The 72,089-nt window shown below is 39.9% G+C and overlaps 2 protein-coding genes across 2 annotated transcripts; one reads left to right on the top strand and one right to left on the bottom strand.

Moving 5' to 3' along the window:
- Positions 1-5,725: 5,725 nt before the first annotated feature.
- Positions 5,726-17,722, bottom strand: Mrpl15 (mitochondrial ribosomal protein L15). Its single transcript, XM_090338823.1, has 5 exons — positions 17,612-17,722; positions 16,494-16,648; positions 15,269-15,434; positions 8,870-8,993; positions 5,726-6,612 (listed from the first exon to the last, which is right to left on the bottom strand). Exons 1-5 carry the CDS (start codon positions 17,717-17,719, stop codon positions 6,275-6,277), a joined length of 891 nt encoding a protein of 296 aa, XP_090194949.1. The 5' UTR covers positions 17,720-17,722; the 3' UTR covers positions 5,726-6,274.
- A 23,110-nt stretch (positions 17,723-40,832) lies between these two features.
- Positions 40,833-71,766, top strand: Lypla1 (lysophospholipase 1). The gene is made up of 9 exons (XM_090338822.1): positions 40,833-41,009; positions 41,967-41,998; positions 57,740-57,805; positions 58,959-59,006; positions 59,656-59,726; positions 61,609-61,682; positions 63,505-63,606; positions 66,626-66,802; positions 69,840-71,766. Exons 1-9 carry the CDS (start codon positions 40,941-40,943, stop codon positions 69,891-69,893), a joined length of 693 nt encoding a protein of 230 aa, XP_090194948.1. The 5' UTR covers positions 40,833-40,940; the 3' UTR covers positions 69,894-71,766.
- Positions 71,767-72,089: the final 323 nt, after the last annotated feature.

Below are 72,089 nucleotides of genomic sequence, written 5' to 3'. Positions count from 1 at the left end.
CTGTGACTTGATCTCAAAATTTAAAAACGGGGGAGAGGGACGTGCTTGTTCTCAATATTTGCTTCATGGACACCCCTCAGAGATCTAACTTCTTCCCACAAGGCCATACCACCTAAATGTTCTACCACTTCCGGATATTGCCATAGTCTGGATCTCAAGCCTTCAGCAATATGTGCCTCTGGGAACACTTACAATCCAAAGTATAACATAAGTGCACTGCAACAAACCTGTCTCTGTTGAAAGGGATATATCAGTATTGAGTAGAGACACAGGCTTTGGCTAATCCAAGAGAAAAAGAGTAGAATTGTCTAAATAATAAAAGCAGGAGGGCAGAAGTTTTGCCTAGTGGTAGAATGCTTGCCTAGCATGCAGGAAGCCTCCAGGTTCCCGGGTTCCTGGGTACCACAGACATAAAAAAAAAAAAAAAAAACATAAGTAGTGCTCTGGTTTGAATGGAAGAGCTCAAGCCTTGAGGGAACCCAAGGACAGTGCTCAGGCTCAGAGTTCAAGCACCAGGACTTGCAAAAAGAAAAATTCTTGTTTCCATTTCTTGGAGTTCATTTCAATAAGCATCATTTTATATGGTCATATGCACATAGCTATTGGGTCATTGTGATCCTCTCCTAAGAATATCCTCCTATGTTTTTATTGTGCAACATTTAGAGTGCTGGTAAACCATAACTATTTAAAATGTCTATGTGCATTTAAACCTTTTTTTTTTTGGTCAGTTGTGGGGCTCCAGCTCAGGACCTGGGTGCTGTCCCTGCACTCTCTTTGGTCAAGGCTAGTGCTCTACTTCTTGAGCTACAGCTCTGGTTCCTAAACTACTTTTATGTTTTAAAACCATTAAGGCACATGTCTGTGGTTTGTGCCTCTAATTCTAACCATTCAGAAGGCTAAAATCTGAGGATCACAGTTCAAAGCCAGCCCAGGCAGAAGAGTCTGGGAGACTGATCTCCAACAGCCTCAGAAAAAGTTGTAAATGGTTCTGTGGTTCAAGTTGTAGGGGGCTAGCCTAGAACAAAATAAGCTCAAGGGCAGCGCCCAGGTCCTGAATACAAGCCATAGGATTGACACAAAAAGCACATTATATGACACCAGCCTTTTAGAATGAAAAAAGAATCAAATATTCCTCCCAGAAAAACAAAGGTCCAAGCTTTGCATTATCCAAGTTTTCCATAGAACTTCTTCAATCAGATAACATTAACTAAAACTTCTCTGAGTCTCAGTATGTTCTCTAAATAGGTGGGTTCCTTATATCAATTAATGCAATCTGAAGATTTTGCATAGTAAATCCAGTGACTAACTGAAATTACTCTTAGCTCTTGTGGGTCTGGGTCTAATTTTCTACCCTGATGCCTCTTCAAAATTTTCCACCATGCCTCTTCTGTGGCTCCCAGTAAATAAACAATGATAGCTTAGGGCCAGGAGTTTGGCCTAGTGGTAAAAGTGCTTGCCTAGCATGCATGAAGACCTGAGTTTGATTCTTTGGTACCATGTACATAGAGAAAGCCAGAAGTGGTGCTGTAGCACAAGTGGTAAAGCTCCAGCCTTGAGAAAGCCCAAGGACACTGTTCAGGCCCTGAGTTCAAGCCCTGGGACAAGCAAAAAAAAAAAAGTTTATATGCATTTCTTCTTCTTAGTGAAATATTAGTAACATTTATAAAAGGATGATTTCAGTCTATGAAAATCTTTTCCTCTTTTTTGTGCCAGTACCGGGGCTTGAACACAGGGCCTTTTGCTCTTGACTTTTTTTTCCTGACAGCTGGCACTCAACACTTGAATTATGTATACAGTTTGGTATTTTGCTCATTAATTGAAGATGGAGTCTCAAAGACTTTAAACCCAGGCCTGCTTTGAACTCTGATCCTCTAGCCTTCTAAGTAGCTAGGGTAACAAAGGTGAGCCACTGGCATCCAACCTATATGAAAAAATTAAGGAAAAAGGAAATAGTATATAATATATATAATGGCTACTACATAAGAAATATAAGACATTTAATTCCCAAATATTTATAGACATACTTTATCAACGTGCCAGGAACTTGCACTATTGGCTTTACATTGACTTCTTTCAGCCTATCAAAAACAAGTATGTTAGGATCACGGATTGTTTTTTCAGAGTGAGACTGAAGCACAGAGATGACACATCACTAGCTCATGGTTGGCACTACTTTCAGTCCAAATAAATGTCCCCTAGTGACTCTGCAAGCCCAGATGTGGTATTAGGGAAGGCTGTACTAGTTATCCTGTGCTTTGCCTCTCCAGTGAAAAGTCTAGAGATACAGCCATCTGTGACTGGTGTTAGCAACTGAGAGCACAATTAAAATTCTGACACACACTGAACGGAGTGACACCTGCTATATAACACATTTCCCTATTAGAGCAGAACCATCTCATTTTCCAAAGAATACAGCATTTTGACATTGCAAAGAAACAAAATGCAGGAACCCAATAATAATAAAAAAAAAATCTATAGCAAGTATTTCTCTAAAATCTTTTGAAGTGTTTATTCACTCAAAAGGTATTTTGCTATTGTTTTTGTTTTGGACAGAAAAGCTGACATATCAGGAAACTATTAAGGTCTAGACTGGGACCCCCTTGCTTTATAGTTAAGATTTCCAACGAATGTGAACTTTTAAGATGAAGTGATCCTTTGTCCCCCTTTTCCTGCATTATCCTTGCAGTCCAATGAGTACGTTGGAGCCCAGAATTGTTGTATACTTTAAATAAGTTGGAGCTGTTTTAAACAAAATGTTTTGTGAAACATGCCTCTTTTGGCCGAGAATGATCTATAGGATTATAACATTACAACCAGGATACAGCTGTTGGTGACTAAGTCTCTGCTCACCAAGTAAGAACCAGCTAGCATTATACATCACCAGACATCTGTTTCCTGTTTTCAGACTTCCCTTTCTCATTCAATCCTGATTTCCTTCCACCTGGAGGCCACCAAAGACAGCCACAATTAAGAAGCCTTGTTGAACTCTCTCCTTTTCCTTCCAAGGCTGTTGTCAGGAGAGCTTAGTCATTCTGTTTGGGAAGACAGGGTAGGGAAACCCAAGAGCCCTTAAGTGCATTTGGAGGTGGAAGAGCAGTCCATCTTTAGGTGACTTAACTTCCTCCTCACTTCCCATGAACTACTTTTCCTGTGGAGGCAGAATAGCCCACAGAAGCACAATTGTAAACAGCTTCACAAAACCTACTGCCCAAATAAGGTAAGGCCATAACTTATCTAGGGTCATGGCACAAGAAATGGTATCTTCTGGCCTTATTTCCACATTATATAGAACAGGATGTTTAAATTTAAGGGCGTTCCTGCTTCTTTTGAGTACAGTACTAGGATGTGAATTCGGGGCCTTAGTTTTGTTCAGCTTGCTTGCTAGGTTGGTGCCCTACCACTTGAGCCTTGACTCCTGCCTTAAGTTTTGCTGTTTTGGGTGGAGGGGTTGTCAGTCATGGGGCTTGAACTCTAGGCCTAGGCGGTGTCCCTGAGCTCCTCAGCTCAAGACTAGTGTTCTACCATGTTGAGCCACAGCACTATTTCCTTGCTGGTTATTTTTTTTTTCATATCATTATTGATTTTTATTATTCTTTAAGGCATTGGTTTTCTCTGGATGCAGAAATAGTTATTCTTAAGGAAAATATAGGTTAAACTAGGAAAAACACAGTGGATAGCATAGGACTGGAAATAATTTTGAAAGTTTATAAAGCATACTGTGGGTAATGATTTGGGGACAAAGGTGATAATAATGGCTATGGTACGTAGTTTGAAGATATTGTATAATCTTGCTGGTTATTTTTGAAGATGGAGTCACAGACCTTTCTGATCCCACTGACTTTGAACCATGATCCTCAAGATCTCAGCTTCCTGATCATCTATAAGTAGAAGGATCCATCAATGGGTACCCACAGGAAATTCATTTCTAGGCAAACCATTGAGGTCAAAGTTTTCCTTGGCCCAAGGCAAAATCTTTATGACTAGGACATTGTAGTTGGTGACTTTTCCTGCCAGGCCTGTGGCCCTGGGTTCTATCACCACCACAGCAAAAGCAAAAGAAGTATATACCTGAAAAGGTAAAATTCCTTTACATAATGACAGCTGGTCACTGGTGGCTCACGCTTGTCATCCTAGCTACTCGAAAGGCTGAGATCTAAGGATTATGGTTCAAAGCCAGCCCAAGCATGAAAGTCAGTGACACTCCTATCTCCAACAAAAAAACCAGAAATGGCACAGTGGCTCAAAGTAGTAGAGTACTAGCTAGCCTTGAGCTAAAGACCTCAGGGACAGCACCCAGGCCAAGTTCAAGTCCCAGGACCAACCAACCAACCAACCAAGAATTGTAGAGCACTAACCTTGGCAAAAAAAAAAAAAGTGCAGGAACAGTATCTAGGATGGATAAAATATATATCTTTTCCTTTGTATTTTCTTGGCATTTTTCTTAGCAATCTTTGCAAAGTTCCCCCTTATAGTTAACATAACTTCCCAATACTCTGGAAGCATAATTTGTCAAAATGTTCAAAACACACACACACACACACACACACACATGCACGCACGCACATGCAAAAAAAGTCTGGTTTCTAATGCTTTTTCACTCTTCTCTAAAAATGCTTTGCATACCAAGATGGATGTATTAATGGTTATATGACTTATCAAACACAGCATTCCAAAATGACAGATACAGAACTAAGGAATTCTGCACTTTTCCTGTGCTTGCCTGATATGTCAATTCATCCGAGTTGAAAATTTATTACCAAAAACCTTGTTCACTTTAATATTTTCTTACTCATCTATCATAAAAGGATTTTTTGGCTGAGAAGATGAGTTATCAACATAACACAGGCCCCTCTAGAATGGGCCCAAAGCAGCAGCCAGCCCTGCACTTCACGCCGGTCTCTGAGAGAAAATGAAAGATAGCTCAACCAAGTACTGAGATTTTACCCACTAATGCAGCCAAAACTAACCCTAACTTAACAATTCTTGTCACTTGAGATCTCTGAAAAATGAGTTTTAATTCTTCTGGAACCTCTGAGATTTCATATTCTACAGCCTAATGATTTTTACTAAGTTCTAGTTCAAGTTATATCAAGCCAAATTATACAATATTGAGTAAAAATGGAAACACATTCTTGGCAGAAAAATAAATTATAAACTCAATCTCAAGTCAGCAGTAGAGGAGAAGAGTTAACAAAATGTCACACGGTTTCAGTTTTTCATTTTATTTCCAAAAAAAAAACTAGCCAGGAATTATTTTATTTCTACTATAAATTGCCATCAATTATTCAAGGTGAATTTTAAAAAATACAGTAAATTAACCTTTCCTACACTATGAGTACAACATATCCCCCAAAAGCTAAGTAAGCTTACTAGTTCTTGTCTTTTATATCAAGTGATTCTAAAAGCATGTGTATGGCAGAGTTCACATGTATTCCCAGCTTACTGGGAGGCTGAAACAGGGGGATCATTTGAGCCCAAACATTCAAGATGTCATCTCAAAAACAAGTGAACAGGGCCGGGAGTTAGGCCTAGTGGTAGAGTGCTTGCCTAGCATGTATGAAGGCCTGGGTTCGATTCCTCTGTACCAAACATAGAAAAAAGCTGGAAGTGGTGCTGTGGCTAAAGTGATAGAGCTCTACCCTTGAGAAAAGTCCAAGGACAGTGCTCAGGCCCTGAGTTCAAGTCCCTTGACTGGCCAAAAAACCCCAAAAAACAAAAAAACAAGTGAACAAAAGTGAGTTTAATTTTCTTACAACCAATTTTTTTTTCCGGTTTTCCCACCAACCTCCAATATTGCTAGAAAATATGCTTAGAAGCCATTCATCAGCCTTCAGTCATATTCCTAATCATCTCCCTCCCAGGAGAGGGCTCTGGGAGGCAGAGCTTCCTCCGCGTGCTGATGAAAAGAACACAGCTGCTTACCAGCAGCTGCTCTACCACCTGTTAGTCAAGCTAATTCTCCATTTCTCTTCTTTCTGATTCACAACAATAACAGGACAAAGCTTAGAGGAGAGCATGACAAAATGAACTAGTTATAATCACTCTGCAACAGACAACCAGAATTTGAATCTTTAATATACAACCCACACAGATTTGGTTCCTATGTGCAGTCCTGGCTTCCTGCACTTTTAATTTTAGGAGAAAATGAAAAAAGGCTATGATTATAGCAATGGCACACACCATTTGGAGAATTACACATTTGGAGAATACAGTGAGAAACCATGTTTCAGTCCTTTTCCTGGTACTCTTCCATAACTCCCTTCCTGGAAGGAATTCACGAGCTATAATACTTGAGGAGATACTCATCTGTAGGCTTGAGAATTTTCTTATCTGCCATATTCACCACCCATCCTGGAGCAAGACCAAAGAAAATCTGCCTCGGATCTTTCCGTGTACTGAGCATTTTAAAGAGTTCATCTTTAGTGATATCAGGGAGAACATAACCATACTTCTTGGCAAGTTCAAGTCTTGCTTCAGGAAACTTAGCAGGGTCAGCCAGGTAACCTCGGTTCTTGGCATCAGTGTAATACAGTACCAGTTCTTCAGGTGGAAGCATTCGTTTGGGAATGGGTTGTCCACGCAGAAAAAATGGAATAGGCTTGCACAGAATTTCTAAAAATAAATAAATAACTGTAAATGTTGGCATTATATCTAATGACTATCATAATTAAGGAGATGAGAATTATACCACTCAATATCTTTACTAAGTTTTCAATCACGAGAGAAATGAATGGAAGTTGTTACAAACTACATACTGAGAACACGGACATCTCCTTTTCCATTTTACATATTGCTTAAAAAGTATGCTCTAGCTAGTTGCTGGTAGCTCACACATATAATCCTAGCTACTCAGGAGGCAGAGATTTGGGGATCATAGTTCCAAGCCAGCCAAGGCAAGAAAGTCCATGAAACTCTTATCTCCAATTAACCACCAGAAAGCCAGAAGTGTCACTGTGGCTCAAAGAGGTAGAGTGCTAGTCTTGAGCAAAAGAGCTCAGAGACAGCACCCAAACAGTGCAAGCCCATGACCAACAACAACAAAAAAGGATGTCCTAATTCAGCAATTAAGTAAAAAATGTTTAACTCCAATTTGAATATAAAAGCAGCAAATAGGAGCTGGGAGTTTGGCCTAGTGTTTGGCCTAGCCTGCACAAAGATCTGGGTTCGATTCCTCAGTACCACATACATAGGGGGAAAAAGCGCCAAACAGAGCTGGGTGTATTGATGCACACTTGCAATCCCAAAACTGAGGAGACTCTGCAGCTTAACAATACAAAAAACAAAAAACAGTTCAGTCAATAAACTGTCAAGGAGACTCTTGCTAAATATCATGCACTCTCTGTGCTGAGATACAGCTATGAACCAAAAGTACCTGCCTTCATGATAAAGAGAAAGAGAATAAAAGGGAAAGGAAACAAAATTATACTTGTTTGTAATACAGGCAAGAGGACAGGATGTTTGTTTGTGCATTTGTGTGTGTGTTCCTCTTGCTACAGGCAGGCAGGATTTCCCTAAGAAGCAGATGCCTGGAAGAATAGTAAGGAAAAAGATCCTAGCCAGAGTTGTGTCCAGAGGACAGACAGAGGGATGATATGGAGTTCCAGAGGAGGAACAAGGCACAGCAGGACCATGGAAGGGTGGGAGAGGTGGTATAGATCACCCCCAACTTCACAAGGATACCACAGGGTGTCTGTAGTAGAGGCTGTACCCTATGCTTTAAAAAGAATCCTTGTAGGCCAGGAGTGTGGTCTAATGGTGGAGTGCCTGCCTAGCATGCACAAAGACCCGGGTTCAATTCCTCAGTACCACATACACAGAAAAAGCTGGAAGTAGTTCTGTGGCTCAAGTGGAAGAGCTCTAGCCTTGAGAAAAGCCCAAGGGCAGTGCTAAGGCCCTGAGTTCAAGCCTCAGGACTGACAAAAAAAAAAATCCTTGTCGCTCTACCAGACAAGAACAGAAAAGCCAGCTAGAAAGAGACAGCCATCTGGGACAACAACAACTGGAGAAAGAGCTACATCATAAACACATTTCAAAGACAGACCTCACAGGGCTTTCTAGGGAAATAAAGAAAGAAGATAAAGCACTCTAAATTTTGGACTAAAAACTAGTATGACAGAATTGTCACTTGCTTAGGGAAAATTGCAGGACAAGGCTGAGAAGAGAGAAAAGGAAGATATTTCTCACCTACTAAACAGCAAATTCCTACTAGATCTTCAAGGGAAAACATTAGGTCATTAGATGTGAGAACAGAGTTCTGGGAAGGGCTGAGAAACTTTCCACACTTTGGATTATCTGTCAACAACATTCTTTATTCTTTGCATTATAATAAACCACATGGTCAATGAGGCATGCAACATTTCCTATTCATTAAACAGATTAGTAGTAAAGAGTGTTTGCCTAGCATGTCAAGTCCCTGGGTATGAGCCCCAGCACCACAAAAAAGAACAAAACAAAAAAGAAATGGTTTGGATTCAAACTTTTAAGGAGAAAAAAAAAGCAGTAGCACCCGGGCCTATATATCGCACCTGCCCCTGGAGGCAGAGCTGTTCCAGACCTGAAGCTCCAAGGGATAAACACATGGTGTCCAGCCTCTCTAACACCCCAGTTGTCAGGGATTCACCCCTGTTACCATCATTAATTAAGAATGAAAGAAAACCGCAGGAAACTATACAAAGACAAGAAGTCCAAGTCCCTGGACTTGTGACATAACAAAACTCAAGCCAGGCACCACACCACCTATGCAACAGCATAAGGAGAATAAGAAGACCAAGAAAGGCCTGAGGACCAAGGCAGCAACAAAATATAAACCTGCCAAAAAAAAAAAAACCTAACACGTGACAGAGACAGAGAGGACAACAAATAAGCTTACCTAGACTTCTTGGATCATAGAAGGCTGTAGTAACAACACCACCATTTTTTTCAATTGCAGCAATGGCTAATTCTGAAGCCAACTGTACTTCAATGTTTACTTTCGCCTGAAATGTGTCAGCACCCTGTTATAGGTCAGAAGGAAATTGATTAGCAAGGAAATTGGCTAAAAAATTACAGCAAACTTTCTTTTAAATTGTTTCATCCTCTAAACTATCTACAATGTAGTAACAATCCCTTTTTTTGTACCAATTCTAGTATTTGAGCTCGGGGTCTGGGTGCTGTCCCAGAGCTTTTTTTTTTTTTTTAGCCAATCCTGGAGCTTGAACTCAGGGCCTGAGCACTGTCCTTGGGCTGTCTCAAGACTAGTGCTCTATCACCTGAGCCATAGCACCACTTCTGGCTTTTCCTGTGTACGTAGTACCGAGGAATTGAACCCAGATCTTCGTGCATGCTAGGCTAGCACTCTACCACTAAGCCAAACTCCCAGCTCATCCCTGAGCTTCTTTTAAGTGCTCTACCACTCAAGCCAAACTTCTATTTCTGGGTTTTTGGTGATTAACTGGAAATGAGTCACACAGACCTTTTTGGAAAGGCTGGCTTTGAACTACTATACTCAATCTCAGCTTCCTTCATAGCTAAGATTATAGGCATGGACCATGGGTACCTTACTAATAATCCCTATTTTTAAATATCACTGCTTTAGGATTCTATCAATTTTTTCTACTTTTTTTAGGGCATTCTTTCTTACCAATTCTTAATTTGTATAAGTAGAATAACTATTTTCCATGATTCCAGAATTATTTAACATATTTAGATTATTTAACAGCAGACTAGTTAATCTTTATACCCACTGCACAGATAAAAGCATTCAAACACAGAGGAGTAATATGCCTAAAATCAGAGTTAGAAATCTAACTTAGGAGGTCTAGTGAGTCACAGCATTTGAGGTAGGTTATTTTGCTTTGTTTACAATGCTTCGGGGAGGGCATCAAACACAGCTTTAAACACTCAAAGCCAGTGCACTATCACAGAGCCACAGCTGAGCAGCATCCATGTTCTCAGCCATGACATTGTATACCAATATAGATAAAACTAATCTTTATTATATTCAAGAGAAGGTTAAAGAGGGACTAAGGGACGTTGAGCAAGTAGAGCAAAGTTATCTCACAATGTCTATACTTCAGAAGGGTCAACCGTCTCTGAAAGAAAAAAGGCAAGAAAACAGAACTCATTTTACATAAGCTCTGAAGCTGGAAAAGTATTTTTTTCCTAGAACATTAGACACCAGAAAACATAGGACTGAGAGTTTTAAAGTTATGTTTTAGTCACATCAGCCAGGAGAGGTTAATTTTTCCCTAACTCATGTGGTAAATTTTTAGTGGTTATATATACATGTATTTCTTTTTCTAAGTGTCAAGCATGTACAGTACAGTAGTGACCTGTATCCTGGGCAGTCCATTTTTCCACAGCAGGCTCCTCAGAACCTCTTGCCCATGGATACCAAGTGACTACTGTATACTTTGCTTCCCTCTAGTGGACACTGTTTACTGATGCTAGAAAGGGAGCTGATTCAGTCTTTCCCTCATAAATATTAACAAACTATCATATGAGCTAATATTTCCCAAATTTTGAAATATATCAAAGAAGTGCCTGCTCTGCCAGATGTAAGTGGCTCACAGCTATATTCTTAGCTATTTGGGAAGCTGAGATCTGAGGATCATGCTTCAAAGCCAGCTCAGGAACAAAAGTCATGAGACTTTTTCTTTTTTGCCAGTCCAGAGGCTTGAACTCAGGAGCCTGAGCACTGTCCTTGCTTTCTCAAGGCTAGAGTTCTACCATCTGAGACACAACACCATTTCTGGCTTTTTCTATGTACGTGGTACTGAGGAATCAAATCTGTGTTTTTGTGCATGCTAGGGAAGAACTTTACCACGAGGCCAAACCCCAGCCCCAAGTCTGTGAGACTCTTTATCTCCAATTACCCACCAGAAAACCAGAAGTGGCCCTGTGGCAGAACACAAGCCTTCAGCTTAAAAGCTCAGGGAGAGTGTTCAAGTAAAGAGTTCAAGTCCCTGATGGACCAAAAGAAAAAGTACCTGCTCTCATAGGAACCTAATTTGGTAATAAATGTCAGGTGTTCATTATTCAAAGAAAAATGAGGGGCCAGGAGTTTGGCCTAGTGGTAGGGTGCTTGCCTAGCATGCACAAAGACTCAGGTTTGATTCCTCGGTACCACATGCATAGAAAAGCTAGACGTGGTACTGTGGCTTAAGTGGTACAGTGCTAGCCTTGAGAAAGCCCAAGGACAGTGCTCAGGTCCTGAATTCAAGCCAAAGGACTAGCAAAAAAAAAAAAGTCTCAGTGGGTAAGGCAGGCACAGAATGTGACAAGGCGTCACATGTGAAAAGCTGTCAAAGAAAAACATTTCCCTGACATGTTGATATTTGTACAAAGCAAGGAAGGAAGGAAGGAAAAAAGAAAGAGAATACAGTTCACAGCTCCTACTGCATAAAAATAAATTAACAGAGTGTTGATTACAATAATTGCCATTTACTCTCATTTTGCTTTCTATACTTTCATTATCCAAGATCTAGTACAGTCCAAAAAGAGCAAATGGGAAATTCCAAAAATAATTAATTTGTACTTTTTTTTAATACTAGGGACTGAATCTGATATAGGTAGGAAAGTGGTAGACCACTGAGCTAATACTGGCCCTTGATAAATTTTAAACAGCTTGCCAAGTAGTATGATGAAAGCATGTGCTGTCCTGCCTAGAACAATAATCATCCCTCCTTCTTCCACACTTACACTTATATGTTTCTCACCTATTTGTTATAGTGTCACAGTGCCTGGCTTTAAGTAACCCTCATTTTATGTAATAATGACCCCCAAAGCTAAGAGTAGTGACACTTGTGGGAAAAAGAAAAAACCATGAGCACACTCAAACAAAATCACAGATGAGAATGGTAATATCACGACAGAAATTACCAAGATCCAGAGCATCATGAGGGAATACTTTTCAAACCATTATGCCAACAAATTTGAGAATCTAAAAGAAATGGATGAATTTCTAGCCAGTATTAACATACCCACACTGAACCAAGAAGCCCTAATCCAACTAAACAGACCTATTTCTAGTACTGAAATAGAAATGGCAATAATAGACTTCCCATCAAAGAAAAGCCCAGGGCCAGATGGATTCTCAGCTGAATTCTATAAGGTCTTCAAAGCAGAGCTCACACCAATACTCCTCAAGCTCTTCAACGAAATTGAAAATGAAGGTTCTTTGCTATACAGATTCTAGGAAGCCACTATAACCCTCGTCCCAAAACCAGACAGAGATTCATCAAAGAAAGAGAACTACAGACCATTTCTTTGATGAATATTGATGCAAAACTTCTCAACAAAATATTGACCAACTATCTTCAGCAACTCATCAAAAAAATTATACACTATGATCAAGCAGGATTCATCACAGGGATGCAAAGCTGGTTCAACATACACAAGTCAATTAATATAATTCAACAATCAACAGGAGCAAGGACAAGAAACACATGATTGTCTCAATAGATGCAGAAAAGGCATTTGACAAGATCCAACACCCCTTTATGCTAAAAGCTCTGGAGAAACTAGGAATCCATGGAACATTCCTCAGTATAATAAAGGCTGTGTATGACAAACCCACAGCTAGTATTATACTTAACGGCAAAAAGCTAAAGCCATTCCCTCTAAAATCAGGAATGAGACAAGGATGCCCATTCTTTAACATAGTATTAGAATTCTTAGCCAGAGCAATAAGGCAAGAAGAAAGCATGAAGGGGGATCCAAATAGGGAAAGAGGAAGTGAAACTTTCCCTCTGTGCAGATGACATGATTCTGTATTTAAAGAACCCAGTTGCTTGAGCTGATTCAAAACTTTGATAAGGTAGCAGAGTATAAAATTAACCCTCAAAAATCAACTGCCTTCCTATATGGCAACAATGAGAGGAATGAGGCAACAATCAGGAAAGCAACTCCTTTTGCAATAGCCTCAAAGAAAATAAAGTACCTAGGAATTAAGTAAGAATGTAAACAACCTTCTTGATGAAAACTTTAAAACCCTGAAAAAGGAAATTAAAGCAACTGAGGAAATGGAAAAACCTCCCATGCTCCTGGATTGGAAGAATTAACTGTGAAAACGGCAAGCTTGCCAAGGGCTATCTACGAATTCAATGCAATACCCACCAATATCCCAATGTCATTCTTTAAAGAAATAGAAGAGGCAATCCAAAATTTCATATGGAATAATAAAAGACCCCGTATAGCAAAAACAATTCTTAGAAAGAACAGCGCAGGAATAATTTCAATACCAATCTTTAGACTCTAATACAGAGCTATAGTGACCAAAACAGCTTGGAATAGAACTGAGGACCCAGATATTAACCCACAGACATATGGCCAGCTAATCTTTGATAAGGGAGCCAAAAAAATAGAATGGAAGAAAGACAGCCTCTTCAACAAGTGGTTAAGCACCTGCAGAAAACTAAAGTTGAATCCTTCAATGTCACCCCTGCACCAGGATTAACTCCAAATGGATCAAAGACCTTGAGGTAAAAGCAGATACACTGAAAACTTTACAAGAAGGAATAGGTCTCCTTGGCACAGGTCGAAACTTTCTTAATAAGGACCCAGAAACACAAGAAATCAGAGAAAGCCTACAGAGTGGGAGAAGATCTTCACTAACCATACAACAGACAAAGGCCTCATATCTAAAATGTATGAACAGCTAAAAATTTGAATCACTATCAACAGCTACAAAAATTCAATCATCCCCAAACTAATCTCCAAAGAAACAACCATCCCATTAAAACATGGGCCAAAGACTTAAGGAGAGTCTTCTCTGAAGAAGAAATAAGAATGGCCTAGTCACATGAAGAAATGCTCGATATCTCTGGTCATAAAAGAAATGCAAATCAAAACAACACTAAGATTCCACCTCACTCCACTTAGAATGGCTATTATCAAGAAATCTAATAACAATAGATGCTGGTGGGGATGTGGCCAGGAGGGATCACTACTATTGTTGGTGGAAGTGTAAACTTGTTCAACCACTATGGAAAGCAGTATGGCAGTTCCTCAAAAGACTAAACATAGAGCTCCCCTATGATCCAGCATTTCCACTACTTGGCACTTACACAATCGTCCAGAAATAAGGACATACTTAAGCCACTAGCACAACAATGTTCATTGCAGCACTATTTACTATAGCTAAGATATGGAACCAACCCAGATGCCCCTCAGTTGATGAGTGGATCAACAAGAAGTGGTATTTATACACAATGGAATTCTATGCTGCTGTCAGAAAGAATGACATCCCCCCATTTGTAAGGAAATGGAAAGACTTAGAAAAAATCATATTAAGTGAAGTAAGCCAGACCCAAAGGAACATAGGCTCAATGGTTTTCCTCATTTGTCATAATCAGTAGAAACCCTGGGCTCTTGTAACAGAGATCTGCAATAGAGCAAAACCTAGATACATAAGGCCATATAGTGTGATGCTAAATGAAAGGACCTCCAGGATACAGAAACAAAAGCCATATAATGTGTTGTTGTTCTTAATGTACTGTTATCTCTCACCTCTTTTGCTGTCCCTTGGTTATCTCATATTGTTACAGTATTTCACCTTGTTATCTGATATATTGTATATGTTTATTTGGTTTTTTGAAATAAGATAGGGAAGGGGGGGGAACAAAATGAGGGGCAGGGTAGGAGGAAGGAAATGGGGACCAACACATAGAAAGGGTATCAATGTTTGTGAAGTAATTCACCTTCATCTGGTGAATATAATGTAATCCTTCTATTAATTACAATAAAAAAATGGGAAAAAAGTTTAAAAAATTTTAAATGGAACAATAAAGCTTACTGTAAAATTAAAAGAAAAAAAAAGAAGGAGGGGCGGGGAATTTGGCCTAGTGGTTAAAGTGCTTGCCTAGCATGCATGAAGACCCGGGTTCGATTCCTCGGCACCACATGCATAGAAAAAAAGCCAGAAATGGTGCTGAGGCTCAAGTGGTAGAGCTCTAGCCTTGAGAAAGTCCAAGGACAGTGCACAGGCCCTGAGCTCAAGCCCAGGACTGGAAAAAAAAAAAAGGAAAAGAAAGAAAAAAAAGAAGGAATCGTGTGTCGAGGTTGCTAAGGTCTTTTGTCAAGTAATTGATTTCAATCCCCATACTGTGCCTAGTTTATAAAGCGATCTGTATTATAGGTAGGAATGCAAAGGAAAGAACACAGTATTATACAGAGGTGGGTAACAGCTACAGACTCTGGTATATACTTGGAATGTATCCCCCATAGATAATGGGCAGACTGCTATCACACAAGTATCTGTGTAACACCAAGAAGTTTACTAGAGACTTACCTCTTCAACCAGCTGGACTCCATAATCCCTCTTATATGGCTGGATAGTTACACCTCTTCCATTGACAAGCTGGGTTAGGTCAATAGGCTGTGATGGATCAACTCGACCCAAATCAATAAGATACTGCAGTTTCTTTAGACTCAAAGGGTGATACTGTCGTCTGAAGCTAAAAAAAAAAAAAAGTGATAAAATACAAATCAATCTTCCTGTAAATTCTACAAATCCCACAGATTATTCTGTGTTTTCCTCCAGCACTTTTATGGCTTCTTAAAATAAAACTTCCCTGAGTACAATATGAATAAAACCCATATTTCCTTTGTTCCACAAAATTAATTTGCCTCTCTACATATTTACTTTACTCATGTACACAAATAAGTAAGGTAATTTATGGGAAACTTAGCCAACTATCTTACTTACACAGTATATAACAATAGCTATTACTCACTGGATGACTACAAGGGAAGAGATTTTCTTAACTGCTAATCCTCTAAGGAAACTTGAAATTAAAAAAAAGAAAGAAACATGAGATTACAGCTAGGCACAGTGGCTCAGGCCTGTAATCCTAGCTACTCAGGAGGCTGAGATCTGAGGATCAAGGGTCAAAGCCAGCCCAGGCACAAAAGGACCTGAGCTTCTTATCTCCAATTAATCTCTAGAAAATGGGAAGTGGAGCTTGGCACAAGGGTAGGGTGATAGCCTTGAGCTGAAGAGGTCAGGGACAGTGCCCAGGCCAAGTTCAAGCCCCAGGAACTCACCATACACACACACACACACATGCACATGAGATTAGGCAATATCATGTCCATTTTTCAGGACTTCATATATCTTGATGTCTTGGCTTCCCCCTTCACAATTCCAGGCTAAGTTTTATTACCAAAAGTGATTCAAAGGGCTGGCCAATAGTGATTCACATTAGAGATCTTAAGTACTCAGACCTTGAGGATGGTAGGTCATAGCCAGCCTAGGCAGAAAAGTCTGCTAGAGTCCATTTCCAATTAGCAAAAAGATAACTAGGGCTGGAGGCATGGCTAAAGCTATGAACAAGAAAGCTGAGGTGTACAAAGATCTGAGTTCAAAGTACTGCTCAAACACACTTTCTGTTTCTGTCTATCTCTGTCTCTCTCTCTGGGGAACTGTATTAAGTTTGCTTCAAAGTGTATTTTAAACTTCTACCAAATGCATAGGTTATTTCCTGTGGAAATCTGATAAAAAGCAACAACGTTACCTATGTCCTTCATTAAATCCATACTTTGGGATTCGGAGGTAAAATGGTGTCTGGCCTCCCTCAAAGCCCAATCTGGGCCGAGTTCCTCTCTGCCTTTCTCCTTTATGGCCTCGGCCACATTTCCTACCTCTTCTTCGATCTCTTGGACGTCTACTCTGAAAAGAAAGAAGAGAGTTTTACAATCCTCTTTACTACATTTTTATTATTATTCCCTTCATTCATCCAACCAATATTGGTTTAGGGTGCTGGATGCCAAACACTATTTTATTCAAACATCCTCACATTCTATGGGAATATGTCTCTGAAAACCCGGCTATAATGTGAGCAATTAAAATAAATACAAGGTGTGTTTCAAATGCAAAGTTCAAGAAATGGAACTGGAATAATAAGGGTTATGTAATAGGAAAGAGCTAGGGAAATACCCTAAAATTTTAGGAATAAAAAAATCTTTTATGATATTGAAGAAAAACATTTTACTTTGGGATTAATCCACGTATATATCATATCCACTTCATTTTACTTGAATTCTAATTTACAAAGAAAACTTTTTCCTGTGGGGGGTGTGGGGGGGAGGGTAATGGTACCAAGACATGTGAAAGGGTATCAATGTATGTGAATTAATGCACCTTCTATCTGGCAAATATCATGTAACCCTTTTACTAATTACAATAAAAAAAAAGAAAACCTTTTCCTTCTTCCTACCACTTCATGAAAACGGTGAGTTTATTGTTACGACGGAGCGCTCAGCATTAACAGCTCTTCTACCTGCATTGGGTGGGTTTCAGAAGGCAGTACACATACCAAATCAATGCAGATCTTTATTATAGTATCATTTTTATGGGTTTTTTTTTTGTTTTCTTTCCTGGGAAAGCATCCGACAGCCAATCTCGAGAAGGTTTTGTGGTTTCTGGGAGAGTTACACTTCCACACAGAGAAGGCCTGGCGCGCCGGCGGCAGGGCGCCCCGCGGGGCAGTGCGTGGGAGCCCGGCTCCCGGCGGGCGCCCCAGCGGCCTCCCCGGTCTGCCGCTCCCGCCAACCACGGGCCCGGGCCGCCGGGCCGCGCCGAGACACCCCGCCCCCCTCCTCCGCTACCCCGCACCGCCGCCAGCCCGTTTACCTGTTTCCTGGAGCCGGGATTGGGCTTCAAGTTGGCCAGGGACACACGCGGCAAGGTCCGAATCAGATCGAGGGCCCAGGGCCCACCGCTCCGAGCCGGCCCCGCCATGGCCCCCCCCACTCGGCGTCAGGACTTCCAAGGGCACCCCGCGCGCACCTCCGAGGTCACGTGGCCCGTGGTCGCGGCGCGCGGCGCGGCGCTTTACGGCCGCGGCCCGCCCCCGTCGCACCGCCGCGGCGTGCGGGAACTCGGCGTACGGCAGGGACTTCCGGGTCGGCCCGGGAAGCTGGTGTGGACGGCTTCCGCCTTTTTCTCCCCGGGCCCTCCTGTGGTCTCCGTCCCGCTCGGTAGTCTGAGCGACGAGCAACGGGATCTTCCGAGGACAGGCTCCCGTGTCTTAAGCGGGGGGATCGTAGGATAGCAGCCTGGAAAGTCCAGTTCAAGGAGCTGTGGCTCAAGCGATCGAGCGCCAGCCTCGACAGGAAGGACCAGGACCAGCACACACGCGGGGCGGGGCGGGGGGGGGGTCGGAGGGGGAGGCGCTTCTTTTAGGAAGAAACTCAGGAATGAGCAAGCTTGTTAAACAGAAATGAGGGCATTTGACATGTAAATACCACGTATTTCCAGATTACATATATATACATATATATACATAGAAACTGTCTATGCACAATTCGGGGGGGCGGGTTGGGAGGGAGCTCAGCGACATAAGTAGAAGGAACGTACTTCACAGTTAAGTACCGGTGGCTTACACCTGCAATCCTAGCTACTATGGAGGCTGAAATCTGAGGATTGCAGTTCCGAAGCCACGTGGGGCAGGAAAGTCTGTGAGACTCTTACCTCCCATTAATCACAGAAAAGTAGAAGGAGGAGCCAGAAGCGGTGCGTGGCTTAAGGGGTCGAGTGCTAACCTTGAGCAAAAAAAAAGAGGAGCTCATAGACAGGTCCATGGCTGGCAGGAAGGAAGGAGAGAGACAGAGGAGGGAAGGAGGAAGAGAAAGAGGGGGAGGAAATAAAGGCTTCATAGTATCAAGTACAGTTCTAAAACCAACGAGTTCCTTTAGGGAGAAGCATAGTCAACTTTTATCAGAGATATTTTTGGTTCCTTTGTTGATAATCCATTGTCGTCTGCACCCTTACAGACTACTTTGCTTTCATTTTTATCAGTGGGTTCTCCCACCGTCTTTCTAGATCACATACGTCCAAAAAAGGGGGCTTCAAGAAGTTTTGGAAATCCAGAGCAAAACTGTAATGACACCAGGCTTGAGCTCATAAACATGGGCACAAAGCATAGGTGGAGATGTCTGTACTTCTAGGTCTTGAGTTTCACTTCAGTTGTCTTTTACCTGGAACTTTAATTCCAGGCTAGGAACCTTGCTTAGTGGTAAAGTGCTTGCCTAGCATACATGAAGCCCTAGGTCGTATTCCTCAGTAACACATACACAGAAAAAGTCAGAAGTGATGCTGTTTCTCAAATGGTAGAGTGCTAGACTTGAGAATGCTCAAGGACAGTGCCCAGGAACTGAGTTCAGGCCCCAAGACTAGGAAAACAAAGCAAAACTCAATTCCTTTGGGGAAAGAGTTGTAGAATGTAATTACAAACTGTACTCCAACCTACAGAAACATATACATTTTTTCCACCCATTTACAAAATCATTCTTTTTGTTAAATACTAAAATTTTGGAGAGCTTTTGCAGAGTGGCCTCTAGGCCTTGGGTCCAACATGACTGATCTACCCCAATACTGGAGATGCTGATAAGGGCCCCACTTATGGCCAACCTGGGACTTCTATACCTAGTGAGCTGCCTTTTGTTGTTCTGCCTGTAGGACTGGCTGGCAAAGGAGATGTTTGTCTAAACCAAGCCATATTCTACCAAATGAAAGGGAGGAGGCAGGCCTTGGTGAATGTAATGAAGCCAGCCTCTGGGGAGGTGGCTGAAATCACATCTTTGGATGGTCTCATGCCCAGAATCATGTGAGGAGCATTCTATTGAGCCTAGCACAGTTGGCACAAAACATGTAAAGCTCAGAGAGGTGAGAGACTACCACTTGAGTCATAGCTCCATTTCCATCGTATTGATGGCTAACTGGAGATAAGAGTCTCATGGAATTTCCTGCCAGGCTGCCTCTGAACCTCCATTTTCATATCTCAGTCTTCAGAATAGGTAGGATTACAAGTATGGTCGTGGCTAGGTACAGTCTTAACAACAATATTGCCAGCTCTTCTCCTTCATCGTTCCAATCATGGAACATTTTTCCTTGTAGATGGTTGATCAATTACTTGTCTTCCAGATAAGATCAGACAACTAGAAGAGTCCTTGAAGGACCATCAGTCAGTCAGACACTTCCCAGAATGTCCTTTAAGACAGTATAATTGCCAGGAGTATCATATGGACAGCCCTGCTCCTGCTACTTAAGTGAGAGAGTAACAAATATTCTTAAGTTGTTGCATTTGTTTTTCATGTATCTTCAAGGATAGTGAGAACTATTCTAATAAATGATTTTGGGGGGCAATTGGCCTAACTATTTTTTTTGCTTACATGAAATAAACCAAATACATAAAATTAAAATTTCTAGTTGAGTGTTAAAAACTTAAAAAATCTTCTAGTTGAATGTTAAAAAAAAAAAATTGTGTGTGTGGGGGGGTGTGTGTGTGGCAGTACTAGGGATTGAACTCAGGAACTTAACATTTTTACTTAGTGCTATCATTCTACCACTTGCACCATCGTTCCACTTCCAGCTGTTTTGCAGTAAATTGGAGATAACATTTTCCTTCCCCAGGCTAGCTTTAAACCACAATCCTCAGATCATGGTTTCCTGAGTAGCTAGGATTACAAGCACAGACCAGCAGAGCTTGGAAGTCCATAATGTTTAATTGTGGTATAAATTCAGATTGAGTAAATGCAATATAAGAAATAAAATATGGGCCAGGAGTTTGGCCTAGTGGTAGAGTGCTTGCCTAGCATGCACGAAGACCCGGGTTCGATTCCTCAGTACCACATACATAGAAAAAAAGCCAGAAATGGTGCTGAGGCTCAAGTGGTAGAGCTCTAGCCTTGAGAAAGTCCAAGGACAGTGCTCAGGCCCTGCAAGCCCAGGACTGGCAAAAAAAAAGAAAAAAGAAAAGAATAAAATAAGCTGCCCTTGTTGAAAGTAAATCTAATCTTTGTTTATGAGGTGATCAGCATCAGTTTGCAGTTAATTGTAAATTTTGTTTTTCCATATTCAATCTGTTGTTTGAGCCTCTAAAAGTGTCAGAATAACTTGAAATTCATTTGTGTCTGTAAGGTTTGCTGAAAGGAAACTCCAGTTTAAGAGGCAAGGGTTTATTGAGAAAGTGAGAGAGAGAGAAAAAAAACAGACCTCTAGCCACACAAGATGGAGTCAGGTGGAAGAAGAAGGACTTATGGCCGGAAATGAGAGATTATATAGGGGGAGGAGTGTGGCCACAGTGGAAGTGAATGTGACCTCAGAGGATGAAGAAATACTCCAAACTGGGGGACCTCCCACTGCCTCCAGACATGCCAGTTGCCAGGGTTACAGTCTGGGCCGGGATTTCCAGGGTGCACAGGAAAGCACCAAGGGAAGGAATCATTTCTCCCAGGCAGACCTAACAGTGTCCTAAGAATGTAAATTAAGGGAGCTGGGCGCAGGTGGCTCACACCTGTAATCCTAGCTACTCAGGAGGCTGAGATCGGAGGACCAAGGGTCAAAGCCAGCCCAGGCACAAAAGGACCTGAGACTCTTATCTCCAAGTAACCTCTAGAAAACAGAAAACGGGGCTTGGTTCAAGGGTAGCGTGGTAGCCTCGAGCTGAAGAGCTCAGGGACAATGCCCAGGCCTAGAGGTACAGTGGTAGCCTTGAGCTGAAGAGGTCAAGGACAGTGCCCAGGCCAAGTTCAAACCCCATGACCCCCACACACATAGACACAAAGATTATAAATTAAGGGAGTACAGTAAATATGCATGTGATCCTTTTAAGTCCATAGAAGTTTTATCTTCTCATTATGGTAATCACACAATTAGTATTGTACTTGGGGGTTATCCTAACTCCAGTTTAAATCAAGGAGGGCTTGAAATTAAGCATTTAATTTCAACAACTCAGGTGCATCCTGACCCCAGGTTCAGCTAATAGTGAATACTATATCAACACATAAAAAGAGTGAAGTGAGGGCAGGGAGTATAGCCTAGAGTTAGAATGCTTGCCTAGCATGTATGAAGACTGGGTTTCAATTCCTCGGTACCACATACACAGAAAAAAAAAAAACCAATAGTGGTGCTATGGATCAAGTGGTAGAGCTCTAGCCTTGAGAAAGCCCAAGGCCCTGAATTCAAGCCCCAGGACTGGCAAAAGAAAAGAAGTGAAGTGAACCCTGTAAAGATAATGCAATTTAAAGTTCTTTGGGAAGGTTTCACACACTCTCAAATAATCTTCCCCCATCTAATCAATGGTTAATACTCTGTTCATTATTTTTAAAAATGTTGAAGTGAGCAATGGCAGTAAGGAACTGAAAATGAAAGGGACTAAGGTCATCACAGGACCCACGGCCTGAACCATGAAAACGATACACTACAAAATGTAGCATTTGATCTGTGTAATTATTTGCTATTGCAATGATGAAAACAGCAAAACGGTACTAGGTATAATTGCACATGCTTATAAAGCCATAATGTAGGAGTCTGAGACAAAAGGATTGATGAGTTTGAGGCAAGTCTGGGCTTTGAAGCAAATCTCTGTTAAAACCAAAGCAATGAGTCACCAGTGTCTCACCACTGAAATCCTAGCTACTCAGGAGGCTGAGAGCTGGAAGATGACACTTCAAAGCTAGCCCAGGAAGAAAAAGAGAAACACCAAGTCCAGATATCAGAGAAAGCTATGCCAGAGGTATGGTTGGTTCATGTGTTAGAATACCAGCTATGAATAAGAAGGCCCCCCAAAAAATCCAAAAAGCAGAAACCACTTCTTCATCTTATCTCCCTAACAGAGAAAGTAAGTTAACTCATTAATATTTTGTCAGAGATTAGGAGAGAAGTGTGTGTGTGTGTGTGTGTGTGTGTGTGTGTGTGTGTGTGATGCAGCTTCAACTCAGGGACTAGATATTGGTGCTGAGCCGGCCATTTTATTTTTCTCTTAGTACCACTTGAGACATAGACCAACTTCTAGCCTTTTGGTGGTTAGTGGGAGAGAAGAGTCTCATGGATATTCCTTCCAGGGCTAGCTTTGAACCACCATCAGATCTCAGCCTCCTGAATAACAGATCACAGGCATGAGCCACCGTTACAGAAAGTGTTTTTTTGGTTTGTTTGTTTTTTTCTCGTTGAGTCATGAGGCTTGAACTCAAGGCCTCAGCACTGTCCTTGAGCTCTTTTGCTCAATACTAGTGCTCTACCACTTTGAGCTACAGCTCCACTTCCAGGTTAATTGCAGATAAAAATCTCAGAGACTTTTCTTCCCCAGCTGACTTTGAACCATGATCCTCAGATCTCAGCCTCGTAAGTAGCAAGGATTACAGGTATGAACCACCAGCACCTGGCAGAAAATGATTTTTTCATTTTTAGATTATTATAGAAATTACTATAAGCCAATAAGAAAACAGTTTAGAAGGAGACAAAAAACAAAAACAGACTAGGTTTGTGAGGATAAGCACTGAGGAGAAGGAAACAGTTGGTTATTCTTTCTTTCCATATATTTTTATTGTAATTAATAGAAGGGTTACATTATATTTGCCAGATAGAAGATGCATTAATTCACATACATTGATACCCTTTCTCATGTCTTGGTCCCCATTTCCCTCCCCCCACCCCTACCTCTCATCTTGTTTTCCCCCCTTCCTTATCCAATTTCAAATAACCAAATACAAATCTATCCAATATATCAGATAACAAAGTGAGATACTGTAACAATATGAGATAACCAAGGGACAGCAAAAGAGATGAGAGATAACATAGTACATTAAGGACAACAATCACTCATTATATGGCTTTCCTAGAGGACCTTTCATTTAGAGTCATACTGTATGGCCTTATGTATCTAGGTTTTGCTCTATTGCAAATCTCTGCTAGGAGAGCCCAAGGTTTCTACTGATTATGACAAATGAGGGAAACCATTGAGCCTATGTTTCTTTGAGTCTGGCTTACTTCACTTAATATGATTTTTTTCTAAGTCTTTCCATTTCCTAACAAATGAGTCGATGTCATTCTTTCTGACAGCAGCATAGAATTCCATTGTGTACAAATACCACATCTTGTTGATCCACTCATCAACTGAGGGACATCTAGGTTGGTTCCATATCTTAGCTATAGTAAACAGTGCTGCAATGAACATCGTTGTGCTAGTGGATTTAGTATGTCCTTGTTTCTGGACAATTGGGTAGATGCCTTGTAGTGGAATTGCTGGGTCATAGGGGAGCTCTATTTTGAGTCTTTTGAGGAACTGCCATACTGCTTTCCACAGTGGTTGAACAAATTTGCACTCCCACCAACAGTGTAGTAGTGATCCCTCCTGACCACATCCTCTAGCTGGTTATTCTTAGGAGGAAGCCAGGGACAAGGTTTCTTGAGTTCCCTGTATATACTGAATATTAAGCATTTGTCAGATGTATTATTGGTAAATATCTTTTCCCAGTTGGTTGGCTGTGTCTTTACTTTTGTGACTATGTTTTTATCTGTACAGAAACTTTTTATTTTTAGGTAGTCCCATTTATCAAGTCTCTCTCCAATCTGTTGTGACCCTAGGATTCTGTTTAGGAATCTTTTGCCTGTGCCTATGAGTTCCAGTGTCTCTCTTACTTTATCATGTAGCAGTGTCACGGTTTCCAGTCTGATGTTGAGGTCTTTGATCCACTTTGAGTTAATGCTTGTGCATGGCGAAAGGCTCGGGTCAATTTTTAGCTTTCTGCATGTGGCTGCCCAGTTTTGCCAGCACCAATAATTGAATAGACTGTGTTTGCTCCATTGTATATCTTTGGCTCCTTTGTCAAATACAAGTTGCCTATAGGTATGTGGTTCTATTTCTGGGTCTTCTATTCTGTTCCACTGATCTTCTGGTCTGTTTTTGTGCCAATACCAAGCAGTTTTTGTTATTATGGCTCTATAGTAGAGTTTGAAGTCTGGTATTGTAATACCACCAGCATTGCTCTTTTTGTGTAGAATTGTTTTTGGCTATTCTAGGTCTTTTCTTGTTCCATATGAATCTTTGGATTATATCTTCTATTTCCATAAAGAATGTCTTTGGGATTTTGATGGGGATTGCATTGAATTTGTATATCAATTTTGGCAGTATAGCCATTTTCACTATGTTGGTTCTCCCTAGCCATGAGCATGGGATGTCTTTCCATTTCCTAGTGTCCTCTTTAATTTCTTTCATTAGGTTTTTATAGTTTTCATTGAATAATTCCTTTACATCTTTGGTTAAATATATTCCTAAGTATTTTATTCTTTTAGGGGCTATTGAGAATGGGATCATTTTCTTGATTTGGCCTTCTGTTTGTGTATTGTTGGTGTACAAGAAGGCTACTGACTTCTGAAGGTTAATTTTGTATCCTGCCACTTTGCTAAAGTAGTTTATTAATTCTAGAAGTTTGAGAGTGGAGTTTGTTGGGTCACTCAAGTAGAGGATCATGTCCTCTGCGACTAGGGATAGTTTAATTTCTTCTTTCCCTATGTGGATCCCTTTGATGTCCTTTTCTTGTCTTATTGCTCTGGCTAAGTGTTCCAGCACTATATTGAAGAGGAGTGAAGAGAGTGGGCATCCCTGTCTAGTTCCTGACTTTAAGGTGAATGGTTCCAGTCTTTCACCATTTAATATAATACTGGCTGTAGGTTTTTCATATATGGCTTTAACTATTTTGAGGAATGTACTTGAGGTGATTGTTTTTTAAAGCTTCAAAAATCAAGCACTTTATTAATTGAACCACAAACCTAGTCATTTTCACTTTAGTTTTATTTTTCAAGTACTGTTTTCCCTTTCTTTTTTTCTGGAACCCACCTTTAAAGTAGAACCCTTGCCTTCTAGTTGGAATCACATGTACATACTGCTCAGCTTCTTTATTGTGATAGGAGGGTCTTTATTATGGTTTTTGCTCAAGCATGTTTCAAACTGCAGTCTTTCCATTTCTGTCATGTAGCTGGGATTGCAGGCATATGCTACCATTCCTGGTCTATAAGAGTCATTCTTGGGTCCTCTTTTTTTCCATGTTTCCCATATCAACACCATAATTCAACCTATCATCATCTTACCTGGAAAATGCAAAGGTCTACAAACCAGTGTCTATTTTCACATTCACTCTTGCCCATTTCCAGCTCATTTCCTTAAAGTAGTCAGAGCCTCATCCTTCTTCAGTGACTTTGTATTGAGCTTAGAATAAAAACAAAATCTTGTTACTATGACTACTAAATATCTGGTTGATTCAATCCCTGTGTATCTCCTTATCCTCAAGATGCTGGGAATAGTGCAGTGAATGAAATCAGCATGCTTTATATTCCTATTGAAGTTATTGTCTTTAAATTGGGTTTGCATACAACCCACAAAAACAAGTAGAACTAAAACCATTTCAGAGATGGATGAGTACCAAGGTGACAAACAGGAGCATGTGATAGACATTAACTAGTATTGGGGGGTAAAATAAGTGAGCAGGGGTTGCTTCTCTGCAAGGACATTTGAGCTAAATAGACAAAGGATCTTGTAGGACTCTCTAACCAAAAATTTGCTTCTGAGTTCCACAGCAGTGTTATCTAGGATCAGATAGAACCTCTGATTCTTTTCTGTCTGATCTTAAGACCCAGATTGAGAGCACAGCCACCACCAGTAGGGAGGATTCTGAAGTGTTTCCTACTCACTAAAAGATCTAGTCAGAAAGTGACACTTGTCTTTTCTGCTTACTGTTCACTGGTCAGATTGCTCACACAGCCTGACCAAACCCAGTCTGGAAAGTACAGATTATTGAGGACTTCCGTGACCCTTTGCACCCAAAAAGAGACTTCAGGCAAAGATCCATGCTTGGCAAAGCAGGAGTTCTCCAAATGCCCCACTTCCTCTGGAAGACCAGGGCTGTGGAAACAGAAGGTGGCTTGGTGAGCTTCTCTGAGGCTTGTGCAATCCCATCCCCTTAATCTTGAGAATATATTTCAGACTGTTGTTTAGAGCTAGAATGATCCCTTAACATGTTGTTTCATGCCCCCTACTTAGCATTTCATTTTGCCCAGCTTCAGCCAAACTGCCTTAAACTTTTCTAAAAATAAACAGACGGCCGGGAGATAGCTGTTCTCCATATCAATTTATCAGAGCCAAAACTGAACCTTCAACTTTCTGTCTTACTGTGATCTTTCCTTCACCAATGGTTCACCACTACAATACAATCCAGCAGGTAGTCTTCACCAGAACTGAGCCAGTATAATGCTCGGGAGTCTCCAAAACTGTGAGCTAAATAAGTCCTTTTCTATGTCCATTAAGAAAATAATATTGGTTGCATTTAAACAAGATATTTCAAAATATCCTATTTAAACTGATACCTTTAGATGAAATATATGTAATACTTTATCTCATAAGCTATATACTACTCAGCTTCTGAAATAAAACATTACATATATAACTGCAGAACTTCTTATACTTCTGCCATACTCCTTTTGATCAGTTCCTCCAGAAGTAATCACCACTCTCCATTTAAAGAAATTATCATATCTATACACTTTAAAAAATGTGTGTATGTGTGGGAGTGTGTGTATTCATTAGCAATGTACAAGTAGCTTTCCATATCTGTGTGTTCTGAATCTATGAATTCATATAATGGCAAGTCTGAAATAGTTAAAGTGCTGAAGATGTGGTAACATGCTTGCCTAACATGTATAAAGCCCAGGGTGTAGCTGGGTGCTGGTGGCTCAGGTCTGCAATCCTAGCTACTCAGGAAGCTGAGATCCGAGGATCGCAGTTTGAAGCTACCCCGGGCAAGAACCGTGAGAATCTTATCTGCAATTTATCATAGAAAAAGCTGGAATTGGCACGGTGGCTCATGTGGTAGAGTGGTAGCCTTGAGTAAGAGGAACTCAGGGACAGCACCTAAGCCCAGAGTTCAAGCCCCAGGAGCGGAAGGAAGGAAAGAAGGAAGGGAGGAAGGGAGGGAGGGAGGGAGGGAGGGAGGGAGGATGGGAGGATGGGAGGAAGGGAGGGAAAGACTAGGAAAGAAAAAAGCCTAGGCCAGAGATTTGCAATAGAGCAAAACCTAGATACATAAGGCCATACAGTATGATGCTAAATGGAAGGACCTCTAGGATATAAAAACAAAAGCCATATAATGAGTGACTGTTGTCCTTAATGTACTGTTATCTCTCATCTCTTTTTCTGTCCGTTGGTTATCTCATATTGTTACAGTATCTCACTTTGTTATCTGATATATTGGATAAATGCGTATTTGGTTATTTGAAATTGGATAGCTAAGGGGGGAAAACAAGATGAAGGGTGGGGGTAGGGGGGAGGGAAATGGGGACCAAGACATGAGAAAGGGTATCAATGTATGTGAATTAACGCACCTTCTATCTGGCAAATATAATGTAACCCTTTTATTAATTACAATAAAAATATATGAAAAAAAGAAAGAAGAAAGCCTCGGGTTCAATCACCAGCACTACAAAAAATAAAATGTTTTTGTATTTCCATTTTAAATGAAAATTTTCCACCAAATGGAAAATTTTACATTTCCATTTTAAAATTAAGAAATCAGGGGGGAAAGTTTGGCGTAATGGTTTCCAATATCAGATATATTTCATAAATACAGAAATGTGTGAAAAAAAGGAAAGACAGGAACCCTATTATTGCCCCCACTTACAATCCTGGAGAGAATTTTCAAGAGTTACATATGGAGGAAGTAACCAAAGCTTTTTGATATTCTAAATGAGGAAAAAGCACACTATCTATGCTAATAATGAGAGCAGAGCTGGATGGTAGTGGCTCATACATATACTCAGGAGGCTGAGATCTGAGAACTGTGTTTGGAAACTAAGTCAGGCAGTAAAGCCATGAATTTTTTTTTTTTTTTTTGCCTGTTCTGGGGCTTGAAATCAGAGCTTAGACTCTCTCTCTGAGCTTCTTAGTGTTCAAGGTTAGCAGTCTATCACTTGAGCCACAGAGCCATTTCAGGCTTTTTTGAGTAGTTTATTGGAGATAAGAGTCACAGAGGCTTTTTCTGCCTGGCTAGCTTGAGTTGCAATCCTCAGATCTCAGCATCCCCACTAGTTAGGATTATGAGCCACCAGAACCTGACTCCATGAGATTCTTTTTTTTTTTTTTTTGCCAGTCCTGGGCTTGAGCTCAGGGCCTGAGCACTGTCCTTGGACTTTCTCAAGGCTAGAGCTCTACCACTTGAGCCTCAGCACTACTTCCGGCTTTTTTCTATGTATGTGGTACCAAGGAATCGAACCCAAGTCTTCGTGCATGCTAGGCAAGCACTTTAACCACTAGGCCAAACTCTCGGCTCCATGAGATTCTTATCTCCAATTACTCACTAAAAAGTTGAAAGTGGAGATGTGACTCAAATGGTAGAGATCTAATGTTGAGAAAAAAAAGCTCAAGGTCACTTTCCAGGCCTTGAGTTCAAGCCTTAGGACTGGCACTAAACAGGGAGACAAATGGAGGTTGGGGGTGGGGGGGGAGAAGCAGGGCAGAGGAAAGTTCACTATAGGTTCATTAAAAGAATGAAATAGAAATTTTGTTGGCTACTTTATTCCAATAAACTCAATAGCTTAAATTCCTTGAAATCAAATTTCTTAAAATACACACAAAACCCAAACTAATTTAAGAAGTGACTTAAGGGGCCGGGAGTTTGGCCTAGTGGTAGAGTGCTTGCCTAGCATGCACGAAGACCCGGGTTCAATTCCTCGGTACCACATACATAGAAAAAAGCCAGAAATGGTGCTGAGGCTCAAGTGGTAGAGCTCTAACCTTGAGAAAGTCCAAGGACAGTGCTCAGGCCCTGAGCTCAAGCCCAGGACTGGCAAAAAAAAAAAAAAAAAAAAAGAAGTGACTTCAGAGGACCTAGGGCACCTGGAATGACAATGTAGTGGGAGGGGGGTTGAGAAAACATCTCCCCAGTGAAAAAATTATTGATAGCCATGAAAAACCTTTTTTCCAATTTAAAGTCTCTTGAAATTCTCCCAAGGGGCATAAAGCCTACAAATAAACATTAATTTAAAAAAAATCTAATGAACCATGGTAAGAACAACAATGATCTGTATCCTATGTGCTAACCCACACACTTCTGTCAACATCCCCTTCTTCAACTTAAAGTAACGTCATCTACTCCACACAGCTACTAAGAGGAAGTCATCAAGAAATCTGCTTTGCCTCTTAGATCTTAATCTATAATTCCAGCTTCTCCCTGAGTGACTTGGCTGCTGGTTTCTCTAATGCCCTAGCTTCATGTTACAGAAGCTGTAGTCTGGCAAATGCAGCTAAGAGGAATCGGTTCTCTTAATCCCTCAAATCCTATTTGGAGGCAAATGCTCTATTCCTATTGGTGGCTGACTGAGCAAACTAGGCCATTAAAACTCTCTCCCCACTTTGCACACAGTATTACATACTCACGTTAGAAACTGAATTGTGCTTATCTCAAAATCCTTATGTTGAAATCCTAAGCACTAATACTTTAGAATATGACTGTATTTGGAGATAGGATCCTTTATGAAGTAGTTAAGTTAAAATGAGACCATTCAGTTAAAATAGATCATTAGTGCAAAATAATTATTGTTTATTATCTTAGGTACTGAATTTAGGATCTTGCACTTGTTATGCTAGTGCTCTGCTACTTGAACCATGTTCCCAGCAACTACTGACCTTATAAGAATAGATTATTTATGCAGCAGCAATACTAACTAGACACTGTGTTGAAAATGAACTATACAAGTTGTGAATGGGAACAGTAGAGAAAAACTAGGAGGGAGAGAAGGAAGGGGTAACATTGTCCAAAAAGAAATGTACTCATACACCAGGCTGGTGGCACATGCTACTACTCAGGAAGCTGAGGTCTGAGGACCATGATTCAAAGCCAGCCCAGGCACTAAAGTCCAAGTCCATGAGACTCTTATCTCCAATTAACTACCAGAGAAGTGGAAGTGGAACGGTGGCTCAAGTGTAGAGTAGTAGCCTTGAGCTAAGAGCTCAGGAACAATACCCAGGCCCAGAGTTCAAGGCCCACAACCGACAAAATATATATATATACTCTTTACATGACTTGGGCTAGGAGTTTGGCCTAGTGGTAGAGTGCTTGCCTAGCATGCTCAAAGATCCAGGTTCGATTCCTTGGTACCACATACATAGAAAAAAAGCCAGAATTGGTGCTGTGGCTCAAGTGGTAGAGAGCTGGCCTTGAGAAAAGACCAAGGACAATTTTCAGGCCCTGAGTTCAAGCCCCAGGACTGGCAAAAGAATGACTTATGAAACTGTAACTCTTATATATATCACCTTTATAAGAACAAGAAAAAGAGAATAGATTATTTGAACATGAGTTATAGAGTAGGAAGGCAGTGTGAAGACAAAAGGAGAGACCAAACATTTATAAGCCTGCTTCAGAAGCAACCAATCTTTGCTAACACCTGATCTCAAACCACCAAACTACAGAATTTCTGTTGTTAGGTCTATGATACTTTGCTACAAGGGTCTTAGCAAATAAATACAGATTTTGGCATCAGAAAGTATGATGTTGCTATAATAAATGTTTATACAAGTGGCTTTGTAGTTTTAAATGTATGATAGAAGAAGGAAGCAAAAAGAAGAGATATAAAGTATGATCCTGAAAAAAAATTAAATATGTGGCTGATAATCATTCTTCAGAAGTGTTCACTAGAAAGATTTTAGAGCATCTCTCGAAAAGTTTAACAGTAAATTTTGCTGGCAGATGAACAAATTGTCAGACTTCACACATCAATAGAGACTTCACAGTATCAGGAAAAGAGAAAGAAATGAGAAGCAATGAACAGAGCCCTAGAGAAATACAGTTTCCACTAACACAGCAACATGGACGTACTAAAAGGAGAGGAGAAAAAGAAAGAAGCAGATATATATATATACACAGAGAGAGAGAGAGAGAGAGAGAGAGAGAGAGAGAGAGAGATATCTGAAAATTTCCCAAATTTCATGGAAAATATTAGTGTACATAGCCGGGAGTTTGGCCTAGTGGTAGAGTGCTTGCCTAGCATGCACAAAGACCTGGGTTCGATTCCTCGGTACCACATGCATCGAAAAAAGCTGGAAGTGGTGCTGAGGCTCAAGGGGTAGAGCTCTAGCCTTGAGAAAGTCCAAGGACAGTGCTCAGGCTCTGAGCTCAAGCCCAGGACTGGCAAAAAAAAAAAAAAGACATCTATGTACATCATAGACAAATGTTAAATATCCAAAAATATTTATAGTAGTGATTAAAGCAGATATAACTACGTATGTTAAATAAATATATGCATGCATGAATAAATACATGCACACCGTGGAATATTATCAAATCACAAAAATGAATAAATTTGGGTACATGAAACAATGTGAATGAACTTTTAACATATATGCAAAGCAAAATAAACCTCAATGTGTCTTTTTCCCCCCTAAAATTGCTTTGGCTATTTGAGGCCATTTATTGTTCCATATGAATTTTTGGATTGTTTTCTCTATCTCAGTAAAGAATGTCATTGGGATCTCGAAGGGAATTGCATTGAATTTGCATATCATTTTTGGCAGTATGGCCATTTTCACAATATTGATTCTACCTATCTTTGAAAATGGAAGGCATACTCAGACTTCTTTTTATAGTTTTCACTATAAAAATCTTTTTTTTTTCCAGTCCTGGGCTTGGGCTCAGGGCTTGAGCACTGTCCCTGGATTTTCTCAAGGCTAGAGCTCCACCACTTGAGCCACAGCACCACTTCTGGCTTTTTGCTATGTATGTGGTACCGAGGAATCGAACCCGGGTCTTCGTGGATGCTAGGCAAGCACTCTACCACTAGGCCAAACTCCTGGCCCCAATATAAAAATCTTTTATATCTTTCATTAGGTTAATTTCTAGGGATTTGCCCCCCCCCAGGCTATTGCAAATGAAGTTGTGACTTTCCTTTCTGCTTGTACATTATTGTCATTCAGAAAGGCTACTGATATATATATTTTTTTTTTTTGCCAGTCCTGGGCTTTAGCTCAGGGCCTGAGCACTGTCCTTGGACTTTCTCAAGGCTAGAGCTCTACCACTTGAGCCTCAGCACCACTTCCAGCTTTTTTTCTATGTATGTGGTTCGGAGGAATCGAATCTGGGTCTTCGTGCATGCTAGGCAAGCACTCTACCACTAGGCCAAACTCCCTGCCCTTGTGTGTTACTTTTATATCCCATTACGTTGCCAACGTGGTTGATCAACTCTTGGAACTTGGAGATAGAGTTTCTTGAGTCCTTTATTGTCGCTGCCCACCACAACAACGTCACTTAGGAGGCGGACTGGGAATGATCACAGACTCAAATCGCTGCAAGCAGAGGTCTTTTATTTCTCTCCTTTTTCTCTCTCCGCCTTTCTCCTTCTCTCTTCTCTCTTCTCCTCTCTGGCTCTCTTATTTCTCCTCCCTTCCCCGGAAATCCCACACTATTTATATCCTTAAGCAGCCAATCACAGTTAAGGTCATCTGCAAAGCAGCAAACAAACCTGGAAGAAATCTAGCGAGCCACTCTATCCACAAGCATGGAAGAAACAAATCAACAAATGCAAAGAAACTTCCTGGTCAGCAAGTACTGACTCATTAGCGAGCTGCCAGGTGCCAACTTATAATCTTACTTCCTCAGGAGGCTGAAAGCAATGGTCTCCAACACTTTCTGTATAGTATCATGCCATTGGCTGGGAGTTTGGCCTGGTGGTAGAGTGCTTGCCAAGCATGACAAAGACCTGGGTTTGATTCCTCTGTACCACTACATAAAAAAAAGTTGGAAGTGGTGCTGTGGCTCAAGTGGTAGAGCTCTAGCCTTGAGAAAGCCCAAGGACAGTGCTCAAGTCCTGAGTTCAAGACTGGCAAAAAAAAAAATTCATGCTGTCTGCAAATAGGGTTAGTTTGATGTCTTCTTTCTCTGTGTGAATCCCCTTTATGTCCTTTTCTCATCTTATTGTTCTGGCTAGGAATTTTATTGAAGAGGAGTGGGGTGAGTGGGTGTCCTTGCCCTGTTCCTTAGTTTTCCCCATTCAGTATGATATTGACTGTTGTTCTGTCATATATAGCCTTTATTGTTTTAAAGAATGTTCCTTCTATTCCTAGATTGTCCAAAGCTTTTAACATGAATAGATGTTGTATTTTGTTCAATTTTTTTTTTGCATCTATTGAGATGGTCATGTGGTTCTTGTCTTTGGCTCTAAATTGACCAATATTTTTGACAAAGGGCACCACAAATGCACAATGGAGAAAGGACATTCTTTGACCGAGGATATTAGAGAAATGGACCTCTGCATACAAAATAATAAAACTGAACCCTATACTGTCCAAAAAATCTACTGAAAATACCAAATTCTAAATGTAAACTTAAAGCTGTGCACTATTTCAAAGTTGTTCTTTGACATTAGTCTTGTCAATGATATTTGGATGTGACAAAGCACAACCAGCAAAAACAAGAGCAAACAAGTGAGATCACATCAAACTAAAAAGAAAATAAAAGTAACGTAACTAAACCATGTACAAAGGATCTGCACAAACATTTCTTAAAAGAACTGAAAGTACCACTAAGTATTAGAGTGCTTATTTTGGGTGCAGAATAGCATGGAGATGGATCTCCAGCATTAAAAAAATGACAATGAATGACTAAAAGAAAATGACCAAGATGCTTACTATCATCAAGGATATGAGAAACAAGACAACAATGGACTGCCATCACCATTTCATGCCAGTTAAAATGACCATTATCAAAAGAAGCAGGAGGCATGATGTTTGGTACTGAATGCATCACCGAGGAGGTCAAAGACTATGTGAGACATGTGATGTGCCTTTACATTTCCAAGGTACTGGGAGTCTGTTTGTACAGTGAGCACAGAAAGAACACAGCCTTGGTACTCAAGGCAAAAAATAGTCCCTGGCAGGCTTACATCTGTGACCTTGACTATTATATGTCCAGTCTAAATCCTGCATATCAGAGAAAACATGTGATATTTATCTTACTCAATCAGGCTTATTTTGCTGAACATAGTAATATCTGGTTTCATCCATTTTCCTACTGACAACATGATTTAATTATTTTTCATGGCTAAATAATACTTCATTGTCTATATAAGCTAAATAATCTTTTTTTTTTTTTTTGCCAGTACTAGGTCTTGAACTCAGGGCCTGGACTCTGTCCCTGAGCCTCTTTAGGCTCATGGCTAGAGGTCTACCATTTGAGCCATGGTGCTACTTCTGGCTTTTTCTATATATGTGGTACTGAGGAATTGAACCCAGGGCTAGGCAAACACTACCACTAAGCCATGTTCCTAGCCCCCAAATTATTTTTTTTTTTGGGGGGGTCAAGGAGCTTGAACGCTGGGCCTGTGCGCTGTCTCTGAGCTATTCAGCTCAAGACTACCATCCTACCCCTGAGCCACAGCCCCACTTCCCTTTTTCTAGTGATTAATTGGAGATAAAAGTCTCAAGGTCTTTAGTGCCCAGGCTGTCTTTGAACCTCGATCCTCAGATCTCAGCCTCCTGAGTAGGTAGGATTACTAGGTACATTGTGGTGCAAGCCACTGCGCCCGGCTCCAAATTATCTTTATTCACCATTTAATAAGCACGTAGGCTGATTCTATAGTCTGGCCATTGTGGGCAGTGTTACCATAAACATGGATGTGTAGGTATCTCTATTGTATGCTGGTTTACATTACCTCAGATATATAGCCAGGAATGATATAGCAAGATCCTCATTTTTTAAAAGGAAATGTCAAATTGATTTCCATAGTCACTGAATTAATTTCTTTACATTCCCACTAACAGCATATAATGTTTCCTTTCTTTCCTGAATCTTGCACTTGGTTGTCTTTAGGATTGTCATTATGACTTAGGTGAGAGAGAATCTCAATATAATGTTGACTTACATTTCCTTTCTAAGGAAGTGGAAACTTTCTTCATGTATTAATTTGTTATTTGTATCTCTCCTTTCAAGAATAGTCTACTAATTTATTGACCATCTATTAAAAGTATTATTCCTTATTATCTGACTTTTGGAACTCTTTCAATATTCTTTCTGGACACTAACCTCTATCCTGTGAAAGCTGGAATGGATATAGTACCCTGGATCTAGGGTAATATAAGGAAGAAGTGATATAATACATGTTAAGCCTTTTATATCAAGTGCAGGCCATGATTGTGTTCAAGAGGCAACTAAAAGTATTTGGGATTTTGCAGTCAATGTTAAAAATGGTCTAAAGTCTTCTCTCTTATTATATCCATAGAGTAAAAGCTCTTGTCATTCATCAATTCATTCTACGCATTGTATTAGGTAACTACCAAGTGTCCAATGAAACAAAGGCATGGTGCAAAATGATCTGTAGGCCTGAAAAGCCAAAGCTGAGACCAAGCAGAGGTCAGGTTATTGAAGAATCAAGTGCAGAGGGAGTAACATGATCAAGGGGGATACAAGTTCCTGCCATGTATACTGTTTCCTAGATTTCATCTAAGGAAAGACTAGATGTTCTTGCAATGCTTAGTTCCTTAACAATCATAGTGTGTTTCCATATCATTCCACCTGAACATTTCTATCATGATTTCCTGTGCTTGGAGATTCTGGGCATCAGAATCAAGGGCATCTTCTCTTTTGTGGTACAGAAACATTTTCCTAACTGCTATCATAAGAGTTTGAAAGCCATTATTTCATTATACATGTCTAAAGCAGGGCATATCCTTTTGTTCTAAGTTATTTTAAGTCTTTTATCATTCTGAGGTTTATTTCGAAACCAAGTATGGGAATGAACTGGAGATAGAAAGGAAACAATATTATCAATTTATAAAACTGTAATATAGAAAATAAAGATTTAAATGAAAGTAGCATTTGAAGATAGTTTGATAAGTTAAAAAGATAATGTATTTTAAAAAAGCAAAAGATAACAAGTCTTGGCCATAATTTAAGGAAAATTTCCCCCTGAACATTGACAATATCAATTCAAATTAGTATTTTCCTTTCATTTTGGAAAACAGTATAGGGATCCTAAAAAGAAAAACAATCTTTACAAAACCAGAAGTAGGCCAGGAGTTTGGCCTAGTGGTAGAGTGCTTGCCATGCATGCATGAAGACCCAGGTTCGATTCCATGGTACCACATACATAGAAAAAGTCAGAAGTGGTGCTGTGGCTCTAGTAGTAGAGCTCTAGCCTTAAGAAAGCCCAAGGACAGTGGCCAGGCCCTGAGCTCAAGTCCAGTACTGGTAAAAAAAAAACAAACCAAAAATCAAAAAACAAAAAAAACAACCAGAACTATCATACAAATTCTAGATATCCATCCAAAAGAATTAAAATTAGAAACTTAAAGAGATGTTTGCACTCCTATATTATAGTATTATTCACAGTAGCCAAGATGAGGAAGTAAACTAAATGTGGACAGATAAACTGCAGCATGGAATATTATCCAGTCTTTGTGTATGTATGTTTGCATGTTTGCATGCCTGTGTGTGTGTGTGTGTGTGTGTGTGTGCGTATACGTGTGCACACAACACATGCACCAGTACTGGAACCGGAACTCATGGCTTTGTGCTCTTACTTAGCTACTCAGCCGAAGGCTGACACTCTACTGTTTGAGTCACAGCTCCATTTCTAACTCTTTGCTGGTTAATTAGACTTGTCCACCTGAGCTAGCTTCTAACCAGTGTCTCAGCCTCCTAGGTAGCTAGGATTAAAGATATGAGCCACCAGTTCTGGGCTCGTACAGCCTTATAAAAAGAAGGAGATCTTACCATTTGAGACAACATGAAAGGACTTACAGAATATCCTATTAAGTGAAATACCTAGACATAGAAAGATGTAATTTAACTTACGTGTGAAATCTAAAATAATTAAGCAGAGAGCAAAATGGTACTTTCCATAAGCAGAGGGAAGGGAGAAATGGGGAGATGATGGTTAAAAGGTACAAGCCAGGCGTGGTGGCTCATACCTGTAATCCTAGCTACTGAGGAGGCTGAGATCTGAGGATCCTGGTTCAAAGCCGGTCCGGGCACTAAAGTCTGTGAGACTCTTATCTCCAATTAAGCACTACAACACTGGGAGTGGCACTGTAGCTCCAGGGTTAAGGTGGTAGTCTTGAGCTGAAGAGCTCAAGGACAGCATCCAGGCTCAGAGTGCAAGCCCCATGATTGACATGTGCACATGTGCATGTGCATGTGCGCGTGCATGTGCACACACACACACACACACACACACCGAGTACAAAGTTTCACTTATGCAAGATCAGTAAATTCTGTAGATATCCTACTTTACACAATGCCTCTAACAGTGCTGTATGGAAGACTTAAAATACTAAAAATTGACTTTACAGCCTCTAACAGTGCTGTATGGAAGACTTAAAATACTCAAAATTGACTTTATATCGTGTTTTTACCCCAACAAAACCTACAAGAGGGTGGAGAAAATTTTGGGAAGGTAGGGGTATAGCTATGACTTCTCAGGTATTTAGCCCCCAACTCATTGAAATATATTGAGTAAACATGCACGTATATGCCAATCATACCATTATAGTTTTTATTTTTTTTTTTTTTGCCAGTCCTGGGGTTTGTCCTGGGCACTGTTCTTGGGCTTTCTCAAGGCAAGAGTTCTACTATTTGAGCAACAGCACCACTTCTGACTTTTTTCTATGTATTTGGTACCAAGGAATTGAACGAGGGTCATCATGCATGCTAGGCAAGCACCCTACCATTAGGCTGAATTTCCAGCCATCATGATTTTTAACCCTATATATACATATATTTACATTTCTATTGTATTTTTTCCTCTGATGGATAAGCTAAGAGACAGTTTGTATCTGGAGAAACCATTCATTTTTTGTGCATTGATTTACTAGTAACTATCTCTGCTGCTGCATTTTCTTCCTGAGTTGAGAGGTACAATCATATTGTCTGAAGAATAAGTTTGCTTTCTTTCCAGTTCTTTTTTTTTTTTTTTTTTTGTCAGTCCTGGGGATTGAACTCAGGGCCTGAGCACTGTCCTTGGGCTTATTTTTCCCCTTGGGGATAGTGCTCTACCATTTGAGCCACACCACCACTTCCGGCTTTTCTATGTATGTGGTTCTGAGGAATCGAACCCCAGGTGTCTGTGCATGCTAGGTAAGCACTCTAACCACAAGGCCAAACTCCCAGCCCATCTTTCCAGTTTTTTTTTTTTTTTTTTTTGCCAGTCCTGGGTTTGAGCTCAGGGCCTGAGCACTGTCCCTGGACTTTCTCAAGGCTAGAGCTCTACCCCTTGAGCCTCAGCACCACTTCCGGCTTTTTTTTTTTTCTATGTATGTGGTACCAAGGAATTGAACCCGGGTCTTCATGCATGCTAGGCAAGCACTTTAACCACTAGGCCAAACTCCCGGCCCCTTTTTCCAGTTCTTATAGTAACTTTCTCCCCTTACTTGTGAAAGAGAGAAATGGTTTAGAACAGTAAAAATAGGCTCCTTAGAAAATGTAGGACTCAGGTGAACACTCCAGGATTGGAAAGAATCTGTAGGTGACCTACCTCAACTTGAACTTTCCTACCCCACTAAATGGAGTAAACTGAATAGAATTGTTAGTACCATCTGAATCTACATAGAATTTTTTTTTGCCAGTCCTGGGGCTTGAACTCAGGGCCTGGGCACTGTACTTGGACATTTTTTGCTCAAGGCTAGCACTCTGCCACTTGAGCTACAGCACCACTTCCAGCTTTTTTTTTTTTTTTTTTATATATGTGGTTCTGGGGAATCAAACCCAGGGCTTCCTCCATGCTAGGTGAGCAAGCTACCACTAGGCCACACCCCCGGCCCAGTAAATCATTTTTTTTTTAAATTCATGTAATTGAGACTGTAAGAAAGGGGTGACATTGATCAAAATGCATTGTATTCATGAACTGCCTTGTTAAATGGAAACTCCTTTACACAACTTCTTAAAGATAAAAATGTATGAAGAAAAAATTTCACATAATAGTTTTCTATATTACATTTTTAGTAAGAGATAAAGGCTTATTTTCTCTTATACCATTACAATAAAATGCTTAAAATGTGACATAAACGTATGTTATTATTATTTTATGGTTATTATAAGGGTGATGCAGAGGGGTTAGTTACATAAGTCAGGTGATGTGTACACTTCTTTTTGGACAATGTCACCTCTTCCTTTGCTCTCTCCCAGTTTTTCAGTTCGTCCCCACCCACAAGTTGCACCGTTCATTGTCAACATAGTGTTTATCGAGTACTTTGTTCACCTTTTGTCCCTCCATTTCTCTTTGCCCTCCTAAAGACGGATAAACGAACAAAAAAGGTAAAAACAGAAAACGAAAAAAAACCCTATTGTTTCCATTTCCAGGAGCTCATTTTGAAAAGTCTCATTATCATCACTTCGAATAAATTCACATCAACATAAGTAACATTTTTTGAGTGCCAAAATTCTTGCTACTGGAATCCGGGCAGGGACTGATGAGTGACGAGTGAGCCCCGAACCCTCGGTCCTGCGGCTACTGTGCGACGAAGAGGGATGTGTTGCATAGCCTTTACCTTACTGCAAGGATTTGTAGGCTTCTCAAGGCCACGTTTCTGGCTTTTCCCGTGTGATGCATGCGATGCATTAAGCATGCAACGTTCATGCAATAAAACGACATTTCCAGACTGTTCAGCCACGTGCAGTCTTGCGATTAGATCCGTATTGTATCCACCAAACAGTGACACCGGGATGCCTTCCTTTCCGAAGGAAGCTGGCAGGGGGAGCGGAATCAAGCCCCAGATGGAAACCCGGCCCAAGCTGGGCGGTCCAGCAGCCCCGTGCGGGAGGGCGCGAAGCCGCACTCGGGGATGGGAGAAGCGGACGCGCGCCACCACCGCCGCCGAGCGCCACGGGGCCGCCGCCCGAGCATGCGCAGTCCGGGAGCGCAGGGCGGGCGCAGGTCAGCTCGGGCCGCGCTCGGGGCCTGGGAGCAGCCACGACATTGTGACGCGCGCGGGCGGCCGCGGGGGAGGGGCGGGGCGGCGGGCCCCGGGAACGCGCGGAGCTGGCGGACCGCGGCACGGCGCCGAGTCGGCGCGCACGCGCCTGAGCGCGCGCCCGGCGGGGCGGGCCGGGACTCGGGGGCCGGGACTCGCCGCTCGCACGCCCTTGGCCCGCGGCCGGCGCCCGCTTCTCCCTTCCGCTTCCGACGCGCTTGTCTGCTGAGCCGGTGGATGTGCGGCAATAACATGTCAGCCCCGCTGCCCGTCGTCGTGCCCGCCGCCCGCAAGGCCACCGCCGCGGTGAGTGGCGGCCTGTGGGGCTCGGAGGGGCCCGGTGGGCCCGGCGCGGACGCTCGCGCCGCGTCGCGGTCCTAGGCCCGGGGTGGGGGCGGGCGGAGGGAGGGCGCGCCCTTGCCCGCTCGGGTGGGTGGGTGGGTGGGCGGCGGGCGGGCCTGGGCGCGCGGAGGCCCGGCTGGGGGCGCGGCGCGGCGGGACGCTGCGCCCCTGCCCCGGGGCCTCTGCATTGCGGTGGCGGGGACGCCGGGCTGCGGACCCCCGCGTGGAAGGCGGCTGGGCAGGGGCACACGTGCAGGCGAGCGGTGCGCGGGCTGTGGGGGCGGTGTGCCCGAGGGTCGCGCCTCACCCTCCGTCCTCAGTGAAAGAAGTTCAAGGTTTAGTGTATTTTGGAAAACAGAAAAATAATGCTGGCCTTATGGGAAACTTCGCTATGAACTCTCAAACTTTTCCTCCCGAAAACCCCTTTATTCTGTTAGGAAAAAAAAAAAGTCTGTATGTGAAACTTCGGTGACTTGAAACAAGCTGGTTTTCTTAGAAACATTTGAGGATGTCTCAGTGGGAGCTCTAAGGGCTAAAATGCCATCCACAGGAAAGATCTTAATTATCTTAAAGGATTGAAAGGAAAAGTAGCTGGGCGTGGTAGCTTCTGCCTGAGATCCTGACACTGGAGAGCTTGAGGCTAAGGGACCACCAGTTCCAGGCCAGTAGGACTACATGGCAAGTCATTATCTTAAAAGAAAAGGGAGGGGGAGGGACAACCCAAAGGTTGATTCGCGTTTTTTTTCCCTTTTAAAGAGTGTGTACAGATCAGTTCCCTGATCCAACATAGAATATAGCATTCTGGAATGCTGTCCTAGGTAAAGAATTTTCATTCCACCTTATCCAAAGCTACAGCAAGTAACTGTTTAGTGTGGCCTTTTTTAGACATTGCTTTTTATTTTTTTCTCCCTTCTCTTTTAGGTTATTTTCCTTCATGGACTGGGAGATACTGGGTAGGTGCCATTATTAATAACTCATGAAATAGGGTCATGTAACCCTGCTTACTGGTCAAAGGTTTATGTTTAAGAATGTTGAACATGCGTAAAGATTTCAGTGTTAAGATAGCAATCTTTTCTGCTTGAGAAACTCCCAGAATTTATCCCCTTATCTTGAATATCATTTTTCAATCCTCTTTCTGGAACATTTATAATTTGTAAACTACTCTTTGGTTACTTGGGGTATTGCATACCAGATAAGAATGTTTGTAGAAGATATGCAAAACTGCTTTCCAGGGGAGTTAGAATTTCAGAGCAGTTTGAGAGGGATTAGTTTGATTTCCTTCCCTTCCTCTCTCCCTTCCTATCTCCCTTCCTATCCCCCGCCTCTTTCTTTCTGCCAGTTGTGGAGCTTGAACTCAGGGCCTGCATGCTGTCCCTGTCTTCCTTTTTGCTAAAGGCTAGCACTTTACCACTTGAGTGATTGCAACACTTCCAACGTTTTCTCTGATTTATTGGAGATAAAGGAATCACGTCTGTGTATACATTTATTTATTTGAAATAGGAAAGAGGAGGGGTTGGGGGAGGGAAACAGGGACAAAAACATGAGAAGGTGTATCAGTGTGTGTGAAGTAATGCTCCTACTATCTGGCAAATATAACTGTAACCCCTCTATTACAATAAAAAAGAATCTCACCAACTTTCCCACATGGTCTAATTTCAAACTTAATCCTCAGATCTCAGCCTCCTGAGGTGCTAAGATTACAGGTGTGAGCCACTTACCCCAGAAACTAGTTGATTTCTGAGGAGAAATGGCAGCAATTTAAGATGTGCAGAGTTCTGGATTAGGTGATACCAGAAGAGAGATCAGTTGAAAGTCAGAGGGAGAGGCTCATTAAACATTTTATTTTGCTTTTGCAATGCTGAGAATGAAACCCAGAATCTTACATGTTCTGAACAAACCTTTTTGCTATTAACTATATCCCAGTCCTTTATTAAACACATTTTGTTATACTGACTTTGGGTTGTGACTTTTCTGTTGCTTGTGGGCCATGAACTCAGGGCCTGGGGACTGTCCCTGATCTCCTTTGCTCAAGGCTAGTGCTCTACTATTTGGAGCCCCAGCTCCACTGCTGGTTTTTTAGTGATTTATTGGAAATGAGTCTCATGGGGACCTTTTTGTTCCAGCTTTCTCTAAATTGCAATACTCAGGTCTCAACCTCCTGAGTAGCTAGGATTACAGACATGAGTCCACTAGTGACTCATGGCTTGTGATTTATTTTTTATTCAAGAGGTTTCCATATTGACAGGCTTTTACTTTTGTATTTAAATTCATGATTATGTTTCTAACTTAGGTAAAGCTTGAATGTCCTTAAAAGTTGCAATCGGAAGAAACAGAAGGACAAGGAGTTTGGCCTAGTGGCAGAGTGCTTGCCCAGCATGCACAAAACCCTGGGTTTGATTCCTCGGTACCTCATACACACACAAAACTGGAAGTGGTGCTGTGGCTCAACTGGTATAAAGCTCTAGCCTTGAGAAAGCCTCAAGACAGTGCTTAGTCCTGAGTTCAAGCCTCAGGCCAAAAAAAAAAAAAAAAAATTAGAGCCAGTGCCCAGGCCCAGAATTCAAGCCCCACAACTGAGAAAAACAAAACAACTTTATTGAAGATGATTTAAAATGAGGCATTCAGTGGGGACATGGCAGTGCAAGCAAGGGGATCACTTGAACCTAGAACCAGCCTGGGCAGCATTGTAAGACCTCAACATGAAAAAAAAAAAGGATGGATGGATGAGCATTGAACTAGATTAATCATTTCAGTTACTAGCCAGACTTCACTGTCTTAGCTTTGAAGATTAGATGAGATTAAGTGTTATGGCTGTTCACACAGGCTAGATGGGGTATGTCTTTTTCTTTTTCCTAGAACTGTGATTTCAGATCACAAGGCTGAGGATTGGAGGCAGGGCCTCAGTCTTGTTCGACTTGCTTGCGCCACTGGCGCTCTGCCACTTGAGTCCAGCTTTTCTAGTTATTTTAGAGATAGAGGTTTGTAGACTTCTTTTTTTTTTTTGTTCCTGGCTGGATTTGAACCCAGAGCACAGCCTCATCGATATTAGGCATGAACAACCAGCTCCTGGCATAGATCAGTTCTTAAGAGTTACTTCTCATATTTTATGCCACAGTAAGACAAGTAAAGAGTTTTAGAAAAACATTATTATGCTTTGTCAGTTGGTTAATCTGATAAAAATGACAGGTTTGTTTTACAGAAAGGACCAACTTAAATAGTAGAACCTCTGCTTTTACCAAACCATGCTTTGTTATGCCAGCCAGGGAGATGCTTGCTACCTTATAACTTACCCATTAGAATAGTTTCCAGACTTGAAGGACCAGTCCAAATAAAAAAGTTTCGGTGCAGCCAGACTCTCTGTAGATTCCATGTAGCTAGGTTCTGCAGTCTGAAGAGCGAAATGATGAGGACAATGAAGATGAAATTAAAAGGTATCAGAAGCAGTCATGACGTCTGACCTAAAAAAAATTACCTAAAAAAATTCAAGGTCTCTGATTGTAAAAGTATTATGTAAGCTATCACTAAAGAGAAGCTTATTCTAGATTGGTTCTATGAATGCATGATAAAACTCACAACAAACCAGTTTAACAAGTGACAGTTCTGCAGTGCCCTGGGTTTAATCCTCAGCCTAATGACCCCTTCCCAGAAGAAAGGTTTTAGAAAGCATATGTGACTAAATGATACTTCAAACCCTGTGAAATTAATAGTTGAAGAAATACATTTATTGTTTGAGATCCGTTTTTCCCTCTAATAGCTTTTATTGTGATTTGGAAAATATTTGTATTGTAAAAAATTTTCAAAATGCCGCTATGCTATAAAGCAAACAACTTGAAATCCCACAGCCCAAAGGTAACCTATTTAATTTATATTTAGCATTTAAGAAAATTTTATTTTGAAATATTTACAAATTCATAGGTGAGCTATAAACAGATTTCTTAGTATTCTTTACTTAGATTTACTAATCTATGTACTTATTGAATGCAATCTATGTTTGTGTACCCCTTGAGGATAAGTTGTATATGTGATTGCTTACTTTCTGAACACTTTAGTATGTATTTCTTGTGTGCTATGTAAGTTATGTAAATTATATATAAATTGAGTGCTATATGATTATTTAAGCAAGTCTCATATAACTATGGTTTTAAGTTCAGAATATTTAATATTATCTCACACAGTGCATATGCAAACTTTGCTGGTGTGTCAGTAATATCCTTTGTAGCCATCCCATTACCTCTTGGGATCCAATTCCCCATCACACATTGAACTTAGTTGGTCACATCTTCTTATGTCTTTTGATGTGGCAGAATTTCCCAGCGGAAATGTTGTTCATCACACTGGCATTATTTTCAGAGAACATTTTTATCTTTAAGTTTAGATTTATTTGAAGCTGGGCACGGTGGCTCATACTTATAATCCTAGCCACTCAGGAGTCTGAGATCTGAGGATCAAGGTTCAAAGCCAGCTGGGGCACAAAAGTACCTGAGACTCTTACCTCCAATTAACCTCTAGAAAACGGGAGGTGGGGCTTGGCTCAAGGGTAGGGTGGTAGCCTTGAGCTGAAGAGCTCAAGGACAGTGCCTATGCCTTGTTCAAGCCCCATGACCCACCAAAAAAAAAATAGATTTATTTGATATTGTTTCATGACTTGATGAATTTATACATTTTTGGTATGAATGTTATATAAGTGATAGGTCCTATTCATTGTATCATTTCAAGGGAATGAATGATGTTGTTTTTCTTGTTTCTGGAATTAATTTGGGTTGCTTAAGATGGTACTTTCAAGGTTTTCTATTGCAGTTATTTTTCCTTTGTAGTAGAGCAAGTTGTGGTGAGGTACTTTGAGATTACATAAATTGTTCTTCATCAGACTTGCACTTAGAATTTTAGCAACTATCAATGAATATTGCTTGAGTCACTTATTGCTGTGATGAGATTTTCTGACTTTTATTAGATAGAAAAATTAATTAGTTTTTGCTCAGTATTTTGGGCAGACTCAGACTTAGTGGATTATATTCCACTATGATTATGTTTTAATTTCTTTTACCTTTTAAAATAACTTCCAATTTATATGAAAGTTACAAAAATAGCATTTATAGCTCCAGATTATTTGATTTCTTGAACTATTTACAACTAAGTTGCAGACACATTGCCTCACTACTCCTTTTTAGTGAAGTATATATTTTCATATATGAGGATACAGATATTCCCATGAAGTCACAATATGACCATCTGTCTAGAATTTAGTACTGATCTAATTTTACCATCTAATCCAACATCTCTCTTCCCCACCTTCCACCTTTTCCCCCCCAGTTTTGGGGCTTGAAATCAGGGTCTGAGCACTGTCCTTGGAATTTCTCAAGGCTAGAGCTCTACCACCGGAGCCACAGTACCACTTCCAGCTTTTTCTATGTATGTGGTACCGAGGAATCAAAACCAGGTCTTTGTGCATGCTAGGCAAACACTCTACCACTAGGCCAAACTTCCAGTCCAACACATTTTTTTAAAAAATATATTTTTATTGTAATTAATAGAAGGGTTACATGATATTTGCCAGATAAATGGTGCCTTAATTCCCACACATTGATACCCTTTCACATGTCATGGTCCCCATTTCCCTTCCCCCCTCCCCCACCCCTCACCGGTCCAACACATTTTTTTAAAAATTTCACTCAGTAGTGTTCTTTATCTCTCCTGAATCTAACCTGCCATCAGGTGTTAGATTCATTTATCGTATTTCCTTATTCTCTTTCAGTCTGGAAGCTGTCTTTTTTTTCTTCCATATATGTTTTATTGTAATTAATAGAAGGGTTACATTATATTCACCAGATAGGAGGTGCATTACTTCATATACATTGATACCCTTTCTCATGTCTTGGTCCCCACATTGATACCCTTTCTCGTGTCTTGGTCCCCATTTCCCTCCCAATACCCCCGCCCCTCATCTTGTTTTACCCCCTTCCCTATCCAATTTCAAATAACCAAATAAGCATATATACAGTATATCACATAACAAGGTGAAATACTGTAACAATGTGAGATAACCAAGGGACAGCAAAAGAGATGAGAGATAACATAGGACATTAAGGACAACAATCACTCATTATATGGCTTTTGTTTCTATATCCTGGAGGTCCTTTCATTTAGCATTATACTATATGACCTTATGTATCTAGGTTTTGCTCTTTCTATTTCTTTACAAATGGGGCAATGTCATTCTTTCTGACAGCAACATAGAATTCCATTGTGTATAAATACCACATCTTGTTGATTCACTCACCAACTGAGGGGCATCTGGGTTGGTTCCATATCTTTGCTATGGTAAATAGTGCTGCAATGAACATCATTGTGCTAGTGGATTTAGTCTGTCCTTGTTTCTGGACGATTGAGTAAATGTCAAGTAGTGGAATTGCTGGGTCATAGGGGAGCTCTATGTTTAGTCTTTTGAGGAACTGCCATACTGCTTTCCATAGTGGTTGAATGAGTTTGGAAACTGTCTTTTGTAATAATTGATGTTTCGCAAGCATACAAGCTAGTTACTTGTAGAATGTCCCTTAGTTTGGGGTTTATCTTATGATTTGTGCCTTTCTAGTAGGAACAACACATGTGTATCATATAACAGAGTGTGGTAATTTTTGTTTCATTGTAAGTGACCTTATATCTTTTCTCTTCTAGTTAAAGTAGTTGTATTATCGTATTTGTGACCAAAGTACCTGAAAAAAGTGCCTTTCTTCATGTGTCTGGAGAGAATGCGGTGGTGGTGGTAGGCTGATCCCCACATCTTGGTAGATAGGAAGCAGAGAAAGTGAATCTAGAAAGGGGCCGGAGAAGGATTTGCTCCTTAAAAAAGCACCCCTGGTGACCTGTTTTCTCTAGATAGGTCCTACCTCCTACCTTTTACCACTTGTAGTGGTAAAGTGGTAAGTGGTAAAGTGGTAGTACGATTCTACCATTCCCCGCTACTCATTATGTTAGAGCACTCTGGATGTAATTGTCTCTGCAAATACCATCACAAACATCCCCAGAGGTGTACTTTACTAATGGGTAGTAACAAAGAATTTGTAGGACAATACCATGATATTAATGAAGACAATTATTTTCTTGCCATATTTTCACCCTTGGATTTAACATACACTAATGGTTGAATCTTCTTGTGATAGTTGCACAATATCTTACCATATTTAAATGTAGAAAGATAAAATTATGACTTTTGAGCCAGGTGTCAGTAGTGACGCACACCTATAATCCTAGCTATTTAGGAGACTGAGAGCTGAGGATCACTATTTGAAGCCAGCTAGTGTAGAAAAGTCCAAGAGACTTCTGTCTCCAATTGACCAACAAAAGTTTGTCTAGGGGTGTGTCTCAAGTAGTTGAACAGGAATCATGAACAAAAAAGCTTGAACCCACGCTTGAGGTCCTGAGTTCCAGACCCAGTACTGGCATACACAGAACACAAAGTGATTTAAAACATTAAAAACATTTTTTTTCAGGCAGGGGAGTTTGGCCTAGTGGTAGAGAGTGCTTGCCTGGCATGTACGAAGACCCAGGTTCCATTTCTTGCTACTATATACATAGAAAAAAGCTGGAAGTGGGGCTGAAGCTCAAGTGATAGAGCTCTGGTCTTGAGAAATTCCAAGGACAGTGCTCAGGCCCTGAGCTCGAGCTCAAGCCCAGACCTGGCCAAAAAAAAACAACAAAAAAAATTTTCTTGACTGTTTTTGGAGTCTGCAGTGGGACTGAGCCTGTTTCTCTTACTTGTGCATGTATATATTCATTTAAAGGTTTTAACTCAGTACAGATTTTCAGATACTTATTTTATTCTGATGAGGATTATAGTCTGTTGCTTAAACCTGTCATTTATTTTGAGGCTAGAATTGTCTCATACTTGGCCAGTAGGAACATGTTTCTGCTGTTCTCTTTTGACCTACTACCCCACACCCTGTTACTTGAGCCTTTTTACTTTCTGGTGCAATTAAGATCTTTTCCAGGCCAGGAATATGGCCTTGTGGTAGAGTGCTTGCCTAGCATGTACAAAGCCCTCAGTTTGATTCCTCGGTACCACACACACAGAAAAAGCCAGAAGTGGTGCTTGGGGCTTAAGTGGTAGAATGCTAGCCCTGAGAAAATTCAAAGACAGTGCCTAGGCCCTGAGTTCAAGTCCCAAGACTGGCAAAAAAGGAAAAAATCTTTTCCAGCGTTTCAGTCCTGGCCTCAGCCTTTTTTGTTTGTTTTAGGAGCCTTGGTTCCTTTAGGTAGAGAACAGTCTGTAGGAACCAAAGATGTTGGATGTTGTATGCACACATTGTTTCAGTTGTTTCTTCTGGGCCTTCAGAGGACAGAACAAAGTATATGTGTACACATGCATCTTTGCCAGTCTTGATCTTTATACATATTAAAAATCCTTTGGGAAAGAGGGAGGAGGAGGGAGAAAAAACCCACTAATTTTGAGTTTATCTGAGTGGGTGACTCATATGTATAATCTAGCTACTTAGGAAGTTGAGATCTGAGGCTAGACTTTACCTAATTTACTATCAGAACGTGGCATGGCTCAAGTGATTAGAGCACCATATGTTATAGAAGAAGCTTAGCAAGAGTTTAAGGTCCTGAGTTCACTCTTTAGTACTGTCACCCTCCAAAATACATTGCATTTACACTGATTTACTCCAATTAGAGCCCACTGTTTAGTGTTTATTATAGCCTTCCTACCTTCCATTTTTGTAGTTTCATGAGGACTTTGGTTCCTAGTCTTGCAGTCCCGGTCAATAGTGTGGCTCTGGTATGCCTCCTTCTAGCTGCACTAACCCATAGTAATGCCTGGTAGAAGAAGCTTCTGAAAGCTCAGGTCCAATTAAAGGGATAAGGAAAGAGGAAGGGCCAGATGGGAAGCTTAGTCTTTTGTATGCTCTGACTTTATATACAACCTGGGAATTTGTGGCCAGACCTTTTCATTTTGAGGATAGTGCAAGTGGGAAAGAACATTTTAAGGATAAAGAAGTTATTTCCTGGATCAGATTTTACTGACTAGTCAGAGTAAGGATTGGAAATAAGGGTCCAGACACTGGTGGGTCACATTTGTAATCTTAGCTACTCGGGAGGCTTAGGTCTTAGTCAGATTGAGCAAGAAAGTCTGTAAACTCAATTCTACCAAAAAGACAGAACTAGAATTGTAGTTCAGGTGGTTGAGTACCAGTCTTTAACAAAAAAAGGGACAGCACTCAGCCCTAGTACCTGTGCACATATGTCCGTGTGTGCACACTCACACATACACACCATAAAAACCTCAAAAAAACTAAAATAAGAAAGGCCTGAGGGTATATTGCTCATGTGGCAGAGCATTTGCTCAACAAACAAGGAACCTTGATTTCTTCAAACCTCAGAACAGTAAAAAAAAAGAAAAAAAATCCAGTTTTCCTTAAAACCACACCTATTGTTATTAAAGAAAAAGGTATTTGAAGAACTGTTTCTCTGGCCTAGGGATGTTGACTACGTACAGTGGGAAAAGCTGGTTTATGTGGTTAAAACACAAATACTTAAAAGAGAAGTACCTTAATCTCAGGGGAAAAAAAATAAGCAATGAACAATTAGTATTAATACATGTGGGATTATAACTTTGGGCACAAATAGAGATAGAATGATGAGTAATTAAGATTGAACATTTTTTAATAATTTGATGATAACTCTTCAACAATCTCTCAACCCAGAGAAGTCAAGAACTAGTGAGTAAACCAAAAGAAGTCTGAACTAGGGTCTATACCTTTAGGCTACCAAGGAACCTTTTCTTTCCTGAGTCCTGTTAGCCTGTGGAAGCTAAAGTGCAGAGCCAGAGATGAAATGTATGCCTCTCATCGACTTCTTGGGACCTGGGGATCTATAGGGATAATTTTGTAGCCTTTTCTATTGTTCTTTTTTTGGGGGGTTAGTCCTGGAGCTTGAACTCAGGGCCTGAGCACTGTCCTTGGGCTTTCTCAAGGCTAGTAGTCTACCACTTGAGCCATAGCACCACTTCCAGCTTTTTCTGTGTATGTGGTACCAAGGTATTGAACCCAGGTCTTCGTGCATGGTAGGCAAGCACTCTACCACTAGGCCATCTCCTGCCCCACCTTTTCTGTTCTTGATGGAAAACATACCCCAGTCTTGCCTTAGGCTGTGGACCTTACCAGTATAAACCCAAGCTTTTATTTTATTTATTTATTTTTAATTTTCAATCTAAAGGCTATGTACATATATACGAGCTATAAAAGGTCATAAGAATTTAAAGGCCAGATATAATGAGTGATTGTTGTCCTTAATGTACTATGTTATCGGTCATCTCTTTTGCTGTCCCTTGGTTATCTCATATTGTTACAGTATCTCACTTTGTTATCTGATATATTGGATATATTTGTATTTGGATATTTGAAATTGGATAGGGAAAGGGGGAAAACAAGATGAGGGGTAGGGGTCGGGGGAGGGAAATGGGGACCAAGACATGAGAAAGGGTATCAATGTATGTGAAGTAATGCACCTTCTATCTGGCAAATATAATATAACCCTTCTATTACAATAAAAAATATATGGGGAAAAAAAGAATTTAAAGGCCAGCAGTATGAAATCTGAAACCCTTTTATATGGAGAAATGGTCAAATGTTTCATGTGTTAAGAACAATTCTGAAATTAATATTAAATTTAAAATATTTCTTGTTCTGTTTTATATGTTCACCATACGTTTAAATCATTAATTCTAAATGAATTACATAAAATGATTTTACTTTGTAAAACAGAAGGAAATAAAATTGTCATCCACCTAGCCAACCATGTTAAGTCAAGCTCTTATGTTTTAAGGAATGTAACTGAAACCACATTCCATTCAGAGTCTAATAAATAGCTGGACAATTGTTAAGTAGCTGTTCAGTCCCAAAGCTATCATTAACTGAAATAATACCATGTTGTTTAGGGCTTATTTAGTTATCCCTCGGGTCATTAGCACAAATCCTGAAATGGAAAATACACTAGTGATACTCTTAGAAATTGAAATGGATAGAAAATAAAATGACATACATAAAATCAGCATTGGTAGTGGCTATGGAAATAACTTTTTATAATTGACTATACTGTAACATTACAAATAGATTTTATTTAATTAATTTTGTAAGACAGGGTCTTATTATTAGTTCAAGGCTCTGTCTGGCCTTGAACTAATAATCTCCCTGTCTTAGCTTCCTGTGCTCTAGATTACAGCTAGGATTACAGGTGTGAGCCACCTGTAATCAGGTGTGTACTCAGCAGTGGTTTGTATGTTGAAAAGGTCTGACTAGACTTTGGGGCTAAAGACCAAATTCTAGGGATTCTGGTTACTTGCTCCAACATGTAAAATAAGAGAACGAATTGTGATAAAAAGGGGTACATAAAGATTTATTTTGGCCAGGTGCTAGTGGCTCATATCTGTAATCCTAGCTGCTCAGGAGGTTGAGATCTGAGGATTACAGTTCAAAGCCAGCCTGGGCAGGAGTGTCCATGAGAATCTTATCTCCAAGTGAACCACCAGAAAACTGGAAGTGGAGCTGTAGCTCAAAATGGTGGAGCCCTAGCCTTGAACAAAAGAACTCACAGATAGCAGTACCCACGTCCTGAGTTCAAGCCCCATGACTGACCAAAAAAAAAGGGAGGGGGGTTATTTTGCAGTATGGGCCCTCTTCGGGAAGATCTTCCTAAGTACATGAAATTTAAGCTTAAACAGAGGAACATGGAGACATAGAGCCAGAGGTACGTATCAATTTTGAAAACAGTCCAGTCACAGATGTGGTCAAAGATACAATCTGGGTGCCCATTTTAGAATTGCTCAGTGAGAGCCTGGTCATAGTAAGTATGTTGTTTTGGTTGTAGTTTTAACTCTTGTCACAATATGTTTATCCGCCAATCCTGTTCAGGCCTTTAGAAGTGGCCTTGGTGGACAGTGGCTCAGAGCAAAAGAACATGTTTTGTTTTGTTTTGTTTTTTGTTTTTTGCCAGTCCTGGGACTGGAACTCAAGGCATGAGCACTGTACTTGGGCTTTCTCAAGGCTAGAGCTGTACCATTTCCAGCTTTTTTCTATGTATGTGGTACTGTGGAATCGAACCTGGGTCTTTGTGCAGGCTAGGCAAGCACTCTACCTCTAGGCCAAACTAGGCACCAGACCGTGATTTTTATCTGTAGACTCTTTGGGGTTTTACATGGTTTGTGTGGTGCTGGGGAAGGAACCCAAGGCCTACTCCAGTACTCACACACCAGCCGAGTACTACTGAATTCATATCCCAGCCCACAGTATCTGTAATCTTAGCCTAAAATGATCTTTTTCAGACTAATCTCAGTAAGGCTACCTATTTCCCTCAGTTTAGCTTTTCAGACTGCTTATACTAATGTCAATAGACTCTATGAGCAATGAGTAACTAGGAGCCCAGAAAGACTGTACTTAGCCAACTCCTGTGACCATTAGCCAAATACTTCACTATTTAGTGGTTGAATGTGGCAGGTAGAATTAAATCGATTCAAACTTAGAGTCTACTTGACTTGGTTGTGATATTTTTTAAGCTTTAAAAAAATTGTACTAGTATATAGTATAGTCAAGTACTCAAATCTTGAATATCTAGCTGGATAAATCTGTAGCTATATATTCCCATGAACCAGGTGTAAATAAAGTCCCCCTAAAGGTCCATCATTCCCTTTCTAGCCAGTATCCTGTCATCTCTATGGGAACCAATATTCTTTGTATTTTTGTTACTATAGATGTTTTGTCTTTGTGTGTGTGTGAGTGCACGCACGTATACACACCAGTCCAGGGCCTATGGCACTGTCGCTGAGCTTCTTTTTGCTAGCACTGTACCACTTGAGCCACAGCATCACAACTGGCTGTGTATGTCATACTGAGGAATCAAACCCATGGCTTCCTGCATGCTAGGGAAGCACTCTACCAGTAAGCCACATTCACAACCAGTTTTGTCTGTTTTTGACCTTCATGTATATGGAATTGGAATCATTGGCATATCCTCTTATCCAACTCCTTTTGCTTATTTTACAAGGTTTATAAGGTTTATACTTTGAAACACACACACACATATACATATAGACATTTTTGGACTCAGTGAACTTGCCAAGCAGGTGCTATATCAATTCAGCCATTTCAGCAGCCCTTTTTGTATTGGTTATTTTTTAGATCCTGTCTCTCTTATGCCCAGACTAGCTTTGACTAGATCCTCCTATTTGTGATTCCTGTTGTGGAACACACCACTGCACCTCCCCATTTATTCTCCCACAGCTGGGATAATACATGCACAAAGTTTTTGCTTGGGCTGGCATCAAACTGTGATTACCCATCTTGGGCTCCTCAGTAGCTAGGATTATTGGAAAATACTTTTTTTTTTTTTTACACACACATTGCATCACCTAAGCTTTTTAAATAGGTGTGTATTTTTATTTGCTTTAAGACTACCTTTCTGTGTAACCTTAAGCAAAATTTATTTTTGAAATAAATCTTGTTTCAGCCTGCCTAGTTCTGGTGGGGGGGGTGGTCATAGACATGTATCCCATACTCTTCCATAACACTTTAACCCAGAGCTTTCCCAGTTGTTGTTTTGTTTGTGGGACTTGAACTCTGGGCCTGGGTATTGTCCCTGAGCTTTTCAGCTCAGGGCTATACCACCCTGCCCCTTGAGTCACAGCGCCACTTCTAGTTTTCTGCTGGTTAATTAGAGATAAAAGTCTCAACGGACTCTTAAGCCTGGGCTGGCTTTGAACTGCAATCCTCAGATCTCAGTCTCCTGAGTAGCTAGGATTATAGTGGTAAGCCACCACACCCAGCTCATTCCTATCTCTTTAATGACTAATATGTTGGATATTTTTCCTGTGCTTTTGACACTTTATCTTGTCTTCTGTGAAGAAGTGTCTCTTTAGGTCCTTTGCCCATCCATCGTAAATGGGGGGAGAGGGATTTTATGTGTGTGTGTGTGTGTGTGTGTGTGTGTGTGTGTGTGTGTGTAATTATTATCTCATATTATAGATACTAGACCTTAATTAGACTTGTGTTTGCAAATATTTCCCCCACTTCATTGCTTGTCTTTTCACTTTCCTCATTACCCTTTAAAGCATAGCAGTTTTTAATTTTGATGATTTCCAATTTATGTAGTTTTTCTTTGTTGGTTGTTCTATTGTATCTCAAAAATCACTGACAAGGTCACAAAATTGTATGCATGTTTTATTCTAGTAGAAAAAATTTTATTTACTGTATTTAAGTCTTCAGCCTATGTTGTGTTATTTTTATATATGGTGTGAAGTAGCAGTGCAGTTTCATTCTATTACATGTACATGGCCACCTGTCCTAGTTATGTTTGTAGAAAATACTATTCCTTCTTCATGGATTTGTTCTGGTATTTTTTAAGTTGACAGTAAATGTGCGGGCTTATTTCTGGATTCTCAGTTGATACATAGCAATACTTCCTTGGTCTACTACTGTTATCTTTTTTGTATTAAAAAGATGTTAAAATTGGGAAGTATTAGTCTTCCAACTTGGTTCTTTAAAAAAATTGAGTTCTTTTTGGTTTTAGCACATATTAGTTGTGTGAGGAAGTTTCATTGTAAGATATTCACACATATAACCAATGTTTCCTGCTCACTCTCTGTCATTTTCCCTTATTCTATTCTCTTTTTAAAACAATTTTTTTTTTGGTGGGGCTTGAACTCATGGCCTGAGCACTGTCCTTGGGCTTTTTCTCAAAACTAGCACTCTACCCTTGAACCCTAGCACCACTTCCAGCTTTTTCCTATGCATGTGGTGTCGAGGAATGGAACCTGGGTCTTCGTGCATACTAGGCAAGCACTCTACCACTAGGCCAATTCCCGGCCCTAAAAACAATTTTAATATTCTATTTTTGTACACTTGGCCATATTCATCCTCATTCACCCTCTATGTCAAACCCTCCCCTCTCCCTCTATTACCCACATCATCCAAGCTTGATTCCTTTCTTTCTTTCTTTCTTTCTTTCTTTCTTTCTTTCTTTCTTTCTTTCTTTCTTTCTTATGTCTATCAGTTACACAAAGGGATTTCATTATGATATTTAAGATGTGCATACATTATGTTTTGCTCAGAATAACTCTATTGCTTTCTGTTCTCTCTCCCTACAACTTGGTTGTTTGAAGGATTATTTTAGTTATTCTGGGTCTTGAGTTCCCAGGATTCTCTGAACTTCTGCACACTCGCCTGGATTCTCATAAAGATGTGACCACTGAAAAGCAATTTAGGGAATCTTGCTGTATTAAAAATGTTAAATCTTTTAGAACATGAACATTAATATTTTTCTATTTATGAAGTTTAGTTCTTCCAAAATGTTTTGTAGTTTTCAAAGTAAAATATTGAACAGTTACAAAGACATATGTATATATGTCTGTATTATATATTGTCTGTATCTCATGTATGTACATAAAACACACACATGTACACACACATAAGCACAGAGCTCCTAGAATAGTCTAAATCATAGTGGGTATAGTAGATATAGTTGCTTTAGGGATTATACAGATTTAAAGGGATTAAAGTAGAAAAACAGCTAACAAAAGGTTTTAACATTCATGTCCAGATAATTTTACAAAAGGCTTAAATGACTTCTTTATCCTTGTAGAATTAACATATAAAAAGAATGACGTGTAATATAAAATGTAAACAAGGAGGAAACTGCAGAGGATGTTTCATTTCATCACATTTGTCAATCTGTTCTTTTATTTTTTTTCCCTCAGAGCTGAGGACCAAACTCAGGTTCTTACCAGGCAAGGGCTCTTCCGCTGAGCTAAATCCCAACCCCTTAATCTGTTCTTTTTTGTTCTTTTCGTGGAGCTGGAGAAATGAACCCAGGGCTGGTGATCTGCCATTGACATCTCTAGTCATATTTCTCAACTGGTAATCATGGAAAAAAGTCAGAAAATATATTTTAAAATATGTCAAAAAGCTTTATTTCTTGCTATAAGTGTTTTTTTTCCAGTTTTCCTATTTTATTTTGAGCCTATGTAGATTTTTGACTATATGCACAAGCAAAGAGTCTTAAGTTTTTAATAATGCAAAGGTAGCATAAAGCTAGTTTTTTTGAGGCCTTCTTTCATATAAAATCTGAATTATCTTCTCTGTCTTGTCTCTATTATAGGTACTTGGTTGTCAAGTTATAAAGGATAAAATATCCAAATATATTTTAAAAACTTTGGAGTTCAGCCGGGTGTCTAGTGGCTCACTCCTATAATCCTAACTACTCAGGAGGCTGAGATCTGAGGATCAAGGTTCAAAACTAGCTTGGGCACAAAAGGAACTGAGACTCTTATGTCCAGTTAACCTCTAGAAAACAGAAAGTGGGGCTTAGCTCAAGGGTATGGTGGTAGCCTTGAGCTGAAAAGCTCAGGGACAGCGCCCAGGCCGAGTTCAAGTCCCATGACCCACCCCCCCAAAAAACAATAACAACAACAAAAAAAAAGTTCAGTGGGAAATAGGAAGAAAACACATACTGTCCTGAGAGCATGAGATTGCAAAATCTGTTGGGTTATTTCCAGGTCCATCGTATTGTTTAATGACACTAATAGTCCATACTTTGGAGATGGTATAAAGAGCTAGCATCCTCACAATGCATTTTAAATGCTGTTGTTACTCTTACTTGTTTTCATTTTAAACACTAAACTAATAACGTTTTTAAATAATTTTTCCCACCAGGCACGGATGGGCAGAAGCCTTTGCGGGTATTAGAAGTTCACATATCAAATATATCTGCCCACATGCGTGAGTATTTCTCATCTTTATGTTTATAATTCAGAATAGTTGTGAGAGCTTTGTTTTTCCAGAAAAGAAATTGAATAGTATTAATATCTGTCTTTTTGAATATTTAATTAAAACTATAGACTAGAAGAAAAAAAAATTTGGGGATCAGTCCCGGGGCTTGAACTCAGGGCCTGAGCACTGTCCTTGGGTTCTCTCAAGGCTAGAGCTCTGCCACTTGAGCCACAGCACCATATCCAGCTTTTTCTGTGTATGTGGTACCAAGGAATAGAACCCAGGTCTTTGTGCATGCAAGGCAGGCACTCTACCACTAAGCCAAACTCCTGGCCCCAAGACAAGTAGAAGTTTTTGACTGTTAGTCTCTTGGTTAAATGAAAGGTTTATTTTTCCTTTTTATTTGAGAAATTTAAAATACTGGTGTTGTAGAGGTCAGTTGAATTTGAAGCCAGAGAAATTCTTTTTAGATGTATAAATATCTATAATGTGCTAAAAATACCAAGAGGGTCTCTATGAATTGTGAGTAATGTTTGTTATGTTGAGAACCATTAAATGTTATCAATTAAAGGCAGTAGGATGTATTGTGAGTAGAACACGTTTGAAGTCTGAGTCGGGTTTCGGTTTCTGGCTCTGAAAATGTTTATAGGTGTGTTTAAAAGAACTTAAGTTTGGGGTTGGGCACCATAGTGGTAGTGTATAGCCATAATCCCAGCTATGAAAGAGAAGAAAATAGGAGGATCACATTAGAGACCAGATTTGGCAAAAAACATGAGACCTTTTCTGAAAAATAAGTAAAACTAAAGCAAAAAGGGCCAAGGACATAACTTAAATGGTAGTGCACCTGTGTAACAAGTGCAAGGCCCTGGATTCAAACCCCAGTACCCTCATAAAACAGGAGAAACTGACATTTTGAGAAAAACTCAGAAAACTGATAAACTTGGCTAATTTTAGGTCAATTTTAGCTTGCAGAGAAGCACTAGCTACAAAGAAGGAAGGTACATAAAGAGCAGCTTATTCAGGTGTGAATACACAAAACAGCTTGTGTTAATATCATAGCATGCAATTTTGTATCAGTCTCAACTAATGATCAGTTTTTGCTAGGTGGAATTTATCAGGTTTGGCGTTAATCTGACATATATGTTTTTATATTCTCATGTAGGCCAATTATGCCTGTTACATTAAATATGAATATGGCTATGCCTTCATGGTAAGTAAAAGTTTATTAAGAACTTTGTAGTCTTTTATCCGAAGTAATCTTGTGTATACCCAGTTTATTTAGCCAGTTTTAAAATTATGTAATTAGCTTTAGATTCATGCTCACTTATTTAAATTTTCATACTTTAGATTGTGGGTACATTTGAGGTATCTAAACAGGTAGGGAGACGAGGGAATAGAAAAGCATCTTACTGCTTAATAAGTCTTTGTTGATTTCAATAATCACACATTTGGATGATTGCATGGGGTAAATACCTCATTTAAATGAGAGCCTCTTTCTTTTTCCCACTTCTTACTTTTTCTGAGAGGTAGCTAGTTTTTAAGGCAATCACTTCTCCTCTGCCCTCAAGAAGTTCTCTTGTTCCTTTTGCACTTCATGACCAGGAAGCAGGACTAGGTTCTCATTCTTCTGTGCTGCTTATAGGTTGGGATTTCTCCTCACTGCTGTCTACTCCTTCCATGCTCTAGATCAAGCCCTTGGCACCTTTGACACTTTGTTTTTTAAATTGTTGGGTTGAGACATATAGAGGGGTTACTGTTACATTTGTCAGTAGTGGTTAAGTTATTTCCTGACACTTGTGTAGTAAGACATACTCTCTGGAAATCGAATGGGTCTTTTAAGATTTGGCCTTACTTTCTAGGTTTGATATTGTTGGACTTTCACCAGAGTCCCAGGAAGATGAATATGGAATTAAACAGGCATCAGAAAGTGGTAAGTACAGAAAAATTTTATAGAGACAATCATTCATAATGTTTCTTAGGAAACTCAGTAGTGAAATTGATACTGATTACATCTGACTGCTATGTGAACTCAAGAGGTAATGTTATTTCTTTCTTTTGTAAATGTGGGTTTTGTTGTTTATTTTCTTCTTGTTGGTGATGGTGATGATGGGAACCAGGAACTTCACAAATGCTCTGTTACTGGGTCATATCCTAGATGTTTCTTTCCTTTCTCATCCTGTTGTTTTGTACCACATCCACATGTCTGGTCAGTGGAGATAAGGTAGATAGAGACAAATAGCATTTATCAAGTTTCGGCTCTGTCAAATACATAAGAAACTTGCTTTGATTTGCATAGGCGAGGCTTTGCTTTATAGAATCTCCAAAGCCTGTTTTTTGGTTAGTATTCCATTTTCCTTTATAATAACTTGGCTTATTTGGTGTACCAAAAAGAACATTACCTTTCTGTGAGATAATGTAGTTTTTAAAAAAATGCACAGATGTTTCCTTTTTTTTTTTTTTTTTTTTTTTTTGTGCCTATATGTTTACAGCTAGAACACTGTGATGACCAGAATTGGAAACGTTCTGGGTGGTGATTCCTGAGTGTAGGCAGCATGGGTGAAAGAACCCTGCTGGGAATTGACCCACATGCTGTGTAGCTGGAGAATCATCAAACTGCTCTTTTTACTTTTGAATTTGTTTGAACTTTTCTGAAATAGAATAAAAATCAAAACTCAGTGAAAGCCTTTTTAGTAACTTTAAGAATAATTTAGAAATCCAGGTGTCAGTGGCTTACACTTAGAATCCCAGCTACTCAGGGGATCTTAGTTAAAAGCTAGCCTAGGGCCGGGAGTTTGGCCTACTGGTAGAGTGCTTGCCTAGCATGCACGAAGACCCAGGTTCGATTCCTCGGTACCACATACATAGCAAAAAGCCAGAAGTGGTGCTGTGGCTCAAGTGGTAGAGCCCTAGCCTTGAGAAAATCCAGGGACAGTGCTCAGGCTCTGAGCCCAAGCCCGGGACTGGCAAAAAAAAAAAAAAAAAAAGCTAGCCTAGGCAGGAAAGTCTGTGACACTCTTAGCTCCAGTTAGCCACCAACAACATAGCTCAAGTGGTAGAGGGCTAACCTTGAGCACAAAAGCTCAGGGCCAGTGCACAAAAAGAAAGAAAAAGAGACTATAAAGGTCTTTGAGATAAAGAGAATACATTCAAGAGACTGGATAATTGGGATGACTTTTGGGCTCATCAAAACATAGATCAAAGCTAGTTTGTTTGTTTGATTGATTGGTTGGTTTTGTGCCAGTACTGGAGTTTGAACTCAGGGCCTCCCACTCTTCCTTTGCTTAGAATGGCTGGCATTCTACCACTTGAGCCTTACCTCCTCTTCCAGCTTTTTGTTGATTACTTGGAGATAATTATGTCTCATACACTTGTCTGCCTAGGCTGGACTAGCTAACTCATTTAGCTTCTTGAGTAGCTGGGATTAGGCATAAGCTACCAGTAAACAACTTTCAAAGCTGGAATCTTAAAGCTAAGACTTTGCCTAAAAATAAAACATGGTAAAAGTATGACTTCAAGTATGGGCAAATGGAATGTCTTTTCTGTGGAAGACAGGAAGAGGCTGGGCCCTTCTAGATAAGCAGGCCTAGGGAATTCCCTAATTTAAAAAAGTTCTGTGCTCACAATACAGTTGGGCTATGAAATACTTTTTATTTCTCTCCTCCTCAGAGTGAATTATTGAACAGAGTGAGGATCATACTTCTATTTCCATCTTGAATATACTTTGTTCTTGTTATTTTTTCCTATTTTAAATTGTATACGTAGACTATATTTTTTAAAGTATTTGTGCTAACTTTCTTGTTTTTGTTTTTAAGTAAAAGCTTTGATAGAGCAAGAGGTAAAGAATGGCATTCCTTCTAACAGAATTATTTTAGGAGGATTTTCTCAGGTAAGATACATCAGTTCTTTCAGTGTATTTATTTATCTAACAACCTATGGTTTCTTTTTTCTATAGAAGAGTCTTTTTAAAGAGCTGTTATAGAATTTGTCTGGTAGTAGTGTGGAATTAAGTTTGATTAGAATGGAACTAATTAATTACTGCTTAGTATGCTTTTTTTGCTTTTCTAGTTTGCTAGTCTTATAGTGTCCATTACTTTTTAGATTGCTTGCAAGATCTATTCATTAAATAATAGATTGGAACCTGGAATGTATTTTAAAAAAGAATAATCACAATGTATTGTGGTTGGGTTTCTAAGTTAGTACCATATACCCCCCCTTTTTTTTTTTGCCAGTCCTGGACCTTGAACTGAGGGCCTGGGCACTGTTCTTGGGCTTTCTCAAGGTTAGAGCTCTACCACTTGAGCCATAGCACCATTTCTGTTTTTTTTCTATGTATGTGGTACTGAGGAATCGAACCCAGGTCTTCATGCATGCTAGGCAAGCACTCTACCACTAGGCTAAACTCCTGGCCCACCATATACCCTTTTAGTTGCACTGTTCTTACCTATAAAATAGGTAAAGATAAGAGTATGTGATGTTTACTTTGTACTTCTTGACCCTCCACAGCCAATTTTCTTATTATATTGAGAGTATATCAGTACTTCTGCTTATGTAGCCCACTTCCCCAAATACTGTAGTTTCTTATCTGTAAATCTTCCTTAATCAGTAACTTAGGGAAATTTCAAAGTTCTAGAATCATTTAAGAATAAGATTCAATATAAAGATATGCTATTGTTACAATATAGTTAGAAGGCTTTAATTTGATATTTTTGGTGATAATGTGATGACACATCTTGACAAAACATGGGGACAGAGACTAATGATGCTTGATTAAAATGGAGATATAGGAATCTTATGATTCATCAATTGTAGCCTACAAGAAACCAATTCCTACTACCTTAAGGAAGAAGGAGTAAGTCAGTAGTCCAGTGTGGTATCATATTAAGGGAACTATAGATGAAAAATAAAGCAATGCTTCAGGAAGTAGTCAGGACTCAGCAAGCCATGAGGACTCTTCTTTTTACCTGCTTAACTGTTCTTCTTCTGTCACTGCTTAACTGTTTCTTCTGCCTTTCCATCATTGATTGACCATTTATAAACATCTGCAACCTGTAGCTTTTCTAGCCTGTACTTGTCATTTCCAGCATATAAAGACTAGCTGGTAGTCCACAGTCCTGGGAGAAAGACTTTTACACTCTATGACTTGTAGGCATGGACAGAATGACAGGGCCTAAAGATGGCTGTTAAGATTATAGTTCCCAAGACAGGGTGTGGGCAGACATTATTGTTAAACTATAGTAGATAGGACTGCTACACAATATTTATTATTTACAATTCCTGTTTAGAAAACAGTAAAAAGTTCCTTCTAGTTTAGATTTTTGTGTCTAAAACTTTTCAGAGAAAAAAAACGCTAAGTACAAATTCAGAATATTCATAATGCAAATCTTGTAATGTTTGAACTCTCACTCTCCTCACATTTTCAATCTCTGCCTTTTCATTCACTCATGGATGGTGACTTTCCCTGCAGCTACACCTCAAGTGCAGCTTACATTTTTGCTAATTAATTGGAGGAGTCTCAGACTTTTCTGCCCAGGCTGGCTTAACACTTCCATCTTCAGATCTCAACCTCCTAAGTAGCTAGGATTATAGGTGTGAGCACCCAGTGCTAGGTCCAGTTTAGTTACTTTATGATGAACATCATTAAGAAAAAGAAAATTTCTTCCTGCTGCCAACAGAATGCATATTCCAGTGATACCTTGCTTTCTTTGCAGGGAGGAGCTTTATCTTTATATACTGCTCTCACCACACAGCAGAAACTAGCGGGCGTCACTGCATTGAGTTGCTGGCTTCCACTTCGGACTTCATTTCCACAGGTAGCTTGGATGATGTGCATAACCCACAATTGCAGAGCTAAGAGATACTAGACAGTGTTGGGGAGTTCAGCCTGGTTTTAATGAATAAACCATTGTTTTTAAAGAGCAGTGTTATGCTGATAGCATAACTGAGTGGAAAGTACAGAGTTCCTCCAACCTGGGGAACACAGCCTCTCCCACTGTATACATCCTATCCTATACAACAGTTAGTACCTTGGTTACAAGTGGTGAACCTGCACCAACCTCCTCATGTCATGGTTTACATAAATCATTATGGTTTAAGAGAATTTTCCTGAAGATTTTTTTTTGTAGTTTTGGGCTTTGTATTTATATACTATAATGTCTCTACTATGGATTACATGAAATGCAATAAGAAGTAAGTCTAGGGCTGGGAATGTGGCTTTGTGGTAGAATGCTTGCCTAGCATGCATGAAGCCTGGATTTGATCCTCAGTACCATATAAACAGAAAAGGCTGGAAGTGGTACTGTGGTTCAAGTGGTAGAGTGCGTGCCTTGAGTTAAGAACAGTGTCAATACACCTATATTCCTTGTATAAAGTAAAGAATACAGAAATAAAAGAAAAAGAAAACAATTTTTTTAAGTCCTTTGTTTCCATATCGTTGGACTTTTGTTTCAGTGTGTATGGTATTTTATATACATATGAAGAGGCACTTTTGTACCTCTGGGATTGCCTTCAAAGACAGAAGCTCATGAATAGTGCCCAGGCCCTGAGTTCAAGCCCCAGGACTAGCAAAAGAGAGAAGAGTGCAGGGGGAAAGAAATAAGTATTGTTATAAATCTTGTGTTTAAAGATTTGGTACATTTTTAGAATGTGTACTAAATAGGGCTGTTTTATGTTTTTAACACATAGATTATTTTTAATCTTTAATGTGTTTGGTAGCAAACGTTTACTATCAGATATAATTTCCTCCCTCCCTCCCACCTTCCCTCTCTGGGGGATGGGGGGGCTAGGGATTGAACTCAGGGCCTGGACACTGTCACTGAACTTTTTTGCTCAAGGCTAACATTCTACTACTTGAGCCACACCTCCATTTCCAGCTTTCTGATGGTTAATCTCATAGACTTTCCTGCCCACACTGGTGTTGAACAATCATCTTCAGATCTTAACCTCCTGAATAGCTAGGATTACAGGTGTGAGCTACCATTGCCAAGTTGGAAATATAATTATTAAATATTGAAATAGTGGAGCACTATTGCAGAACACATGGGGAGCATGGGCATTGTTTTCAAATCCCTTCTTTTTTGCAGCACTGGGAATTAAACCTATGGTCCTTTTTCTTACACATTCTAGGCAAGTATGCTACTACCCAGTCATTTGGTTCTATCTGAAGCCTGATTTCTTTTTTTTTACCCGCAGAGTCTTACTTACCTGATGTAGTTCTCAAACTTATCGAGATCCCCCTACTTCAGCTTCCTGAATACTAGGTTACAAGCATCCCAGGACTGAGTTCATACTCAGAGGAAGGCTTGCTCAGCTTATAGTTGTGCTTTAGCTGTGCTCTAGCTGAGATTTTTCCACCTGGGCCAGCTCTGAACTATGATTCTTTCCGTTTCAGCCCAACAGCTAGGATAACAGGTGTGATCCACTGGCACCTGGCTTCCAGTTCATTTTTTTTATAAAATTTATTTTTATTAGAGGTGTAATACAGAAGGGTTATATTTACATGCATTGGATAATAAGTACATTTTGTTTTGTACAGTGTCATCTGTTCCCTCCTTCTCTCCCATCCTCTCCTTCCCATCTCCACCCATGAGTTGTACAGTTCACTTTCATCAAGTCCAGTGTGCTCCAGTGCTGCACTTTTTCACCCTTTTCCCTTGGATTCTGTGCCTTGTCTCTGCCCTCCCACAGATATGTACATAAATACACCATATATAAGGTACAGAACACAGAATCATCAGGAAAAGAAAGAAAAACAAATTTTAAAAGAGTCCATTGTTTCCATATCTTTGGAGTTTGTTTCAGTATGCTTATTATTTTATATACATATGATGAGGCATCTTAGTATTGCACTTTTGTGATTCTCTCTAAAAACTATTCTCTTTTGGTCTCACTGTATGTGAGTAGCAAGACTCCTGTGTAATTTGTCATATCCCAGTGTGTTTTAGGTCTAACTTCCACACATTAGGTAATTCCATTCAAATGATACAATTTATTCTTTCTAATGGCTATGTAAAATGCCATTGTATATTGGTACATTTTTTTGGATGCACACATCCAGTGTGAGGTATGAAGGTTGTTTCCTTATCTTGGCTGTCGTGAATAGTGTGGCAGTGACCATTACATGCTTAAGTCTATAGTTTTATCATTGTATAGTAGCTGGTGTGTTACACACAATAGTTATTGTTTATTAACATTTATTTACCTTATGTATTCTAATAGTCATTGATTACCATATAAAATGAAGACACTGAAAATATGAAGGTGAATTAAGATGTGATTGGCTTCCAAGTCAAAATAATCATGTATCCTTAAGAAGGTTAAGTTGGGCCAGGAGTTTGGCCTAGTAGTAGAGTGCTTGCCTAGCATGCACCAAGACCCAGGTTCAGGTCCTCGGTACCACATATATAAAAAAGCCACGTGTGGGGGCCGGGAGTTTGGCCTAGTGGTAGAGTGCTTGCCTAGCATGCATGAAGACCCGGGTTCAATTCCTCGGTACCCCACATACATAGCAAAAAACTGGAAGTGGTGCTGAGGCTCAAGTGGTAGAGCTCTAGCCTTGAGAAAGTCCAAGGATAGTGCTCAGGCCCTGAGCCCAAGCCCAGGACTGGCAAAAAAAAAAAAAAAAAAGCCACGTGTGGCTCAGGTGGTAGAGTGTTAGCCTTGAGGAAAGCCCCAGGACTGGCAAAAAAAAAAAGGTTAAGTAAAGCAATGAGGAATAGAAGGAATTTTAATGACCAAATATAATAGAAATGTAAGTGATAACATTCTTATCTACAGCTTAAATGTTTTATATATTTGCATCAATAATACTGCTATTTTTTTTTTTTTTTGCAGGGACCTATAAATGGCACAAATAGAGATATTTCTATTCTCCAGTGCCATGGAGATTGTGACCCTTTAGTTCCCCTGATGTTTGGTTCTCTGACTGTTGAAAAACTGAAAACATTGGTCAATCCAGCCAATGTGACTTTCAAAACATACGAAGGCATGATGCACAGTTCATGTCAACAGGTAGGTGCTTGAAGTTACATAATTGTACATAAGTCAAAGATGAACAATACCCTCTTTTATTCATATACATTTAAAATAGCTTATTTAAAATTCATTAGGAGAGCTGGGCATCAGTGGCTCATACCTGTAATCTTAGTTACAGAAGAGGCTGAAACCTGGGAATTGAGGTTCAAAGTCCATGAAGGGAAGTCTGTGAAACTCTTTATTTCTAATTAATCACCAAAAAGTAGAAGTGGGGCTGTGGCACAAGTGGTAGAGTGCTATCCTTGAGCAGAAAAAAGCTCAAAGACAGTGCCTAGTACTTAAGCCCTAGTTCTAGCACCAGAAAAAAAATTTTTTTTAAATAAGATTTTTTTAATAGAGAAAGGTGTGTATCTAAGTAACCTTAGAGAAAGCAGAGTGTAATATGTATTACATTAGCAGGCTTTGTTTTGGTGGTGCTGGGGTTTGAATTTATGGCTTTCCAGGTTGGGGCTGTACACGTCAGCCATGTCTCTAAGCCCAGGTTAGCTGTTTTTGAAAAGTGTCCTGGGAAATGAAAGAGTGAGATTAATTTTATTTAGGAGCACTGGATTACAAGAGAAGAGCTATATTTTGAAGAATAGATAGGCTGTATATACCAAGTATGCAGGTAAGAGATTGTAGAACAGGGAAATCAGATAGTCCAGTTAGGCAGAAGTCTGACTGAAGTGAGTTGTGATCTAATTTTCATTCTGAAACGACCAGATAAGGCAGAATCAAGTAGGATTTATAGGTTAAGTGTATTGATAGGAAAGAAGGAAGTATTAGATATTTAAGATTAACAGGAAGAAGATAATTCTGTTTAGTGACTATTAAAATTAACATACCTATGACATCAAAGAAAATGTTGAACGTACTTGTCTGATCAGTGAACAATTATAGTAGAACACTATCAAAATGAAGATAATGCCTGGCTTAGTACGTGCCTATACTTGTAGCTGCTCATGAGGCAGGGGTAGAAGGATCTAGATTGGAGATCATTCTGGGCAAAAAGAGTAAGACCTGTTTATTTGATGGATATGGCTGAAGTAATTTCTTTGCATAGATAAAAATAGTGAGGTGGGCATAGGTAGCTCACACCTGTAATCCTAGCTGTTCTGGAGGCTGAGATCTGATGATTGTGTTTCAAAGCCAGCCCAGGCAGGAAAGTCCTTGAGACTTACCTATTACAGTTATTATCTCTAATTAACCACCAGAACACTGGCTCAAAATGGTAGAGGGCTTCCCTTGAGCGAAAGAGCTCAGAGACTATGTCCTGGCTCTGAATTCAAGCCAAACAGCCAACAACCCACAAGAAAGACAACAGAACAATGAAACCCTCAAAATGTTTTAGACAATGGGTTAGGGAAGTGATAGAGGGGGTAAGGTTGATTGGGATGAATGGTATATATGTGTGGAAATGTTACAATAAACCACCACCACTCCTTGTACAACTAATGTATACTAGAAAAAAATTAATAAACCTATTTGAAAATCAAGGTTTAAAGAAGGTAGAATGCTTACCTGGCAAGTGTGAGGCCCTGAGTTAAATCCCCAGTACCAAAAAGGAAAAAAAAAAGAGATAGGGCATGCTGAGGGAAAGAGAAGGAAGGGAGGGAGGGAATCTTCAAGATCATATGGTAGAACTAAAATCATACATGGACTGTCTTACCTTCAAAGAGGAGAAAACACTTTTGAATTGAGACAGATGATGGATATGTATAACAGATTAGCTTTTATTAGATCCTCTCAGTAAAGTAAGAGATAGGTTAAGTTCACTTGACTAAAGGAGACTGGGATAGGTATGGAACTTGTAAAGTCTTGAAATAAAAAGTAAAGTCTTGAAATAAAAAGTGATTAACTGCTAAGCAGTAAAGTAGTCTAAGCTAGCTATTTCATAACCACTCAGCTTGGCTAAGCCATTTGCTTTAGGGACAGAAGGAAAAGAGGGATAAGAATCCAGAAGGGCCGGGAATTTGGCCTAGTGGTAGAGTGCTCACCTAGCATGCACCACGACCCAGGTTTGATTCCTTGGTACTGCATACATAGAAAAAAAAGCCAGCCAAAAGTGGTGCTGTGGCTCAAGTGGTAAAGCTCTAGCCTTGAGCCAGAAAAAAAAGCCCAAGGACAATGCCCAGGCCCTGAATTCAAGCCCCAGGACTGGCAAAAAGAAAAAAAAAAAAAGAATCCTTCCAAAAAAGGGAAGGTAAGTAAGGTGCCACCTTGAGTACTCGTTTAGGACTGAGGGGTGGGGAACCTTCTCTCATGCCTGCCAATGACTATTTAGATATTTATAACATCATTTAAAGGCTGTATAAAATTATCAATACAGGCAGAAGACAGCCACCAAGAAGCATGTGTGTCTTTTTTTTTTTGCCAGTCACTCCTGGGCTTGGGTTCAGGGCCTGAGCACTGTCCTTGGACTTTCTCAAGGCTAGCACTCTACCACTTGAGCCTCAGCACCACTTCTGGCTTTTTGCTATGTATGTGGTACCAAGGAATCGAACTCCGGTCTTCATGCATGCTAGGCAAGCGCTCTACCACTAGGCCAAACTCCCGGCCCACACGTGTGTCTATTTTATCATGTACTAATGAGCCTTAAACAAGGTATGGACCATCAAGGTTTTTAAGAATCAAAAGATGCCATTTTTCCTAGAGCTAGATAATAGGTTAAGAATTATCATTTCAGTGTAACTGCTCTGAAATTTCTATTGAAGGTACATGGCTTGGTAGAGTGCCAGCCTAGTAAGCGCAAGTCCCTATGTTCAAATTCTGTACCAGAATTTGGAGGCTCTTTTTCTTTTTCACCCTTCCCCTCTTGTTTGTTGCTGGCTGAGGATGAAACACAGGCCTTTGCATGTGCTAGGCAGTGCTTTACACTGAGCCAAACCCTTGGCCTCCATTTTTCTTTTTTGTCTTCATTGTAGTTATAAAAAATATAACTTCACTTTACCTATGTATACCACATGGGTTTACTTAATGACATTTTCATGATCTGACTTACATACCTGCTTATTAAATTACTTTTTCCAAACAGGAAATGATGGATATCAAGCAATTCATTGATAAACTCCTACCTCCAATTGATTGATGTCACTAAAAGGCCTTGTATGGAAGTACACCAGCATCATTGTAGTCTATTAAAAACCTTCTCCCATGCCTGATCTTAAAACTTCTAATGTTTGCAGTGGTAAAATGTTTCACAAATACAATAATTCAGACTCAATAATGTCTCCCCATGGGAAATTTATGATCTTTTATGTTTCTATACATGTATTTGTATAAGATAATCCAGAATATACTAGTATTAAAATAAGTGAAGCCATTAGCTTCCTTTTCTCAAATGCAATTCAGCAAAATAATAAAAGACTGCAATCAGTTTTTATTATATCATTTGAAGATTAGTATTCTTAGTGAAAATTTGTTCAGATATAAACAAGAAGTTAAGGTATAAATGATGTATTAATGCTGTGGCTTAGTCTAGGGAGTTGTTCCACAATTACTTAGTCTTCATGCAGTGTCTGTATTTTTATATCTGTATTCATAGATATGTAATGATTGTAATACATAAGAATTAGATGGTATTCCATTATTCCTAATACTAGGGATAATGCTTTTAAGTGTCAGAAAAGAGTAATACTGCCCTCTTGAATGAATGGCTCTTTATTTGAAGGACTAGGCTTCTTTTCAGATATCATTTCTATTTAATATTATTCTATCCTCTCAAAAATAGGTTTGTTCTTTATTGACTTTCATAATAAACCAAATATTGCCTCCCTACCATCGACATCTGCTATCAAGACATGCTGTAATTTTATATTGTGAATCACAGGTACATGATATTTAAAATCTATGTACATTATTAAAGTCAAACATTAAAATTCCTGTACTCCACATTTCAAATAATTACACCTTCGTCCAAATTTAGACCTTATTACTAGAATCTTTAGGTAATAAGAATAATTCTGTGGTTTTATTTTCTTATTTAAAAAAAAGGATAGATCATAATCTATATTCAGAGATGCTTAAGACTGATCTTAAAATCTAATTAGTAAAATGGCTGGGTGTCTGTATAGCATAGAGTTTAAGTTTACCTTTTCTGTATGTATGTTTTTAACCAAGTACTGCAGAAAACTTTGCATTATTTTCACCTGCCAGTAGACTTGAAATTTTCACTTTAGTCAACTGAGTTTTTAAAGTTAGTTCTTTTGAGCCAGGCACTGGTGGCTCACACCTGTAATCCCAGCTACTCAGTAGCCTAAGGATCACTGTTGATGCCATGAGGGTGTGAAAGTCTGTGAGATTCTTATATTCAGTTAACCACCTAAAAACCCCAAAACAAACAAACAAAAGCCTGTAAGTAAGAGTTCTGGCTTAAGTGGCAGTTTGCCACCTTTGCCTGGAACAGCTAAAGGCCCTGAATTCAATTCCTAGTACCAGCACCAAAAAAAAAAAAATCTTTTGCGCAAAGATAGAAATAGTAATCATTGAGTTTTCAAGTAGTCAAAATTTCTGGATTGATTACCAGTAAAAATGATTTAAAAACAAATTATGGGTAATATAATAAATACCAGAACCCTATACTACGTAATCACCACAGTTTAATATGTAGCAAAGGTATATGTTTGATATTTCTGAACAGTGTTAATTTTTCTGCTGTATTCCAACTGACCAATGTTAAGAATGCATCTTTATAAATGGGTGCTAATTGATCATGGAATTTACTAATGGACTATATAGGATGTTAATAATGAAGCCATATGTTTGTGTCTGGATTTGAAAATTTTAAACAATCATTTATTAGATTTGCCTTGAAGAACATGAACTTACTTCAGTCACACAAATCAGTAAGGTCTTCATAGCAAGAAATATTCCAGTGAAATGTGCTGTAACGTGGGAATATGAAAATGTTTTTCACGGTTTCTATCAATGTGAAATAAAACTTAATTCTGACTTTTATGTGACTGTTATTTCAAGTAGTTTCGTTTTGTTTTCAAAGTATTGTTATCTAGCCTGAGCAGACTATAACTCTTGACCCTCCTGCCTGTTCCTAAAGTACCGTCGGACTGTTGTAATATTTGAGTTTAACTTTGAATTGGTGTCTACAATGAAAAAGAAAAAAAATAACAATGTAACCATAAGAAAATACATTGGAAAAGAGTGGTTTTTTTTTATTTTTTTGTTTGTTTGGCCAGTCCTGGACCTTGAACTCAGGGCCTGAGCACTGTCCATGGGCTTTCTCAAGGCTAGAGCTCTACCACTTGAGCCACAGCACTACTTCCAGCTT

Source organism: Megascapheus bottae, chromosome 9 (genome assembly GCF_031878675.1).
Source record: "Megascapheus bottae isolate mThoBot1 chromosome 9, mThoBot2.hap1, whole genome shotgun sequence".
Lineage (NCBI taxonomy): Eukaryota > Metazoa > Chordata > Mammalia > Rodentia > Geomyidae > Megascapheus > Megascapheus bottae.
This window is presented reverse-complemented; position numbering and strand designations above follow the sequence as displayed.

Coding starts and splice junctions, on each gene's coding strand:
- Mrpl15 (XM_090338823.1), bottom strand. CDS start 17,719: ATGGCGGGGCCGGCTCGGAGCGGTGGGCCCTGGGCCCTCGATCTGATT. Junction 15,435..16,493: donor GGATTTAATGAAGGACATAG/GTAACGTTGTTG, acceptor TTTTTTTTTTAG/CTTCAGACGACAGTATCACC. Junction 6,613..8,869: donor CTATGATCCAAGAAGTCTAG/GTAAGCTTATTT, acceptor ATTTATTTTTAG/AAATTCTGTGCAAGCCTATT.
- Lypla1 (XM_090338822.1), top strand. CDS start 40,941: ATGTGCGGCAATAACATGTCAGCCCCGCTGCCCGTCGTCGTGCCCGCC. Junction 61,683..63,504: donor TTTTAGGAGGATTTTCTCAG/GTAAGATACATC, acceptor CTTTCTTTGCAG/GGAGGAGCTTTATCTTTATA. Junction 63,607..66,625: donor TTCGGACTTCATTTCCACAG/GTAGCTTGGATG, acceptor TTTTTTTTGCAG/GGACCTATAAATGGCACAAA.